At 41.3% G+C, this 72,089-nt stretch overlaps 1 protein-coding gene across 1 annotated transcript; it reads right to left on the bottom strand.

The window, feature by feature from the left end:
* Positions 1 to 24,906: 24,906 nt before the first annotated feature.
* On the bottom strand, positions 24,907 to 67,262 carry LOC149990154 (A-kinase anchor protein 4-like). Its single transcript, XM_090265658.1, has 6 exons — positions 67,167 to 67,262; positions 33,160 to 33,255; positions 31,809 to 31,859; positions 31,181 to 31,282; positions 25,865 to 28,000; positions 24,907 to 25,229 (listed from the first exon to the last, which is right to left on the bottom strand). Exons 1-6 carry the CDS (start codon positions 67,260 to 67,262, stop codon positions 25,074 to 25,076), a joined length of 2,637 nt encoding a protein of 878 aa, XP_090121784.1. The 3' UTR covers positions 24,907 to 25,073.
* Positions 67,263 to 72,089: the final 4,827 nt, after the last annotated feature.

Below are 72,089 nucleotides of genomic sequence, written 5' to 3'. Positions count from 1 at the left end.
AAAACATAGGCAGGGAAATCTCAGATACTCAATGTAGCAACATTTTCACCAACATATTTCCTAGAGCAAAGAGTAAAAAAATGGGAGCACATCAAACTAAAGAGTTTCTGCTCGGCAAAAGAAAACATCAGCAAGATGAAAAGTGAACCAACCATATGGGAAAACATACTTGCCAATGTTACCTCAGACAAGGGTTTGATCTCCAAAATATATAAAGAACTTATAAGGGTTGGTGAAATATGGGGTGGTCTTCGGGCTTCACTTTAAAACTGGATTCTCTTTTCTATCCTAATGGCTTGGACATAAAGCGCCCAGAGGTGTGTGTGTGGGGGGGGGGACTAAAATACTCCCCTCAGCCCAAAATTAGTACAGTGGACAAAAGGGCTTCGGACAGGTGTGATGTGTCTTGCACACCCTCTGTGAAAAAAGCCTTTTTCTTTTTCCTAAAGTGGCACATGGAAAAATTGTCTTCGGTAAAGATTTATTTCATTTACTTACAGCACATGGGCATGAGGACTAAGGGAGTAGGAGGTGAGCAGATTGGAAAGGTGCCTGGCAAGCACACAGTAGGTCTGCAATAAATATTAGCCAAGCAGGATTTCTTGGGCTGTATCCTGAGCCCCATTCTCTCTCCTCCCTACACCCTTCCTCTCACTTCTATTCTCTCCCAGAACTTTGACTTCTTCTGTAATGATTCCCAAATGTATTTGCAGCATGGAACTCTTTCCTGAGTTTCACATTCCTGTAGCCATATGTCCCTTGTTAATAATAAATATAAAGTTTATGAATAAACCATGTTGATTGCTAATAAGCCGTCTTCCCTTAGAAGCAGCACTTACAAGAATGTTCTTGACTTTTTATTTGAGCCAGTCCAAGTTTATTTATTTGAACAGTCCACTTCAACACAGGTGTCCAGCTCTAGTTGTAAACTGGGAGAGGAACATGAAAGGTTGGGGAAGGAAATTAACAGTGTGTGTAGGACTGCCTCTGAATTTCTGCTTGTTATCCAAAGCAGGTGTATATTCAAAGATAGCTCTACCCTTCAACCCTTATCACCTTCCTACCACAAAGTCATGAACACTGGGATTGTTGAGAGTGTGGTCAAACATGTGATCTCAAGGACCCTGACAACAGGCTATAAATGCTCCAGAACAGGAGACATATTCTGGTGATAAATAGCTACCTGGCACTTTGTTAAGGCTCCACATGCCTTAACCCACTTAAACATCATTATCAACTCCAAGGTGAGTGCTGACAATAGTCACATTTTCAGGTGGGTTCACGCTGGAATAGTAAAAGTTGCTCAAGATTACACAACTAGAAAGTAGAGGAACAAGAATATGAACACGTACTGTCATACTCCAGAGCCTCACTCTGTTCATCAAGGTTCCTTAACCCCAGCACGAGTGACATTTGGAGCCAGATACCTGTGCTGTGGAGGACCTCCTGTACACTGTAGGATGTTTAGCAACACCACTGGCCTCTACCCACTAAATGTCAAAAGCAAACCCCAAGTGGTGACAATCAAAAATGTCTCCAACATTGCCCAATGCCTCCTAGGGAGTAAAATTACCTCCCATTGAGAATCCCTGCTATAGATGGGAGTGGGCTAGTTTAGAGATTAAATAAGTTGCCGATCAATGATAACTAGTAAAGAGTCCAACCTGTATTCAAACCTAGCATGACTTGATGCCATATATTATGGCATATTAATCAATATGGCAGAAAAAACAAGAGCCTCCTCCACCACCACCCCCCAAAAAAAGAAAGAAAGGAGGAATGAAAGAAAATAAATAAGATGATTCTTTTCAAATGATTTGCTTTTGTTTAAAGCAAAAGAAAGAGAACAGAAGTAGTCCCTAAAGACTGTTAAAGAAACAGACTGTCAAAGATTGTTTTAAGAAAAAGAGTCTCTAATGTACTTAAACTTAACTAAGAGTACGCAGGAACATTCTATGAAGCAGTGTTTCCCAGACTCAGCTGTGTATTATAACGTCCCAGGGAGCTTTAAAAATACTGATATGAGTCCCAGCCCCAGGAGATTCTCATTTAATTGGTCTAGGATGTGGCCAGTGTTTAGGGATTTTTAAAGCTCTCCATGTGTTGCCCACATGAATCCAAAGCTAAGAACCACTGCTATAAACAATTAAACTAACCTTATCAATTATGCATATTAAATTGATTATATCTCTTTAGCTTAATAGAAAACCAAATGGTTACTTAATAAACTGACTATGTACACTATTCTCAACATCCATTGAGCTACTGATCATCAAATTTGTAGACATCCATAGCATTCTATAGCCAGAAGGGAAGTATTCTCTAGTTCCTAACCTTTGGGCCATCTAGCCTCCCATCATTATTTGCAATAGAAAATGACCAAAAAATCTTGGAAAGGATATTTGTTATTTCATAATTTTTACAACATCGTAAAAACAAATTTTAGTTATTGGATAAAATCTGGTTTAGAATGGTTTTGAGGCTCTAAACATTCTTTTTATTATTCCAATATGTTTGACTGAGTGGTTTTTTCTAAAAGTTAACCTTGTCTCTACTATCATGAATAATCTAGAACTCAGTAGATGCATCAGTTTCTAATATGTGATTTATTCAGATGACAATAGGGCCTTATAGGTTTTCGTTAAGATAGTCTTCAAACTATGGAAATGATAACCATTTTTCTCAGCGAGCTTTCTGTCACAAAGACCAGGGAATCTTGTCTAATATGAACATAACCCTGCTGTTCACTCCAAGTATACTTCTTTTCCTTCCCTGGGCAATCTACACCTGCACATAAGCAATAAAACAGTGTGTGCGTTCTGATCATTTCTCCAATACCGATGACCTTTTCTAATCACACTGGACAAAAACTTGTCTAGCAATTTGCATTGATTCTTAGAAGACGGTCATTTCTCAAACACGCATCTAAATGTAGGTCATTTCTCACATACTGATCCATGGAATCTGCAAGGTTCTTCAGAATTAAACAAAAGAAACCAAAAATTATGTCCCGTTACAAGTTATCTTTCAATCACTACTCTGAAGATTAAGGGGTGGGTTTGCTTATTCTGTTTTGTGGTTTTTGCCCATTTTGTTGGGGCTTTTTTGGAGTAAGAAGAAGGCTGGGAAGTATAAAAACCTTTCCCCAGCCCTGTAAGTTTATAAATACCTTTCAAGAGTTGGATGGAGCTCAATAAGCTATGGTAGAAATGCTCTTCAAAAGAGTCTATACTTCCGTAATGGCTACCATTACATTGGAGCCTTACTTTAGACACCAGAACTCAAAATAGCACTGACTCTGGGTAGCAGCAATATCTGAATTTATCTAACACCTAGATTCCCAAAGAGTTATGTGTAATTTAATTACATTTAATTCTGTTTTACTTATACAAACGGTCCACTATATCCTGCAGTTAACTCTTTCATTTAAAACAGATGAGGGCAGAGAGCACAAATGCTTACTTCTTTTGAGTCTCCATTGCATCTAGTAACCTGGTTTATGTTTAAAATATGCTTTTGTGTTCAAAATACGTGCTATTTCTTGGTTGTCAGAGGTAAATGATTCTTGCATCACAAATGATTATTCTCTAATTTCTGCTTTTCCTTGTTCCATTGCTCCTTCTAAACTAGAGAGAAATTTAGACCAGGATAAAGCCTATGAATGGAAAGGATGAAGTGACAAGGAAAAAGAATGGTGCAGATGTGAGCGTGGGTTTTTTGATGACTGTTGATTACTTGACTCTGGCTTTCAGTTTCCATCGATTGGTTGGGGTCGACTGGATTGACTACCATTATGCTTTGTTTCTGAGAGTGAGCATTTTATTTTCCGTGCAGCAGCATGCCCCTCGTGCATAGGTCATTTCCCTGAGACCTCAAGTATCCAGGAAACAGCCAAGAGCTAGGAAATAAGTCTGAACACTTCTGAGCATCCAAAATAGATATGGCCATTTCCCCACTGTCCAAAACCTTACATAAAGTGGTAAGCCCTTTAGAGCTCCCTGCACGTAATTCTCGTAAACTGAACTGTGTGAGTTTCTAACGAGGCATGTTAGAAGCAGCACATTTGTTAGGAGGTTTGCAAAAATAAGGCTGCCAAAGCCTGAGACACTGGCAACCACGAAATGGCACCTGAGAGACAGCAAGAGAGAAAAAGACCAAACAACAGCAACAAGATAGAAAGCCTGACAAAACAAGAACCAAGGAATCAAAACTCAGATATCTGATCATGCCTTGTAGAGGCAAATAACCCTATAGTTGGACTGCATGTAAGGACAACATTGTATTCTAATGGGGAGAGATTGAGTCATGGTGACAAAACTGAGAAAGCCAAGAGTAAGATACACCCAGGAAACTGTTGGAGGGGGCAGAAAAGTATGCAATATGCTTTAGATCTATAGCCAACATCGTTTTGCAGTTGTTTTTGTGTTTAAGTGAGCGAAGATCATGGGGGGAAATGATATCTTAATTCTTAACCAGTTAACAGTTTTTAACAAAAAACCCATTCTTATTTAAATGATTTAAATAAGTCATTTAAATATGCCACATCCTCCGTAACATGCTGGATACATTAGGCATTACTGTATTTCGAGCAAAGCATGAAAATCTCTTTAGAAGTGTCGTGTTCTACGAAGTGTCACCATTACAGCAATGGAAGGAGAGACAGAGAGAGAAAGAGATACAGAGAGACAGAGATTCCAAGTTCTGTCAGGGTTATTACAGTTCCATCTTCCTTGCGTTTCTTTTCCAGCCACATGTGCTTTCCATTTTGACATAGTTACTAACACAATATTTAATTCATTCTGCTTTTATTTTATTTACTATCCACCAGACTTATCTTTCCATGTACCTCCATAATAGTCACAATTTTCGTTTTGATGGCTGCCATGTTCCTAAATTGCTTCCAACTTCACTAATTATCCATAAGAACTAGTGTAATAAATAAACATCTATACATATATAGCTATTATGTGCTTTTGTAGTTCTGAATTACAAATGTACCTAAGGTAGAGTAAGAAACGTACCTGAAGAGTGACCAGCTTTACAAGACTGTGGTAAAAATAAGGTCAAAACACTAATCAAAGCCCTCCTCCTAAGATTAGCAGTAATCTAACCCCTGGAGATCTGTTCTCCCACTGCTCTGCATTGCCCAAGATCCTGGGGATTCATTCAAATTCTTCACTGAGAGAAAACTAGGTACTTACACCATCTGGCGGACACTTCGTGACACTGCTTCAGTTAGTCCTGTACCGTGGCCCCGACGACCCCATGCACCTCATGGGCAACATGCACGGCTCTTATACTGGGAACACTCCTTGCCCACCTGTGAAGGGGGCCCGGTGGGCATTAGCATTCCTCTACTAACAGAAGAACACAGAGAAGCTCTGAGAAGTGGTTCCCTGACCAAGGCGTCACAACCAGTAAGGGACAAAGGCAAATGTTTCATCCCCTAAAACAAACCGTTGTCCATTTCATCACATGATCTCATCATGCCAAGCAAAATCTGAAAATATTGGTGGGGGGGCACTATTCACCTGATTTTTTAACTGTGAGGGACACACTGTACCATATATATAGGTCTGCTTCTGTATCATAACTTTTAAAATATCTTGTGAAAACAGAAAACATACCATATGTGAAATGATGCTCCAAAACACCCTTACACATTATTGGGCTCAAATAATTTTAGTCAGTTGAAATTAACAGTGTTATTCTTTTCCTTTTCATTGAATATATTGGGGTGACACTGGTTAACAAAATTATACAGGTCTCAGGCGCACGGTTCTACAGCACATCATCTGTACACTGTATTGTGTGTTCACCACCCCAAGTCAAGTCTCCTTCCATCACCAGGTACCCTCTTTGCCCTCCTCCACCTCCCTAGACCTTCTCCCCCTTGGAAATCACACTGTTGTTGGTGTCCATGAGGTTTTTTCCTCTCTCCTATTTGCTCAGTCCCTCTACCCAGCCACCCAACCACCCCCAGACAGCTGTCATCCTGCTCTCCATCTATGAGTCTGTCTCTATTTTGCTTGTTAGTTCAGTTTGTTCATTACATTCCACATAAGAGTGAAATCGTATGGTAATACTTAGAGATTAACATAAAAAACAACGTGAAAGAATCGAGTTGGAAATGCAGTCTCCAAACAACACATTATGGAACTTCAGATGTGTAGTTACACTCATTTCCATGTGATGATATGTCACTGCAGCCTATGGCTGTGAGATGAATTCACTTCCTATTTGCTTTTGAAAGTGTTTCTCCAGCAATAACTCTGTATAGCTGTGCCCTCTGCTGGATGGAAATGGGTACCACTTTGTGGAGCTGTGCAGAGATGTGGTGTGTTATAATTCCATCTATTTAGGCAGAAATTTTCATTACTTGAAGTCTGAGTAATATTTCATAAATTAGTTGGCTCCATCCCACGCCATTCCTCACTCATCTTTATAAGTTACCGGTAAAGAATCTCATCTACTGAAGATTCAAAATACTGTTAACGATTAGGTCAGTACTGTTTATCTGCTGATACTGACTTGTTACTTCCAAAAAAAGTACTCATGAATTAATATAATAACATAAATACAGATTAATCTTTTTGGAGTCTCCCGTGGTTCAAGAAAATGCATCATGAAGCCTCTCATTAGAGTATTTAAGTTTGCAAATATCCAAAGAACCACAAGTATCATCCCATTTAATTTCATTGGGCCATTAAGCAAGTGTTCATTCCCAGGTGGTATGCTATGTTTCAAAGACACAGAACCAAATAAGGCATAGCCCCAGTTCTCAGGAGTTTTACCATGGAACAGAAGATGCTGAGAAGGAAATGGACAATTGTGGAGTAACACACGTCATGAACACTGGGCATAGCTCAGATGCCCCTTCATTGAAGGACTTGCTTCAGCCTCAGAAAGCCACCTCACCCAACACCATGCCCCCTTCCCGGGGCTCCTGTCCAGTGACTGCTGCCTATGAGAGAACAAAGGCCCTGACATCTCAGTCTAACTTGGACAACTGAGAAAGGCCATTTTAGCTCCTGAGATGCCTGCGGGTTCCACAGAGGCTGTTGTTAGGCCACATCCAAGTTCAACTCTTCTCTCTAGCCCAGTGCTTCTCAACTGGGGGTGATTTTGCAGCCCCCCTCCCCCAGCCGCATACTTGGCAATGTGGAAACAGTTCTGGTTGTCACAACTTGGGGAAGGAGAGTGGTGTGTGGGTGCTACTGACATCCAGAGGGTAGAGGACAGGGATGCTGCTAAACGTCCACAATTAGCAGCCCCACCGTAAAGCATTACCCATCTAGGTCAATATGCCAGCAGTTGAGAAATCCTGTCTACCCAGTCCTGCTTCTTTCATTTCCCTTTCATAGGTGTTGGCCCCGAGGTCATTCCTTAATAAACATCCTGCACACTAAATTCCGTTGTTGAGTCAGCGTTTGGAGGAACGGTTACAAAAGGATCTATAACAAGAACCCATTTTGGTTTTATATGTGTGTATATAAGCAAGAGAGTGGCATGTATGTGTTGAAATGTATTAGTATAACACAAACCTGGAAGGACATACTCTAAAGATGAAGAGCTGGTATTTTACAGTAATGGGACTGTGTCTTGTTTCCTTTTGTGCTTAAGTGCCTGGTTTCTGAGATTTGTGTATTTCTTCTTGTGATCTGTTCTGTGCAGAGAGCACATGTTACTTTTGCAACTTGGGGAGGGAAAGTGGGGTAATTGCAAAGAAAGAGGGCATGGCCAATAGTATCAAACATTGCAGAGAGGCCAAATAATGCCAGATAATAGCTAGGAAGAAGCCAGCAGAGAGCCTCGGGGAGGTGGCTGTAGAAGGCGAGGGAATCAAAGTAGGTCGTTTTCTACAGCAGTAGGACCACAAAGAGAAGTTGAAGAATAGAAGAGTAAGGTGCAGGAGATGAAAAGTCGACCAAACCGATTGCCAAGATCAGAGCCTGGACGAGATTGATGCAGACACAAGAGGAGCTGGGGAGAAGACATGTGCTGATGTAAGACAGAGGTGTGTAATTGGGCAAGGTGCGTGTGAGGGCGTGGGTTTGGATGCCAAGAACACAAGAATGGATTGGCCCAGGCAGAAGCCAAGAGCCCTCTTCTTCTAAAACAAGACGCACGGTCATTACGGAGTTCAGATGGCAACACATTTTGAAGTGATAAATTCTGCAACTGGTCATCTTCAATTTTTCAGTAGGAGGTGAGGTCGTCCACTGAAAGAGCGTCTGGGTGGCGGGACAGGAGTTTGCCAGGAAGGTGAAACGGAAGGGAAACGAGCGACACAAAGCCCTGCCTGAGAGGGCATGCTCCTAGGAAACTTACCTTTCCTTTACCCAGTTTCAAAGTAAAATCTCAGGAGTGTTAGCACTACCGACATCACCGAGGCCAGGGAACAGGCTCCCAACCAGCGCTTCTCTACAACACTCAGGTGGCAGAGGGCTCCCGGAGGGCTCTAAAAGGCCCACCTGGCAGGATCAGCCACACCTGTACATCTCCACGGGGCTTTTGGGCACTCAGTATCACAGTCTGGGATTATTCTGTGCTACTTTCTGCTTTAGGGAACGGTGTCTGAAGATTTCCTTGCCTTGCCGTGGGGTTTCAAGAAGCTGTACAACCTCTCGCCGGGTCTTCTGGCATATCTCAATCTGATCTCCAGCTGCTGGGACTTCTCCAGAGTATAAAAAAGAGGGCATGTCATGCTGCAGCTGGAGCCTCGTTTTCTCCTAGCTCTCCCGGACACACCTGTCCACCCCCAGGACACGCTGATATGAGATCATTGTTAGCATATGGTCTTAATAGAGCGTGGAATTTTTAGGTGCTTTGTTAAAAGAAATGGTTCTCAACTGGGAGTAATTTTGCCTCCATGCCAAGGGGAGATTCGGCCATTTTGCTGAACATCCTACAATGCACAGGGCAGCTTCCACAACGAAGAATGATCTGTCCGCAAATGTCAATAGTGCTGAGGGTGAGAAACCCTGCTTTAAAGAGTTCCTTATCTGCAAGGACCTTTTCTTTTTTAAAATCCTCACTCCAGGATATGTTTTTAGTGATGAGAGAGGGAGACGGAGAAGGAGAGGGAGAGGGAGAGAAGGAGAGAGATTGATTGGTTGCCTCCTGTATGCACCCCGACCAGGAATCAAATCTGCAACCTATTGGTGCAGGGGAGACACTCCATCAACTGGGCCACCCAGCCAGGGCTGCAAGGACCTTTTTAAAGTCTTCCTAAAACCCATATAAGGGTTATTTTTAATTTGAAATTAGTGTCTAAAATAAATCAAAGAAAATGCCAGATGAGAGTGACGAATGGTAGGATTTATAAATGTCCACAAGATGGCACTGAAACACAGACGAAAATTCAATCTTCTCCAGCCTCCATTTCAGAATGCAGTTTCTCACTCACCCTGGTCAGCTTTCTAGGGTAACAAAAGCCCATCCTTTTTCTAAAGGGCTTGTCACTTTTTTGTGCCTAGTGTTCCCTACCACCAGTATTTTCATGCAAGTGAATTAAAATGATTAATGACTAAAACTTAGCCTGGAACATAAAAAGAACAGGGCCACCTACTCGATCAGCTACAGAATTTGCGGGAGAATCTGCTAGCTTCTTGCCTTCTTTTTAGCTTAACATTTAGCTGGACACCTGGCTAGCAGACATTTTCAAGACTCCAGTACCCTTAGGATGGTCAAGTGACAAAGCTCTGGCCACAAGTGGGATTTAAGCAGAAGTGTTGTTGGAGACTTCTGGGTAATACCCTTAAAGAAGTGGTTCTCAACGGGGGGGGGTGACTTTGCCCCTAGGGGACATTTGGCCATGCCTGGGACATCTTTAATGGTCACAACTGGAGGATGCTAGTAACCTGTAGTGGGTAGAGCCCAGGGATGCTGCTAAATATCCTACAATGCACAGGACAGCCCCCCAAACACAGAATTACCCAGCTTCCAATGTAAATTGTGCCCCGGTGGGAAAATGCTACCTCAGAGGAACAGGGCATGCCACGGCTTCCCATACCTCTCTTCCCACTGGCTGTGACGGTACAGTGGTGCACCATCTTGGTCCATGTGGGCCAAGGCAACAAATCAGGGAGCATGAGGCTACAAGATAGGCGGCATCTGAGTCCCTGAGCCAGTGAATCTACCTTACCACTCTGAACACCTTCCACCCAGAGACAGAATATATACACACATACTCATGGCACTATAGTCCACATACTCGTAGTACTCCAGTAACTGCTCTACCTCAAACATATCTACTCTAGACCTGTCTGTTCTGCCTTACCCAGGAGGCCCTTGGCATTTTCTCCCTCCTACTTACCCCTATTTTTCTCATGGTCCTTCTCCCCTGATGTGGCCTCTTCCCTAAGGCAGATATTTCAACAGCCCCCAACTGATTTATCAGCCTCACTCCATACCTGACCTTTCCCAGAAGATACTACACTCCTAACCACTCCCCATACACCCCCACCTCCACCCCCATTCTATCCATAGATATTTCATTTTACCCCACATTCATTTCTTAAACAGAGCAAAACTACTAAAAAATGTCAGTATCATGAAAGAGCAATAAAAAAATCTGGGGAACTGTTCTAGATTGCAGGAGACTAAAAGATGGCAAAACGAAATATATGGATTGTGGATAGGGTAGAAACGAGTGGCAGTAGAGGCCATTATGGGATAGTTAAGGAAAATTGAATATGAATTGCATGTGGAAGAATGTCCTTGTTCCTAGGAGATGCATACTGAAGTATTTAAGATTGAATATCATGGTGTCTGCAACCAACTTCCGAATGGTTCAGCAAAATAAGGATTATTTTATATAATAACTACATATTCATAAGTTTAGTCAGTTGGGTGCTAGATAGATTTTAGATAAAGCAAGATGGCAAAACATTAATAATGGGTAAAACTGGATAAAGGGTCTATGAGTACTCATTGTACTGATTTTCCTTTGGGTTTTATTTTTTCCCAAAATATAAAGGGCTAATAGAACATCACTTGAAGAATGTTTTTCATAATACACGTGCTTCTGCTGTAGTCCAAAACCAAGGAATCAAGACTTTTCCTGGGTGGGACTTGGGAATCTGCATTTTAAAAGTCCTAGCGCCCCAAGTAAGAAACACGCCTGTGAAACTGCATCTCAGACCCGCCTCTGCCTCCTCTGGTCCTGGATTTCCTTCAGAACTTAAACCTTGACACTAGTTATTTTTGACAATGTTGAAAGCAGGTGCAGCTAGGGATTGGGGGTGGTGAGAAGAGCAGTGAACTGAGGATATGTTCGGGAGCACTCCAGTATTTTAAGATGGGCAGACAAGGAGAATTCCATGAGACATCAACAAGGAAGGGCCAGGGAAGTAAGATGGTAGAAATGCCAGGAGTGCACGTATATACTTCAAAAGAGGATAGAGATAGATGACAAGGCATTCTAGGTGCGCCTGCTCTAGAAGTTGCATCAGGATGAGGAAAACTAAGTTGTTACATCAGTTCAGAAATGGGTCATTTGATGCCAGAGTAGATTTTCTTGGCCAGCCCTCTCTTCCTTCCAGTTGCCAGTATGTGCCGTGGGACTGGCTGACAGAGCCACCTGATATCTCAGACGGGAGAAATTTCTTTTCCAAAAAAAGCAAGGTCTCTGGGAGAGAGATGCTATCAAGCCCCAGAGAGAAAGTTTAGCAGTTAAGGGGGGTTTCCTTTGCTTCTTCCTCCTGCTGAATTCTGGGACGGGATTTATAGTTCTTGGGAGGCAGTGTACAAAACCACCTCAGAGTCACAGAAAATACTCCTGTTTGACATTTGAGAGTGAAGCGGTTGGGGATCATGGAGCCTGGAATCTACGGCTCCTAGAATTGGGTGGTAGTGAGAGTGTTAAATACAAGCTGTGAGACTTGACGAAGGGAAGTAAAAACCTACCACTCCTTCACCAATTGACTCCATCACAGCTGGGGTTTTACAGCCCCAGTCATAAGGGGCACCCTTTCTCGCTCTTACTTGCCCCGCTAAGACGTGTGTGGACCCAGGTATGGATAAATCCTCTTCACTTTCAGTGGAGCTCAGTGAGGCATTTTTAAAAATGTAAAATGAAAGAAGGATACAAACAGAAGTTAACAAAGGAAGTAAAGAACAGTTGGTCAGGACAACGGTCCATTTGATCCATTCTTCCCATAGCAGACGGAGCAACTGCTCCAGAACACAAATCTCACCCTGAAAATGCCAGGCTCAGACCTTTTAAGTGGTTTTCCATTGACCTCAGAAAAGAGTCCAAAATTATAAATGACACACAAGGCCTTTCTGATACTAGCTGACGTTTGGCTTTGTCACCCATCACTTCTCTTCACACACTCTACACTCCAGTTACCACTTTTGTATCTGTATGGCCACTGAAATCAAGCACAGTAGTTAAGAGTACAGACTCCAGAATCAGGCTACCAGGCCTTAATCTCAGACGTGAGCAAGACTCTGATCCTCTCTGCCTTCATTTCTTCAGTGACAAAACGAGGCTACCAACAGAGGTGCTTTAAGGATCAGATAAGAGGCCTGCCACAAAGTCAGCACACAATACATGTTAGCTGTTCCTCAACAAACAATGATTGGCTGACTGCCTGTCACGTCCATTTATCCCATGCTACTTCTCACCTAGAGGAAAGGCAGACATGTAAACAGGACATTATCATACGTTGTGATCAAAGTGAGGATAGAGCTGTGTGAGCCAGAGGGAACAACTCGTGGGTTTCCTCCCTCGCACCCTTCCCTCAGCTACATTCATCAAAGGTGTTACTTCAAATTCAACTTTTAGCCAGGCCCTGAGGCTTGAGAAAAGTAAATAATTTCCAATTTAATGCTGGCATTAGAACTTTAGGCACTGGCATAGTCCTACTGCCTGTTAAAATATCAAAATACTTTCATATTGCTTAGCAAATGCCCTGAGCACCTGAAGTGTTCTGGCTCTCGGGAGCACTGACTGGACACCATCAGCGTCCACCCTCGTTCCCCCTATGGCACATGTGTGGCAGCTTGTCCGACACTGTTCTTTTGCTCTCATACCCCACCCCGATGGTAGCAACTCTAGGCACTGTGAGCAAATGGGAATTACCAGTTTGTTCAAGCCAGCATTCATTTGGATATCACCTTGGCTTGCACTTGGGGATACCGCCTGCTCTATGAGTCCTAGGAGCTGTCTCTGTTTGCTTGTTGAGACGCCTGTTGTCTTAGGATAGCTTTTGGCCTTCTTTTGGGCCATGGCCTATGCCTGCAATACTCTTTGGAAACCTGTGCCTATCCACCAGCCTGGCTTCCTTCTAGCCATCTATCTACCCCACGTGAGAGGTTTCTGTTGCCTCCTAAAGGCACCCAATCCATTCTGTCGGTATTACCAGCTCTACGTACGCTAGGACTTATCATGACATGTGGCATTAGGAACATGTCCTGGTATCTATGAAAGAATACAAAGTGAGAGATTTGGAACCAGAGCTATCTGTCCTTGAATCCCAGCTCTACCATTTCTTAACTCTCTGAACTTGAGCAGGGTATTCAGCTTCTCTGGGCCTCAGTTGCCTCACCTGCAAAATCAGATAATACTAATATGTACTTCATAGGGCTTTGGGGAAAATTAAAAGACATAGTAGTGAAAAGCACTTAGAAGAATGCCTGGTACATAGGAAAAGCTCAGTAAATGTTATTATTGCTATTGTTACTATTCTTATTATTTTATATCGAAGCTTTAATGGGCACATTGAGCATATTTTCAAATAGTTTTACCTTGCTTGCCTTTTCGAGTGGCTCAACACCTCCACAAATGTAGGTACGAAAGACATTGATTAGCATGCCAATTTCCAAGGGGAAGAAACTGATGCTCAGCTATATTAAGGGATTAAGTGACATTAAGTGGCAGTGGTGAATGACACATTTTTGACTCCCTATTTTCTGTCATTTTCCCCACCTGGGAACACTGAAATAGGTGGATCATTATTTATTCAATAAAAATTTATTAAATGGCTACTATGTACCAGATATTGCGCTAAGCACCGAGGATACAGTAGTGAGCAAGACTGACATTCTAGTGGGAATAAACAGTCAATAACCAAACAAATAAGAATATAAATGACATATCAATTGGTATGATGAAAATAAAACAGGGTGATGTTTAAAGAATAACTGTGAGAGTTCGGTGAAGGAAGGAAGGCTTTTCTGAGGAGGAGACTTTCATGACAAGAAGACAAGCTGGAACCCTTTTCTTTTCTTTTCTTTTCCTTTTTTTTTTTTTTTTTTTTTTTTTTTTTTTTTTCTGTGTGGTTGCCTCTCACTCGCGCCCGCAACTGGGGACCTGATGTGCAACCTGGTAATGTTCCCTGACTGGGAATCGAACCAGCGACACTTGATTCTCAGGCCGATGCTCAATCCACTGAGCCACAGCAGCCAGGGCTTGGAACCCTTTTCACATTTGATATGTGACTGGGATCTGGGAGGGAAGTTCTCACAGAAAGGAACTTCCTGCTCTGGGCCTCCACAGACAAGTGGAAGAAGCAGGAGGGAGGGCTGCAAGTTAAGGGTGGCTCAGGGCCTAAAGTCAGAATTAGAGACTTTCTGGAGAAGCACAAAAGCAAAGAAACTTGTGAATAGTGCAAGGCATTTTCCTTACAAGTATTTATTAAGTCTATATTTTTCAATTAACTTTACTGAGATATAATTTAGATAGAATAATGTTCAGATAGAATAATGTTTACTAATTTCAAGTGTATAGTTTGCTGAGCCTTGAGAAATGTACACATAAACCTGCACTAACCACCCCCCTCTGTTATTATCAAGGTGCATAGATGACATTTCCATAACCCTAAAACATTCCCTTGTGAATCTTTGCAGTCAATTATTGTGAGGTATTTTGTATAATGTCCCTCGATTTGAGTTTACCGAATCATTTTGATGATTACGCCGGAGTCATGCTTTTTTTTTTTTTTTTTTTTTTTTTGCAAAACTGCCATAGAGGTAATGTGCCCTTCTCTTGACATCATGTCTGGAGGTAGGTGGTGTCAATGTCTTTACTGGCAATGTTAACCTTGATCACCTAATTAAAATGTGACTGATGGGGTTTATCTATTGTAGTTACTCCTTTTCCCTTTGTAATTAATAAATATTTTGTGGGAGGAGTGATATCCCATAAAGATTTACACTGGCATTGTATGAGACCTATGTGTTGAATTAGAGAATATTGTTTTGTTTTATTTAGTTATAGTAGAAGCATAGTCTGTTTCTGTATTTATCAGCTTTCCTCTATTTTCCTCGTTCATGTTTTATGGCTTTGTTTTTTAATAAACACGGGTTCTGAATGAATAGGAAAACAGTGTGAGAAGAATGGAAAGAAACATAGAGAAGCAAACTTGGATTTGAATACCAACTCTCCCACTTACTGATCACATGACCTTGCAAAAGTCTTTTAAACCTAAGCCTCTAGTTTCTCATCGGTAAAAATGGCTAATAACAAACCACGTCACAAGGTTTTAGGAAGAATTAAAGCACTTAGTAGTGTCTGGCACTCAGTAAGTGCTCTGTAAATGCCATTTCTTGCCTTCCTTAATATGCCAGTGTTTAATATTGTCATTGTCTTTCTCTGACTGGGTGGCTCTAGGATATAGAAACACAATCAATTTTTAGATGTTTTTCATGTTCTGACAGCACAAAGACTTTAGTGCAGGGGTAGTGCTCAACCTTTTACATGTTTCTGAGTCGCTGGGCAGAAAGAATCTGGAACTGTTTTAGTTGATGGCAAATTCTTACACCTCACTAGTATTTTCTATCTTATACTTCTGCAAAGTTCACTTATTACTTCTGGTATTAGGGGACGTGATTTTCATGGATGTACAAATATATATCATTTGCAAAAGTAGCATTTTTATTTGTCTTTTTTCCGTATTAGAACTATTTTAAAGCAGAATTTTGAAAGGTCGATTTTGTGTTGTCCCTGTTTTCAAGCACAATTAATGCAATATGAGCTTTGTTGGGAAGATGTACTCCTATGTTCAGCAAGAGAGGAAACACTACAGACATCCTTCTCCTTCTCCCTGATATTTGTAAGGTTTCAGTGAAACTTTGATTTCTCTGCTTTTTCCTTGCTCCAAGTTTTATTTCCCCTTTCCTAAACTTGTTTGATTTGTTCCCTACGTTCTTTAAGCAGGAGCCAATGCATTGGCTTCTTTTGTACTGATACACGTTTTTAGGACAAGACGTTCTCTAAGTACTGCCTTGGCAATATAATGCTTACCCATTTTTGCTTTTGCCTCAAGTTCCATTATGGTTTGGCATGGCACTGTTACTGTATCTTCTGTATCACAATCAAGGAATTTTTTGCATTAATTTTTTATTGAATTTGTTGGGGTGACATTGGTTAATAAAATTACAATCTATAGGTTTCAGGCGTACAGTTCTATAATAAGCCTTCTGTATATTGTATTGTGTGTTCACCACCCCTAGTCATATCTCCTTCTGTTAGGGATAAAGAAGCAAGCCAGTGACTCTCAAACCAGCAGGAGAAAATTAACAGATGAATCATGGAAAAGGGGCGAGGGAACGACATTCTGCAGCTCCTCACACATATCTCTGGGCTCAAAAGGAGAAAGACTGTTGTCACCAAACACAGAGAAATGGGAAGATGTAGCTAGATAACTTGGCAAGTACAGTAAGTTGGACATAGACCTATAACTAGATTACCCTTAGTTAATCACACCCTGAGTTAAGTAGTTAATCACATTAGAATAGATTGTGAACCCGGATTAACCAGTAGTGGAGAAACCGGGGAGAAGGAGAGGGGAGGAGAGCTCATCGCCTTAGTATAAAACCAGTTTACTTTGTCTACTTTGCGCGCACATGCTCCTGGCTGGTGGTGCGCCCAGCTCCGCAGACTCACGAATAAATGCCTCGCTTTGCTGCTCAAGTCCTGTGTACCAGTGATTTATTGTGAGCGTTTCTCACCCTTCCATCACCATTTTTCTCCCCTTTATCCTCTGCCTCCCCCAATTCCTTTTCCCTTTGGTAATCACCATACTGTTGTCTATGTCTATGAGGTGGGTTTTTTTTTCCTTTTTCTTTTTTGGCTTAATTTCTTCACCTTTTCCACACAGCCTCTCAACCTCCCTCCCTTGTGACAGTTGTCAGTCTGTTCTCTACCTGTTTTGTTTGTTTATTTTGTTCATTAGATTCCACATATGAGTGAAATCATATGGTACTTGTCTTTCTCTGACTGCTATTAATTTTGACTTAAAAAAACATTACACAGTATGGAATTTCCTCAAAAAACTAAAAATGGAACTGCCTTTTTACACATTGATTCCACCGCTGGGATTATACCCTAAGAACCCTGAAACACCAATTCAAAAGAACCTATGTACCTCAATGTTCATAGCAGTGTTATTTACATTAGCTAAGGGCTGGAAACAGCCTAAGTGCCCATCAATAAGTGAGTGGATCAAAAACTGTGATGCATTTACACAGTGCAATACTACACAGCAGAACGAAAGAAGGAACTCTCGCCCTTCACAAGAGCATGAGTGGACCTGGAGAATATTATGCTTAATGAAATCAGCTAGCGGTGAAAGGCAAATACTATACGATCTCACCTAATACAGGAACCTAATGAATAAAACAGACAAATGAGCAAAATAGAGCCAGTGATATATAAACAAAGAGCAGACTGACAGCGACCAAAGGGGAAGGGGAAGGGGAAGGGGAGTAATGGGGGAAAGAAAGGGAAGGGTCGAGTCAAGGAGCAAGTATAAAGGACCCATGGTCATGAGCAAAAGGTAAGAACTGACTATGAATGTGGGAGTGGGGGTGGGCGGGGCAGGGGAGAGCAATGGGAAAAGGATTAGGACAACTGTAGTTGAACAACAATAAAATTAAAAATTAAAAAACTAAAAGCATATTAAAATAAAAATAGTACATTGAAATATTATTTATCTTGATTACTGAGTTTTCTGGTACCCCCTTAAAATGTGACCCTGAAGCAAGTGCTTCTAACACTTCACCTCAACACAGCCCTAGACCTGCAGTAACCTTCTAGATGAGTTATGCTCACAACTTCCTTTTACAATGGATGCCTGATGCTCAGATAGACTAAAACTGTCAGAGATAGCAAACCAATTAATTACACCACCTATCAGGAGATAATCGTGATTTTCCCCTCCTTCTTCTCCTGTCTTCCCTTTTTACACGTTGGGTTCGCGGCTCAGCAGAAATCTTTGCCCATTTCCAACTGTTGGCACTGAGGAAGGCCGCATTGCTAATATGGTGCCGGGGAGCACTTCTCAATTTATAGAGGTGAAAGGCCAGGGTCCCACCCTCCAGGGATAAACCTCAAGACTGCAGAGCTGTTCCAGACACTTGCCAGGGCCCTTTGAGGCCCAAAGCATTCTTTTCTCTCTTGGAGTTTGTCAATTAGTTCTGGCAAAAATCAAGTTTCCTCACCCTGATCTTACCTCATCTACACAGGTTTCCCTGAGAAAATATGGAAAAGAAACTCTTATAATCCTGAAATATCAGAAGTAAAAAAGCCCTCAATGAGAATCTTACCCCAATGCCTTCCACTTAACAGCACTTATAACTTCCTGTGCTGTATCTCCACAGTCCCAGGAATCCCTAAGGCTGCCTCATAATAAAAATCAGGAGCAAGTCAAGAGCCAAGTTAATCAAGGAAGTAAACTACTATGGGCCCCAGTTATGCTCAGGGAGATCTGAGTCATCAGAAATGCAGCCCTGGCCCTGTAACTTGTTTATTAAGGATTTTCCTAAGGACAGAGACAAGGATCTGTAGTGGCTCAACTCCAAAGCTCTTCATGGGGTGGGATGGGACTGCAAAAGATTTGACTAGCTTTCATTTGAGTTGTGGAGCTTTAAAGGTTCTGCTTTAAAGGGGCCTGCCTTTCCTTCTGACAGGTCCAGGCACTGTGAAGGTAAAGTTTGCCTCCATGCCTCTTATCCCCCACCCCTCACCCCGTAAAGTGTCTCTCTAGGTTACATTGTCAGAGAATTTTGTTTTTATTTTAAAATATATCAAGAACACTTGCAAATGTGTTAGGATGGGCTTTGAGACATACAGCTTCCTTCACATAGCCACATTTATAAGATTCACCTTGTGCAAAGCATCACATCCATTCCTCCAGCTTAAACAGTGAGGGTAATTTCTGGCTACATTTTACACGTGAAGAAACAGGCTTACAGTCTAGGTGACTCTGTAAGGCCACGTAGCTAGTAAGAGGCAAAAGCTTTGACTTTTGAATTCAGAAGGATGCCACATCTTGTGCTTGTTCTACAAAGCCACTCGCACCTCAAAGGTGCTAAGGTATGCCACAGCAAACTAGCTAGTAGAGGACCACAGGGTCGAAACCACTATCTTGATCTCATCTGATCTGCAATGAATTCTAGCATTATAATTGACTTCTGAGAAGCATACAACAAATCTAGGAACTTAGTGCTAGTCTCAATGGAATTCGCATAGCATGGCTATGAGGAATTTACCATTCTGTAGTTTATTCTCAGAAAAATTTCCTTTCAGACTGGTAGAAGACAAGGAAATCTCATCAATTGAAGGAAATGACTTATAAGGAAACTTTATTCACACAGGGGGGAGGATCAGAACACATTGTAGTTCAGTCAGTAAATACTAAATAGCCATGGCTAAATAGTAAGTACTAAATAGCCACATGCAGTTGATATGGAGTGTGTGTGTGTGTGTGTGTGTGTGTGTGTGTGGGCGTGCGCGAGCGCGCGCGTGCATGTGGCAAGTGGTCACAATGTCCTTGAGTAATATACCTATCAATTTTTTTTTTGTCTAAGCTAGCTGTCCTGTCATGATGACTGTAGTCAAGAACCCTGCCTCAACACCCATGTATTTCTCCAGCTTATCCTTACATAAAAGAGTGCCTTAGTATGCAGGTGCCACACTATCTCACAGTTCTTGTTGGCCCTGTGCTACTTCTGTTTAATTTCTTATATATATGAGTCCCTGTTGTCCAGGCAGTATGGATAATTTGTTACTGTCTTGCCTGCCGCCACGAGAATAAAGTTGGTGTGAATTCCTTCTGCAACGCCCCACTGTCATTTTGCAGTCTCACTGAATCCAAAGTTAACCTGCCTGGAGCTGAGCTCCTGCGGCACTTGGTACAGTCAGCAGGACTTGCCACAAACGAAAGCTATGGAGCAGGGGTCAGCCACGGGGCACGGCCACTCAGGGTGGGCTATCGGGTTGGCCTGCATGGATATGTGGTTCATGGTGGTGACCGTGTTGGAGGCTTCGGTGCCCCTACAAGATTGGGAGAGGGTAGAAGTGACTCCTGAGGTGAGAGAAGAGGCTCTGCTGAAGATAGGGGGCTCTCTAGGGAAGAAAAGTGCCTGGGTAGGGGCTGGTGCTGTAGGCTGGCTATTTCTCTGTTCTGCATAAAGCATTCAGGGAGTTGCTTGAATTGGAAGCCCAGGTCCGAGAGTTGAAAGAGGACCTGTCTCAGGAGCAGGAATTGAGGGCTGCCTGGGAGAAAACATGGGAGCTATTAGAGGTGGAAGTGGCCACCCTGAGGGCCTGGATCAGGACTGGTTTTGTGACAGGATCAGAGGTACAGGTCATAGACTCCTCGGAGGATGAGGATGAGGAGGAGGATGTTGGGGAGGGCTAGACCTCACCCATTTCAGCCATGCCTGGGGTGGCGGTGGTGGTAATGCAGAAGATTAAGACTAAGTGTCCTTGAATGACTGAGGGTCAAGCCAGCCCCCTCTGCCAGTCACAGAGCACTCCACAGTGCATCCGTACTTGCAAGCAGAGCTGGTGGATTTGGGGAGCTGCTTCTGGCAAAAGGCGTCAGAATCTTTGGCGGCTTGGTTGCTAAGATTATGGGATGTAGGGGCGGGTGGCATTTTACTTCCTGGCCAGGGAATGGGTAAGCTTGTATCCAACCCCACGCACCCAGTGCTGAGGCAGCAGCTGCAGAATGCACACGAGACTCCAGGCAATCATTCCCTGTTAGATTGGATCAAGGCAGCTGATCGCATTACGTGGCCGAACCCAGGAGATCTTCCATCTACGTCCAGCAGGTGGCAGTTGTATACTGGGTTACAGCAGCTATTAGGAGAACTGGGACTGAAGGATGCTATTTATACTGTAATTTGAAAACTCATGGCCTGGATGAAGAAGTGTTCACAGCGAGAATAAGGGATTTGGTCCTACAAACTGCACTGTAGTAGTTATTCAGACCCAACAGAAACTACCCTGGGGAGGGGAGTAAAGGTGTGGTATACAAAACCAGGGAGGGACCTGATACCTGCTATTGTGTTATCTCAAGATATCTCTTTAGCATGCAGCCTACCGGACGAGCAAGACCTACCCTTGTTAGTACCACTAAAACCTGTTTTTAAAATCACCCTTAGGGTCAGTCTGTAGCAATGTGTACATGGACTGGGCATACACCCTTTGCTGAGGTGGCAAATGCCTTGGCATGCAGTGTCAGCACAGAGACGCCAAGCAGAATTGCCACCGGCTTACCATGGAGAGCGTGGATCCTTTGTTCCTGTCTCACCTGCTGCCACAAGAATAAACTTGGGACTTCTGGCCAAAATGGAGACATAGGTAGACACGCTGCATCTCCTTCCACAACTGAAAAGGAATACAACTACCTCAAAACTGGAGACACCCAGAAGTTCCAGAAAGTCGAGCTGCATGGAAGTTCAACAAACACAGATTTAAAGAAGAAAAACTCATCCAGAGAGGCAGGAGGGATGGAGCCGGGGCAGAGAGGAAGCAGTGAGGTGGCAGTGGCAGCTGTGGCATCGGCAGTGGCAGACCAGTGGAAAACGCAGTCACACCTTTAAAAAAAGTAGGGAGGAACACCTGGGGAGAGCTCTCAGCACCAGACCAGACAGTGCAGCTCACAGTTCCAGCACCAGGGAAAATAAAACCCATTGCTCGTGACTGAAAGCCAGTGGGGGTTGGGGCATGGGTAGAAGCTGCTGGTCTCTCAGCAGAGTTCCTTTGTTTAGAGGCCCTCAGAGTCCTAGAATGCCACAAACCCACCCATTCTGGGAACCACAGCCAGAGAAATAGCTAGAGACAGCCAGTTCCACACAGGAAGTGGGAGAAGTGCCTGGAAAAGGGGCGAGGGTTGAGCAAGCAGCTTTGTTCCCTCTCAGACTCCTCTCCCTCATATGGCACCACAACGTGGCCAAATGGGTCGCCCCATACTAACGAAGACCTAAGGCTCTGCCCCTCACAATGTAGCAGTTGTGACAGCTCTACTAACACAGAGGCAAACACAGAAGCCTCTCAAGTTAATGAGACAGAGAAGTATGGCCCAAAAGAGAGAACGGATCAAGGTTCCAGTGGAAGAACTAAGCGATGAGGAGATAGGCAACCTAACAGACTGAGAGTTCAAACCACTGGTGATAAAGATGCTCACAGATGTGACAGATATGCTGGAGTGTGGCAAATGCAGAAGGGAACAAGTGAAGGCTAAGTTAAGTGAAACCAAGGACAATCCACACAAAACCAATAGTAAAGGGAAGGAAGTCTGGGTTCAAATCAATGACTTGGGACATAAGGAAGAAATAAACAGTCAACCATTGTAGAAGGAGGAAACAAGAATTGAAAAAAAAGAATGAGGACAGGCTTAGGAACCTCTGGGACAACTTGAAACGTGCCGTCATCTGAATCATAGGAGTGCCAGAAAGAGAAGAGGAAGAGCAAGAAATTGAACCTTATGTAAAAATAAATAAATAAATAAATAAATAAATAATGCCAACTTTGGCAAAGGGAAGAGACATACACGTCCAGGAAGCACAGAGTCCCAAACAAACTAGACCCAAAGAGGACCACACCAAGACACATCACGATTAAAATGCCCAAGGTCAAAGATAGAGAATCTTCAAAGCAGCAAGAGAAAAGCAGAGTTACCTACAAAGGGGTGCCTGTAAGACTATCAGCTGATTTCTCAAAAGAAACATTGCAGGCAAGAAGGGACTGGTAAGAAGTATTCAAAGTGATGAAAAACAAGGATTTACAACCAAGATTACTCTATCCAGGAAAGCTATCATTTAGAATGGAAGGGCAGATAAAGTGCTCCCCAGACAATGTGAAGTTAAAGGAGTTCATCATCACCAAGCCCTTATTATATGAAACGTTAAAGGCACTTATTTAAGAGAAAGAGGGTCAAAACTATGAACATTAAAATGACAACAAAGTCACAACTATCAACAACAGAACCTAAAAAATAAAAACAAACCAATAAAAGTAAACAGGCAACCAGAATAGGAACAGAATCATAGGCATAGGGATCATTTGGAGGGTTATCGGCTGGGAAGGGGAAGGAGGAGAAGTAGTGCAGGGATTAAGGAGCATAATTAGTAGGTACAAAATAGGCAGGGGGACATTAAGAATAATATAGGAAAGGGTGAAGCTGAAGAACTGGTATGCACAACCAATGGACATGAACTAAGGGGGGTGGGACTGCTGGAAGGAAGAAGGATACTGGGTGGAGGGGAGCAAAGAGAAAAGAAATTGGGACAACTGTAACAGCATAATCAATAAAATATACTTAATTAAAAAAATCAACTTGGCACCTTCCTCCAAAGAAACCCTTTTGTTCCTCTAATGTGGGACATTGAAAAATTAATACCTGCCTTTTGTCATCTAGTGGTTATGGATTGAATGATGTCTTTTAACCCTGTTGCCAAAACTGTTGTCCCGAGAATACAACAAGGATGCCAGCCCGTTAAACCAAGCACGCCATTGTCCGGGGACAACCAACGGACCTGGAGTCTGCAAGACCCTTCCCCATGTGAAAAGACCACCCTCCACTCCACACCCCCATTCTTATTAGCGATGTCTGGACCCAAGGGTAGGTAGGCCGACGGCCATGTCCAGAAGCAGCTAGAGGAGCTCCAGACCGTCACCCATTGTCCTTTATAAGATTATAAAGGGTCTTAAGTCTGAGAGGGGGGATTGTTATTTTTTATTGTTAGAATAATTAATTAATTGATTAATTAATTAATTTAAAAAAAGAACAATATAGGAAAGGATGAAGCCAGAACTTGTATGTACGACCCATTGGTATGGACTGGGTTGGGGGGGTTGCTGGGGGATGGGTGCTGCTGGGTAGAGGGGAGCAAAGGGGGAAAATTGGAGCTATTGTAACAATATAATTAATAAAATATACTTAAAAATAAATAAATAAACTTGGAATGAATTCCCTCTCAAACACTCCACTGTCACTTTTTGGTCTCACTTAATCCAAAGTTAACCTGCCTGGAGCTGAGCTCCTGCAGCACAGTAGCCCATCTGCAAATTCCTGACAAAGACCGAGAAAACCGTACCCTCGGGATTAGAGGGGAGATTATCAAGTTATATGTGTAATGTGGCAGAAACAGGGGGTCCACAGGTGGCAAACCTCTGGATCATAATGGACAAACCATATTACTTAGAGATTTGGACATGAGTTATATCTTTATGTCTTGGGTGCTCAGAAAATTACCTAAGGTCAGATATAGACCCAAGCCCAACACTGTATCACTAATCCTTGGATTTAGACCCACTCCCCTCTTTTGCCTCAGATATATCTGATTAAGAAACACGACTTTTTTTTTCTAGCCCTGGCTGCTGTGGCTCAGTGGATTGAGCATCGGCCTGCGAGCCAAGTGTCGTTGGTTCAATTCCCAGTCAGGGCACATGCCTGGGTTGCAGGTCAAGGTCCCAGTTGGGGGCTCGTGAGAGGCAACCACACATTGATGTTTCCCTCTCTTTCTCCCTCCGCTCCCCTCACTCTGGAAATAAATAAATAAATAAAATCTAAATAATAATAAAAAAGTTAACAATAGAACGTATATTTTAAAAAAAAGAACACAACGACTTTTTTTTTAAATTTTTTAATTCATGTTGTTGCCTAGCTTATTTAACACCTTGTACTTGCATAGTCCAACTGCTCAGACGTATTGGGAAAGACAGTCGTGTAGTGTGTTGTTCAACTTGCCTAATGAAGGGGCGCCCAGATGGCATGGAATGCTGCTGTGGGGATGGGGTGACTAGCTACAGAGTTGTTGAAGGGACTGTTAGTTTACAAGTTAGTGAGCAGCCAGTCCAGCAGTTGTTTTCTAGCCATGTTGTCCATGGCTTCATCCAGTTGTCGTTCCTTGGCAAACCTCATTACTTCTCGAAGGAGATCTCCAACACTGTACCCCTTCTCTGCTGCCTTAGCTGAAACTTCTGGAAGCTGTGGAGGGAGCAGAGATAGCTTGAGTCATGTGATACTTTTGAAGAAAGGTCTCAGGTGGATAAAGTGAACTACCCCCCTCACCCACCTTTCCGCCCATGACTAAGATTAGAGTAAAAGCTTTCGCTGATCCAGGACTGCCTTCCCTCTCCTTTTTCCTTGACCCTCCTCTAATGTCATAGATCAAAATGAAAAACATAACTTCATTTTGAGCATCAAAAAACAAAACCTGGAATCAGTTGTCTTTACTAAATACTTCTCTCCAAGGCCTGGGTCTTTTGGTTAGTCTGTGCTGATTGCTAGGTCAAGGTTAGGGGTGGCCATCTCCCCCACCTTCCTAAAACATATTTTACCAAGTAGTTTGTTTAAAGGGTCACTGAATTTAAAAAAAAAAAAAAAAAGCTAATCTTTCTCGCCTCCTCTTGGCTGAAATGTGCAGACCCCGAGGTGCTACAGCCTCAATTAATGGTTCATTGCTTTTGTGTCTTTTTATGAGGATAAAGTAATTCATAAAGCACATAGTAAAGAGCATACTTGAGAAAAATTTGGACTGCTCGTGAGCCCTAAGTACAGTTTTGCCTCCCTTCCCCTGCCCAGTCTAACCATCTTTCTTCTTGTGCTTTGCCATTGCTTACCTTCTCCAGTTGTCCATCATCATCTCTCACGAAACAGAGCACAGGCACCTTAAATTGGGAGGCTGCAATCCACTGCAGGACAGCCTGGAGCTGTTTCTGCAAGCTACTTGTTGAGCACCAATTATTGATGATGACTTCCGGCCCAGAAAACTCTCGATAGTTCTGTGACATTGCACTACTGTGACTGCATCTGGGGCCACCAACTTGGAAACTTGGGTTGTGTACCAAGGCTGCTTGTTCTTCCAATTCGGCCAGGGCTTCCCTGTTGTTGTGATACCTAGCCATGATAAGGCACAGCTTCCTCACAGGTTCTACCAGTTGATTGATGAATTGCCAGTTCATTTGCATCATCCCGCTGGCAAAATCAAGGTCTAAATTCTCCTGGAATTGTTTTTCCCCTCTCTTGGACATTGAAGTTGCTTTGTTTGGCCTGGGCTCAGAAGGCTTGCTCTCCCCTTCAGATTGCTCTTCACTGTTGAAGGAGGTCTCACTGAGCAGTTTCTGAATCAGTGATAGAATGATGTTTGACATATCGGACTTTTGGCACTCCGCCTGTTGTTGAGTCTCCTTTACAGAGGTAGATGGCCCAGGAGCTCCACAAGATTCTAGATGTTTCACTGAAAGTGCCTTGGCACTTTGGTCACTTGCGTTCTTTTCAAATTGGGCACTCTGAGTCCTATGGCCTATGGTGGAACCAGGATAGTCATCTTCAAGTGCATCTTTGGCCTCGGCCTGCTGGGTCAGGTGGTACTGAATCAGCATAGGGGCAGAGACAATCAAGTCCTTCGCCAGTGACTCTGTGGAAGGGCTGATCTTCTCTCTTTTTTCCTCCTTACTCACGCATGCTTTGCCAGCCATCTCGCCTTGGTTTCGTTGTTTTTGGTTCCACATGGACAGGCTCTCCTTGAGGATGTGTTCAGCAACTCTTTCAGCGCTAATCAATGACTTGCACTCCTCTGGTTTTATTTTGCATTTGTCCTTCCCCTTCAATTCAGTTTTCATGGTGGAGAATTCAAGACTTTGGTTTTGACTTTGGTTCTCGTATTTGAGACTGTGGGAGCCGGCCTTCAAGGATGCGTACAACAGAGGCTGTGATTTAGACTCCTTCTCTCCAAGCAGAACAGTAGCCAGGCGCTTCAGCATGGCCTCCATTATATGTGTAGCATTTTGTTTTCCGTGGTTGAACAGACTCTTCTTGACAGCTGAGATAAAGTCGCAGTCAGTCATCAGGGCCGCAGTGATATTATGCAGGTTCTTCAAGCAGGAATCAATCAAATCAGAGACAACTTCCTGGGTGTGTTTTAACAAAACCCTCTTCAGGACCACACAAGCGGGAATTGGCTTCCCAGGAGCATGCACTTTCAAGGTCTTCAAAATGGAGACCATCAGGTCAGATGCCACCTGATTTGCATAAACCGTGAGTCCTTTACTGATAGAGTGTGAAAAATCTTTGCTCTCTTGTTGGCACATCTCTTTGTCTACCCCCTTGTTCTTGTTGGATAATTGACTATACATAAACTTTTTCCTGCCACCTTCCCTGCCCTCTTCTCCAGTGTCCCGCCTTTCCACATAGGATATTTCCTCAGCATCATGGGCCATGTCAGAAACGATCTTGCTCACAGCGCTGCGGGGAGTGTTTTTCCCTTTGTTCCCAGAGGGTGGATAGATTGAATGACGAAAGCATTTGCTTCCATTTTCCAACTTCTTGATTTCATTACAAGGCATCTCCATTACCAGATTAGATAGCCGGATGATGGTGAAGGAAAGGTCATCCATGGGACATTCTCCCTCAGGAGAGATTACTGCCCTGTTAGTGCTAGAAGATTTTGCTGGAGAGGTGGAAGGACTCTGATTTTTGTTGGTATTCTTGGCTGCAGTCATGTCTACATGTGGGCTTTGAGGTCTATTGGCCATGTAATCGATATTCAGTTTATCATCATAGATGCTGTAGCAGTTTGCAGAGGGTAATTTGTGATGTTCATCTTCATCTCCTATTTTATGTTTGCAGCTAGAGGTTGAGGGACTTAGTGCATGTTCGAAACCCAAGGCATACTTCTGGATATCATTTAGAAGCCAATTTACAACAGTTATAGGATCAGAGGGAGCTTGTGTGAAAAGGCATATAGATCCGTCCATCTAAAAAAAAAAAAAAAAAAAACAGAACACCTAAGAGTTTGGGGAGGCTACTTTCCCCCCTTATTTTATTTAGAAGACATATCTTTCTAAACTGCATACATTAGGGGTTTACCCTTTAGGATTTGCATGGAAACATAATACATAATTATATCCCTTTGAGCACAAGTGGTAGCGTGTCAATTTCACATGAGCACGTGTGCTTATCTCAACATGTGTCAAAAATGTATCAATGTGTCTGTCATGTGTGTGTGTGTGTGAATAACAGTATAGCAATTCATAAGTGGGGACATCTCAGTAGATGTGAGAATGTTCAGTCTGTGTTGTTAGCGTGTGTGTCCGTGTGCACATGTCAGTGCACATGTATGCCTGCCTGTGTGTAAGCCTGTGTAACAATGTGTTGACATCAATACCGATTTTATATGTTTCCTGTACGGGCCAACGTGTGCATGATAGCGTGTACATTTTGTACACTGTGTGAATGTAAAAATGAATGTGTATGTCAGTGTGTCTGAATATGTAAATGACAAGTGTCGATTTGAGTGATCTGCATGTTTGTTTATAATACAAATCTAATAGAATGTATGATGGAGCTATACCTATATGTGTATTAATCCTGTCTGCAGCGCGGCCTCCTGAGACTCAACGGTTTGGCTGAACTAAGTGGCTGGGTTGGTGAAGAATGGGGTGGTTTGTGGGCTTCACTTTAAAACTGGTTTCTCTGTTCTATCCTAATGGCTTGGACCGAAAGGGCCCAGAGGTCTAAGAGTGGGGAAAGCTAAACTATTTCCCTCAGCCCAAACTAAGTAGAATGGGCAAAAGGGTTTTGGACAGGTGAGATGCGCCTGGCACACCTTCCTCCAAAGAAGCCCGTTTCTTTTCCCTAATGTGGAACATTGAAAAATTAATCCCTGCCTTTTGTCATCTAGTGGTTATGGATTGAAGATGTCTTTAAACCCTTTTGCCAAATCTGTTGCCCCCAGAATACAACAAGGATGCCAGCCTGTTAAACCAAGCACGCCGTTGTCTGGGGACAGCCAACTGACCTGGAGTCTGCACGATCCTTCCCCATGTGGGAAGGCAACCCTCCCCTCCACACCCCCACTCTTATTAGGGATGTCTGGACCAAGGGTAGGTAGGACGAACGACAACCATGTCCAGCTTGAAGCAGCTAGAGGAGCTTGAGACCTTCGCCCATTGTCCTTTATAAGATTATAAAGGGTCTTAATGTCTGAGAGGGAGGGATTGTTATTTCCTATTGTTAAAATAACTAATTAATCTTTTATTTATTTAAAAAAAAAGAATAAAAAAAGAATAAATTCACATGTTAACATATATAGTAATTAATAGATAATAGATAATACATCAATAAATGTTTATGTTCAATGTGGATCGGTGCTAATATAATGACTGTGTATGTCAATAAATTGGGTATCAGTTTATGTTATATTTATATGCTACGTGAATGATTGAGAATGTGTGTCAGTGTTGCACACACCCTGGGTATTTGAGTACTTGTGTGAATACGTGAGTGGGGATGTCATTGTATTTGTGTCAAGGTATGTATCAGTGCATTCAAATGTTGTTAGTGTCACTTTGCTTAAGTTTGTATGTGTGCGTATCAACATGAGGTATATTTACAGAGTGGGGCGAAAAGTAGGTTTGCAGTTGTATGTATGGAAAATAATAAGTAATAATTCAAGAATAAACCGTTTCACATACTCATAACTGTAAACCTACTTTTGCCCCACCCTGTGTAAGAGTGCATGCCTATCACCTGAACTTGTACAGTCACTGTGTTTTGATCGAGGCTCATGTGTGTATGTTTATGTGTAGTGTGCATGTTTATGCATAGTGTGCATGGATGCATATATAGATGTTGATGTGTCACATGTGGGTATGTCAATGCAGCTGACTCTATACCTTTGTGTAGGTGAGTCATTGTTTATGAATATACACACACATGTGTTGTTTCAATGCTTGTGTGTGTTCACCAGTGTCATATGTAGACACGTAGCCAGGGATGTGTGTGTCACGGCTCGTATAAATTATTTTGTATATATTGCTGTGTGTCAGTGTAAATTATGTGCATATACTCATGTCTAGATATGTGTATATGTATTATACATGTCTTCCACTCCTTGCTAAGTACCATCGTCCTCTTTACCCCTTCCATTGCTTCATCTCCTTACTTTCTACTGAATCCCTAGAAGTTTGAGGTCAGGATAAGTTCAACATTTTGAAAATGGGTTTAGGTTACAATCAAGGACACCTGCATTATGTGTAGGAAATATGTGCTGCACTTTTAAGAATAAACATTAGGTATAATTTATCCCTTTCTTAAGACTTCAAAATGGAGTCCTCCTTCCAACTAAACCCAAAACTCTTTGAAGAATATTTTTAAACTTTTTTTCTTCCTTAGGAGCCACTCTCATCACTCCAAATGTGTCTGAGGCCAGAAATGTTGTTCCTGGTTATAAGATAAGCATAGAGATGCAGAACAAAAAAAAAAAAAATTGACTCCTTTGAGATAAAACCAAATATCCTATTTCAATATCAACTACTCCAGGTTTGTAGGACTGTGAAGGTGACTTGTCATGGGCCAGGAGCCCAACAGATATAATTTAGGTAGTTACAGAAAAACAAAAGGACTTGCATGTGACAGTGGTATCCAAATCGAATTGCTTCTAACTTTACGCTACCTAACAGTCTGTAATCTCTTAGGCAACAGGTTTGGGGAACAAGCCACTACAGTTCTTGGTCATTGTGGATTCTCTCTGTTCCATATATGCTTGTTCTTTTTTTATTTTTATTATTTTTTTTTTTTTGGACACTGGGCAATGTGGAGCACACAAGCCCAGTAGAAGACAACAGAAAGCACTGAAAAAGATCATGCTTTCATTCCACATCTTTGTTAGGATAATGGTAGCAAGATTCTGTTTGGAGTAGGGACCTGCAATCAGGGAAGGGCATTCTGAACCTCTGTGATTAGTGCCATTGTTAGATACCTGGACATTAAACTTACCTGACTTTGAACTTAGGCCTGTGAACTCTGGAATATCATAGTAGTCAAATGTAGGGGCTTGTTTGGAAATATTTCTCTTACCTTTTGTGAACCAGAGTCTTCGGAGTCAGCACTGGACTCTGGGAATTAGAAAGGGTGGACTCGGAAGCTAAGCATACCTTAGACTGGTTTTGCTTCTCGGTAGCTTTGATTATAATAACTTCTTTCTCTTTCAGATGGTGTTGCGTTAGGTCACCTCCGGAACAGGAACCACCAGCATCCTATGGGATGAAGTGGTGAGATTCTTATGAATAACTGCTTTTTGAGACTTCTCCAAGCTGCCCTCTCCAAAACATGAATGTCATATCTCTTATCTTTTCCTTTCAATGGAGAAGGATAAGTAGGCTTGTGATGCTAGCTAATGTTTGAAGAATGAGATATTGTTCTCCTCACAAATTACTACCCCTCCAGAGGCATTCACAAATCCATAAATCTTAGGAATCATATTTCATGAATCGTCAAACTTTTGGACAGTTTTCTCACTGCTCTGACATGCTACCTTCCATGCTGTAATTCTTTCAGGCCTACCAGCAAATTAAGTTCCTTCTAGAATGAGATTTGGCATCAAGAGTGACAGTATATTCTCAACCGGGGGTTTGGGGTTTTCAAAAATGATGGCTGCCCACCTGAATCTCCTCCATCCTTCCACCCTCTGGCACAGACTTTCCCTTTTATTATGCTGCCACTGATAACTCTTTCAGCAGTTTCTCACTCATTCCAACTCTGGGGGGAGCAGAGAATACTCACCTTGGAACCTTTATCTTCCACTTTCAGGGTGGACACATCGACAAAGCATATCTGCACCAAATTAGGACAGCGTATTGAGGAAAATTCTAGAGAAAAGACTGCGGTTTCTCTTTGAGACGATAAAGCACCTACCGCATAGGGGTTCTTGTGAGGACTGATTGAGAGTGAATACAAAGCTTTCAGCAGAGTACCTGTACATAGTAAGTACTCAATAAATGCTATTAGGCAGAGAGAATCTTATCATTATTGTATTTCCTAGATAAGAATACCTACCTGTCAGAGATGCCCAAATTACAATACCTACATTTACTGAAAAAAGTAAGAAGAAAGGTGCCTTGCCCAACTGACGCAAACTCAAAGCTGAAACTTACATTAGAACTCAATTCAGGAAACTAAAGAGCAACACAAACAAACGAACTAAATAGGCAAAGACTAGAATAGTAGTCAGTAGGGGGGAGGGGGGAGGGGGAGAAGGGGGATAAGTAAGGGAAGGGTCTAGTCGAGGAACGTATATGAATGACTCATGGACATGGACAACAGGGAGGGATATAACTGTGGGAGAAGGGATGAACTGGGAGGGAGGAGCAATGGGGGGAAATGGGACAACTGTAATTGAATAACCAAAAAATAAAATTATAAATAAATAAATAAATAAATAAATAAACATTAAAAAAAAAAAGAAACCAATTCCCTGACTTTCAGTTAGAGCACTTTCAACTACCATAGTGTTCCCCAAAAGTGGTGTTTTTACTACTGATGTTATAGAAAACTTTAAGTGATACATGGATAAACATTTCTGTGTTTAATATATGTACTTTTTTGTTGTTTAGTAGGAAAAATACATACTAAAACATAAAACCTGTGACATTATGTATAATATTGCTTAGGTTGATGGTAATTTTTAAACGTCAGTCAATTAAAAAAGCATTAAATACATAACAGTACAAATGGCATTTGAACGTGATAAAAAATGTGAAGTATTACACATTTTGCCCTCCTGTGGGAGTCCCACTTGAGTGCAACTTACTTGTAGCTAGCTGATATTATTATGATTCCATTAGGCTGCTAAAACTAGGCAACCACCACTCCTCCCTCCCCTGAGGCTCCCCCCACCCCCCTCCCCAGCTACTCTTCATTCTCTCCCTCCCTTCACGTGTCCCTCTGTGATGTATAAGCATACTGCGCCCCGCCCCCACCCCAATCCCCACCCCCCAGCCCACAAACTTTACTGAACTTGATATCTTAGAGAAACGACACTATCACCCTCCATTAGTCTATTCTGGGTTCCAGGATATCTGTATCCATAAAGCAATCCTTTCCACCCCTTAGTGGGAGTAATTTAGTATCTTACCACTTTCCGTTCCTGTTCTTGCTGTCCTTTTGGGCTATGGAGCTTGACCTTGCACACACCCCTGGCGCTGTGTAACCACTCAATATTATCAGGCCTCTGGAAAGACAAAAGAAAAGGAATCCGAAAGGCTTATATATGGTTTTTAGAAACTGGCTCAGTTTGGATAAGAAGGCCCTGGAACTCAGCTATGTAGTTCATATTGGGTTAGGCTAGAAACTGGTGGGGTGAGTAGTGGGAAAGGGATTCTCTGAAATTATCAGGATCATTTTAGCATACTTCGTTGGGAAGCAAATTTAAAAGGAAGTATAGAGAACGTGGAGATTAACTTTAGAGACTTATTTCTACTAAACTCCACTAAATCTCACCTGCCTCTACTTCCTTTGCCATTCTTAAGCACCTTCAAGGAATCAAGCATACCTCATCCCCCTTAATTGAATTTTAGTTAACCCCAGTTCAACCAGAGCCTTTCTCATGATATAAGGAGTGAAATGGGATAAACAGCTGTAACACTTACCACATAGAGCCATTGGAAAAGACTAAGGCCAACACTAGTAGAGTGAAAAAATAACCTTTTTAATTAAAACAACATATGAGATCCCACAATAGAACAAGATTCTGAACACTGAGAAAACTCGGTCTAATAGCTATAAAAACCAGGCCCCGATCCCATAGAACCATATTTAATTTTATTTTTGAAAGAATAATCATCTCTGCCAACTTCTCTTACCACTCCCCACCACCTCCCACCCCAGCCTGGAATTAAAAGTAAAAAGAAAGTGGAAAAAGCCCTAAATAATGTTTGTTATGTAAGACCTTAGACCCATGTACAGGAAGACACAGTTATGGGTTCAGTAGAATTGTTTTGGTACCTCGTACTTGGATTTGACTTTGTTTTTTAACTAACAAGAGAAACTTTTTGCCAAATGGTAGAGGGCTATTGAATTCCTCTCCTCCAACTTCCTTCAAAATTTAGACCCCTTTAACCTCTAGCTCCCTTCTCCTCTTCCCCTCTTTTTCCCCCTCCCTTCCTCCCTTTACCTTCTTCCATTTTTCTCTCCCTCTCTCCCTCCTATACTCAGCTATCCTTTCACCGGATAGTATTACATGCCTACCCTTTATGACCCCCCCAACCCTCCAAGATCTTTGAGGGTCTCCCAAACATTTAGGAAAAGGCTTCCCATACCCTCAAAAGAGGGGGTTTCTTTTTTCCCAGAACTAGAGATCACTAGCCTAGAAACAAAGAGAGGGAGGCAAAGAGGTCTCTCGTGTCCAGATTCTAAAGAACTGTAAAAAACAACAACAACAACAACAACAACAACAACAAAATATATAAACTCATTACCTTGATAATGAAGTTCTTTTGGCTGAAAATGTGCCACCAAGAAAGGAGATATGTCCCTTTAGATGGATCTGGGCAGTGTCAAGTTCTCGGGTACCCGCAGCTGGCTGCTGCCCTTGTCAGCAGTTGGACAAGACTGAAGGGCCAAAGCCTTTCCTGCTGCTTATGACCCTGGGACATGACACCAGAGTTTGTTGGGTCACAATGCCTGAAACCATAGCAACTGCAGCAAAAGTGTAGCAGGCTGGCAAACTCAACATCTCTTCATATGAAAACCACCTCAAGCTGCCTTCTGTATGACAACCTTCTGTTCTCTCTAGAAGGGTACACATAATCCTTTCATGTTTTGTCCAGTTCACAACACCTTGAAACCTCCTTTCTCTTTCTTCTTCTTGCTGGACTTCCAGAACAATCTAATCATACTCGTTACCAGTAGAGTCTATTTTTCACAGAGCAGTGTTGATTTTCACATCTTAGCTTAATTTTCTTTGGTTTCCCCCCTGAAGGTTCAGAGTTAGAGACAGAGTTAATCAAAGTCCTTTCTGGGTATCCTGAATGAAGGTATGAAAATAGAAAGTTGGAGACTTCCTTAGCAGCTTCTGTGGTTTTATCTCGCCATTAAGACACTTTTAGTCAAAAAGAAGTTCAGAAGACTTGTGCAATATTGGAGTAGGTTATTTCATAAGAACTTGAAATAATTCTTTTCTCGTGCATTTGGATGCTATGATAATCCTTCCAGTCTGACATAAGATGTTCGTTCTTTCCTCAACTCCCCATACTCTCCTAAAGCCTTGACCACCAGCTAGTACTAGGACTTCTACTTCATGACATTGCTGTTTCTTTCTATAGCTGACAATAACAGCACAAAGTTGGGTGTCCTTAGGATCCTGGGTGCCTAACTGGTCCAACAAGCTCTAACCTTCATCATGAAACATTATTAGCCCAGAATAAAAGCCAATAGTCTTGGGACAGGGTCAGCCTTTCAGAGGCTCCTCAAGCCCCTCTTTATTATTCTCCACTATCGCCAGTGCTGGGTTTCTGGCTACGGTATTCTTTAGAAGGTCATCCATTACACTTTGGGGTGCCTTTAGCTTATCCCCAGTGTGGAACCACTAGCCCACAACCAAATGACTTGCAGGGCGCTCAAGTATTATTTTGTTCTCTCCTTTTCTTTTTTTCACATGTCTCCACTTTAACCTCCTACATGAGAAGAACTGCATCTGAATTTTTAAAAGATCGGTTGAGATGACTCTCCTAAACGCTAGGGTTTCATAGTCTTGGTCTGACTTCATTTGTTACTTTCCCTGTTACCTCTAGGATTTCATGTCTTAAACTTGTTGTCCAGTTCTGATCTTTTTAGTTCATGGCATCGAAGAGAAACAGAGCTGGACATCTGTTAAAGGTGGCAAGGTAGATTTTATTCAGGCTACTGCAGTAGAGGAGAGACTTTAGATAACTAGAGCTCAACTCCAGTGCAACAAAAGGCAGGAGCCCTTTAAATGCTGGGGTGTGCTAAAGGAAAAGTATTGAGGGACATTTTGGGGGCCAACGGAGTTTGATCACCATGATCAGGGCCTCTGCGTTTGCTAACTGGCACTTATCAAAGTTGAACTCCTATCCTTCCATAGAGATTGGGAAACAGAGGCTCTGTCTTTCTTGATGATTACATTTCGAAGGGATGGCTCCCAGGTCCTGGAAACAGATATTTCTGGGTTGTAGAAGATATGTCTCAAAGGGACAGAGAAAGGATTTACAATTACAAGTTCTGTAAATGCTCTATGAAAAGGGAGGGGAGGCAGGGGCCCATGGTCAGGTTTTGGCTGAAACAGACAGGGAATTCTTTTGGCAATGTTGAGCTTTCTCAGGCCGGTATATTAAGGAGGCTGGGATCATCATTCTAAGGACATGCCTTGAGCTCATAAAAACCGAAAGTTGGAGTTTTTATAAGCCAAAGGTGAGGCCTAATTGAGAAGAAGGTTCAGATAAGCCTGACTATATCAAACCATTATGTTATATACCTTAAATACACACAGCTTTTATTAAAAATTAATTTTGGTCAAGAAGGGAGCTTTCGTCAATAGCGATGGGCTAAAATCCACAGTATAAAACTTGTTTTTCCTTTACCACCCTTTTGTCACGGGGAACTTCTGATATTTAAGTTGGAGCTCCTGTGTCTGGCTCATGTCTATGGAATAAGAAGCAAAGAAAGGAAATGTTTATTTATTCTCCAAGCACAAGAATGTATATCCCTAAGGTTAAAAAAACAAAACAAACAAACGGACAAACAAACAAACAAAAAACCCTCTGTGTCTCCAAGCCCAGAAGGGAAAATCTGTGATCTGGGCCTGGAAAAATGTCTTATCAAATCCTCCAAACGACAAAGAGAGAACTCTTATTGATGATTAGAGCCCTGTCCCATGGTACCCCAACCTTGTCATCCTGGAGGCTAACAAGAGCAGTTTTTGGATGATAAACCAGTAATGAAAATGCAAGGAGGCTCAGTCATATGGTACTGCCTCTTCTTTCTCTTAAGCTGCGGAGGCTCTCAGAGTGTCCCGTATTAACAGATGGGGAAGAAAGGATGTTCAGTGTCAAAAAAAAGGAACATGCTACATTAGTGTGTGGATATGTGTAAAGTAGTATGCACTTAGGTTATCCTCTAAGAGACAAACATAAATATGTTAAACCCAGAAGCTTTGGTCACCTTTTTTTCCCCCTAAGACCATCATTCATTTTCTAGCCTTGTTTATTCTATCCAAATATCTTCTCCTCCATACAAACTTGTGAATAGCCATACAAATCACACTTTAACTATGCTTTCAGTTTGTATTTGATTTGAAAGAGCTATTAATAAAAATGGAACCTGTGTTTGTAATGTAATTATTATGAATAATGGCAACATGAAGTTGAACTGAACCGAACTATCAGCCTTCATGAAACTGGTCTGCCTGTCAGTGCCACCAAGTATCTTTCAGCCTCAGATTTAGCCTCCCTAATTTAGTTTATGCAATGATACTGTGACCATTAGGTTTAATCAACTTTTCCTATTCTTGGATCACCTACACTGAAACCTTGAAGACAGGTTCTCTCTTTCTCTTCGTATCCGTGGTGATACGGGCTACAGAGTTGGGCTCAAGAAACAAATAACGGTTTTGAAAGTTCAGGCAGGAAACATAATTCAGAAAGCATGGAGTCATGGAATCTGAAATAATAACAAAGATTTTGGTTAGCTATTTGAGTGGGCAGCGTTCTTCATAAAGCAAAAACTCACACTTCAGGCATGCCTCAGAATCACCCGGAGAGCGTATTGAAACAGATAGTTGGGCCCCCTCCCAGCGTTTCTAACTCTGCAGGTCTGAACATTTGCCCGGTGCTGTGTTTTGCATGCATTATCTCATTTATTTCTCACGCAGCTGTATGATATGGGTACTATTTTAATCCAGGTTTTATTAACGGCAAAATGGAGCCCAGAGAGGCCATTTGATTGGTGGTTCAGCCACTTCCGGTATGAGCCACTTCCAGTACGAGCCGCTTCCATTATCTTGGGGACGGGGGTTTACGTGTGTGTGCTCAGAGATTAGCACGCGTTTACTCTCTTCTAGGGTCCGAAGATGCAGAAGAGGAATCCCCATAGCAAAAAAAGCAAGGGTAAAAGGTACCTAGTCTGAATTTTTGGCACTCTCTGGTGGTTTCAAGCCTGATTGAAAAGTGTTGATCGGTTATCTCGCCCTGCCGGTGAGCATGCTAGGGTCCGCGCACCACCTGTTGGCCGTTAGTGTGAGGCGGTTGGTCTGAAACCGTCGGTCGTGAGGCCGCTGGTCTGACGTGGTAATTCCGAGGCGGTTAGTCCCTTATCCCTCTGCCCCTCATCTGTTTGTTTTGTTATGTTCTGTTTTGTTTCGTCTTTTTTCCGTTACTGACTGGTGGGGAGCGGCTCTCCCGTGTGTAGCTTTAGCTTTCAATCCATGTATGGCTTGTTAATGGTGCTTTAAAAAAATGTTTATGTCAGAGCTGGAGAAGTGGCTGAGGAAACTAGGCTGTTAGTCGGGATTCTTTTTCGTTTTTTATCAGACCAACAAACTTTTCTGACAGAAAAGTATTTAAATGTAATATTAGTTGCTGACAGTTTTTCTCCTTCCCTCCAGAGAGTGTCTTTATTTGTCAATAAATGTTTCAAACAAAGGCCTCGGAGGAAAGAAAGGGGATCTGGAAGCATAAACCTCTTCAGGTTCCCTCATAGTGCTTATAGGCATCGATCCGCCCACACACCCTTCAGGATCGCCCCTGGTTTTAGGGACATTTAAATAGGATGAAGACTGCCCTAGTCTTCAGCTTTGTCAGGTAGTTGCCCCGCAGGGATGTCAGACTTAACCTTTCTGTGCCTGTTGCTCTCAAAGCTAGATGGTAATGAGTTCGTGTGGCCACTAGGAGTTCGCAGCTGCTTGGGAAACGTGTTTCCACACGGTACAAGATCACTCCATACAAAAACCCATTTTGCCAAGGCATTCCTCAAATTAAAAGGGAACTCGGCGAATCCCCCCTCTAGAATAACTTGCATCCGAAAACCTGCCGTTTTATGTATGTTACATTTATAACCTAATATTTCATAATTATTTATAATAGAGATGACACACTTATAACATTAATGTACTATTTCCTTAGTAGTCCCATCAAAAAGATGTGTTAGGTTCAAGGAAGAACTTCGCCTAACTCTCTGTATAGACTCTTAAGAGTTGCTCATGTACTTAGACACTCAGTAATCATTCTTGGTGATGTTGGGCTGAATATGACAACAGTGACTGTACTGGCAATAATGGTGTGCCGAACAACATGTCCTCTGAAATCCTTAGCAGTTGTATTTTAGCCTTGCTTTGGCACGTATCATGTTCTTTCGTGTGTTGGTAGTTATTTCATTATGAGCGTTACCTTTCCAAATACAGAATGAGTGTGTTTTACTCATTGTCATTTCTCCTGCCAGGGGTACTATTAGGTTCATATATATTAGTAAGTGCTTAAGGCTATTTATATAATTCAAAATCAGTGTGTGCATCGAAAACTGATATGTTTGTTATATGTCTGTTATATCGCAATTTTTTTTTTTAAAAGAAAGAAAATTACTGATAACGGTTGTTCAAGAATTGCTGTGCCCAGAACCATATAGAACTGCTTGGCCGTGACCAAGAACATTGGACTATTTTGGTACAAATTGCCTGGCTTATTGAACCAACTTCCTCACTGGTTCCATGGAGTCTTTCCTGTCACTCTTCAACAGACTTTTTAAAGAACCAATATATTTTATTACCCACTGTAATTGTATAACAGCTTCATTGACACCTAATTCAAATACCATCCATATAAAGTGTACAATTCAGTGACTTTCAGTGTACTCACAGAGTTGTGCAGTCATCACCAAAATAGATTCTAGAACATCTTCATCACCAAAAAAAGAGACCTCATGCCCTTTAGCTATCGTAACTCCCCCAACTCTATACCTCTCCAGCTGTTGGCGGCCAGTAATCTGCTTTGTGGATGTATAGATTGACTTATTCTGGACATTTAATATAAATGGAACCATATAATAGGTAGTCTGTTGTGACTGCTTTCACTTAGTATAGCTTTTTGCAATGAAGAGTTGTGACAACTTGTGTGGAAATGCTGTTTATGAGGACAGCTCATTAGAGACAGTGCCAAGGGCTTTCATTAGGGGCTGGTCCTCCAGGCACCCTCTGCCTAGCACATACCAAAATCCCAGAGTCCCAGAGGGAAAGCTGTTGTTCACCATAAATCATATTGTTTGCACAAACAGTTAAGGTACAATAAGCTACTCTCATCAGTTGGGATAGTGGGAGCCCTTCCCTCCGACCAAATCCAAGTTCCTAGATCCCAGCCAAGGGCCAACCTTGCAAGCAGGATTTTCAAAAACGATAGCATTGTCAGGCCCACTATGTTAACTCTTCTCTGCACAGATTTTGATACAGATTGTATTGATTCTGTAGATCAATTTGAGGGCTGCCATCTTAACAATATTAAGTATCCTACTTGATGAACATGGGATGTCTTTACATTTGTTTAGGTCTTTAATTTCTCTCGATATTTTGTGGGTCTCGGTGTACAAGTCTTGTAGTTCTTTGATTACATTTATTTTCTAAGTCTTTTATTATTTTTGATGTCATCGTAAGTAGAATTGTCTTAATTTTATTTTCACATTGTTTCTTGCAAATGAATACAATTGAAATAGAAATACAATTCAATAGAAATACAACTGAGTTTTGTATGATCTTATGTCCTGTACCCTTGAGCTGGTTTATTAGCTCTCATAGCTTTCTTTTTGTGCTCATGGATTCCTTGGCCTATTAACGTGGATTGATTTTTTTGAACCAGCCTCGCATCCCTAGAATAAACCTCACTAGGTCATGACATATAATATACTTCTTATATTTGGCTACGTTCTGTTTGCAACAGCTTGCTAAAGATTTTGAGTCTATTTTCATGAGGGATATCGGTCTGTAGTTTTCTTTTCTCATACTGTCTTTGTATGGTTTGGTATCATGGTAAAAGTGTTCTCATATAAGTAGTTGTAAGGTATTTCCTCCTCTTCTGTGTCTTAGAGAGATGGTATAGAATTGATGTTAGTTATTCTTTAAACATTTAGTTTAATTTTCCAGTGAAATATTTTGGGCCAAAAGACTTTTTTTAATTACAAATGTAATCCCTTTAAAACAATGGAACTATTCAAATTATGTATTAAATACTGAGTATATCCTGGTCGTTTGTGATTTCCAAGGGATTTTTCCATTTCAATTAAGTTGTCAAGTTTATATCTATCATAGGGTCTGTAATGATATCCTTTGTTTCATTTCTGCTATTGCTAATTTGTATTTAATTGTCAGTCTTGCTAGAGGTTTGTCAATTTTATTGATCTTTGCAAAGAACCAGCGTTCTGTTTTATTAATTTTCTCTATTGATTTTTCTATTTTCTATTTCATCAATTTTTGCTTTTATCTTGAATATTCCCTACTTTATCTTTGCTTTGGATTTATTTTGCTCTTCTTTTTCTAGTCTTGATTTGGAGCTTAGATTGACTTTTAGACGTTTCCTCTTTTCTAATATAGACAGTGGGCTATAAATTTCTCTTGCAGCAGTGCTCTGTGTCCTACAAACTTTGATGTATTGTATTTTCATACTCATTCAGTTCAATGTGTTTTTATTTGCCTTAATATTTCCCCTTTGATCAATGTGGTGCATTGTTTAGTTTCAAAGTATTTGGGGATATTCCTGTTACTTTTGTTATTGATTCCTTTGTGGTCAGAGGTAACACTCAATGATAATTTCGCTTGTTTTATGTTTGCTGGTTTGTTTTATTTATTTATTTTTCCTTTTATTTATTTATTTTTGGTTTTTCAATTACAGTTGTCCCATTTTCCCCCATTGCTCCCCCCACCCAGCCCATCCCTTCTCCCACAATCATATCCCTCCCCATTGTCCATGTCCATGAGTCGTTTATACACATTCCTTGACTAGTCCCTTCCCATACTTATCCCCCTTCTCTCCCTCCCCCCTCCCCACTACTGACTGCTATTCTAGTCTTTGTCCTATTCAGTTCGTTTGTGTTGCTCTTTAGTTTCCTGTATTAGGTGATATCATACGGTATTTTGCTATCTTTGCCTGGCTTATTTCACTAAGCATAATTCTCTCTAGTTCCATCCATGTTGTCGCAAATGGCAGGCGTTCCTTCTTTCTTTCTGCTACATAGTATTCCATTGTGTAAATGTACCACAGTGTTTTGATCCACTCATCTACAGATGGGCACTTAGGCTGTTTCCAGCACTTAGCTATTGTAAACAGGGCTGCTATGAACATAGGGGTGCATAGGTTTTTTTGAATTAGGGTTTTAGGATTTTTCGGGTATAATCCTAGCAGTGGAATCGCTGTTTCAAAAGGCAGTTCCATTTTTAGTTTTCTGAGGTAATTCCATACTGTTTTGCATAGTGGCTGCACCAGTCTGCATTCCCGCCAACAGTGCAGTAGGTTTCCGTTTCTCCACATCCTGGCCAGTATTTGTTGTTTGTTGATTTGTTGATGATGACCATTCTGACAGGTGTAAAGTGGTGTCTCATTGTGGTTTTTATTTGCATCTCCCTGATGACCAATGATGTTGAGCATTTTTTCATGTGCCTATGGACCTTCTGTATGTCCTCTTCGGAGAAGTGTTTGTTCAGGTCCTTCGCCCGTTATTTAATTGGGTTGTTTATTTTCTTGATGTTGAGTCATATAAGCTCCTTATATATTTTGGAGATCAGTCCCCTGTCTGCGATATCATTGGCAGATATGTTTTCCCATATGGTTGGTTTCCTTTTCATCGTGCTGATGTTTTCTTTTGCTGAGCAGAAACTCTTTAGTTTGATGTAGTCGCATTTGTTTATTTTTTCCTTTATTTCTCTTGCCTTAGGAGATGTATCCGTGAAGATATTGTTACGTGGGATATCTGAAATTTTCCTGCCTACGTTTTCCTCTAGGACTTTTGTGGTGTCACGTCTTACATTTAAGTCTTTAATCCATCTTGAGTTTATTCTCGTGTGTGGTGTAAGTTGGTGGTCTAGTTTCATTTTTTTGCACGTCCCTGTCCAGTTTTCCCAGCACCATTAGTTAGAGAGGCTCTTCTCACTCCATTTTATGTCCCTTCCTCCTTTATCAAAGATTAGTTGACCATAGAGGCCTGGGTTGTTTTCTGGACTCTCTATTGTGTTCCACTGATCTATGTGTCTGTTCTTATGCCAGTACCAGACTGTTTTGATCACAGTGGCTTTGTAGTATTGTTTGATGTCTGGTATCGTGATTCCTCCTGCTGTGTTCTTCTGTCTCAAGATTGCTGTTGGTATTCGGGGTCTTTTTGGTTCCATATGAATTTTTGGAGTATTTGTTCTAGGTCAGTGAAATATGTCAATGGCATTTTAATAGGGATTGCATTGAATCTGTAAATTGCTTTGGGTAGTAGGGCCATTTTGATGATGTTGATTCTTCCCATCCAAGAAGATGGTATTTGCTTCTATTTTTTTTGTATCTTCCTTCAATGTGGCGTGATTTTCAGTGTACGGGTCTTTTTATCTCTTTGGTTAAGTTTATTCCTAGGTATTTTGTTTTTCTTGCTGCTATAGTAAATGGTATTTTCTCTTTTGCCTCTGTCTCCGATAGTTTATTGTTGGTGTACAGAAATGCCTTAGATTTCTGTATACTTATTTTGTACCCTGCTATTTTGCCAAATTCACTTATTATATCGAGTAGTCTTTTAGTGGAGTTTATAGGGTTTTCTAGGTATGCTATCATGTCATCTGCAAATAGTGATAATTTTACGTCTTCTTTCCCAATTTGGATGCCTTCTATTTCTTTGTCTTGTCTGATTGCTGTGGCTAGGACTTCCAACACTATGTTGAATAGGAGTGGAGAGAGTGGACAGCCTTGTCGAGTTCCTGATTTCAGGGGGAACGCTTTCAGTTTTTGTCCATTGAGTATGATGTTGGCTTCGGGCTACTCCTATATAGCCTTAATTATGTTAACGTATGCTCCCTCTATTCCCATTTTGCTGAGTGTTTTCATCATCAATGGGTGTTGTACTTTATCAAATGCTTTCTCTGCATCTATAGATAGGATCATGTGATTTTTGTCTTTCATTTTGTTTAGGTGATGTGTTATATTTATTGCTTTGAGAATATTAAACCATCCTTGCATCCCCGGGATGAATCCCACTTGATCATGGTGTATGATCTTTTTGATGTATTGCTGGATCCTGTTTGCCAAAATCGTATTGAGGATTTTAGCATCTATGTTCATCAGTGATATTGGCCTGTAGTTCTTTTTCTTCGTTGTGTCTTGACCTGGTTTAGAATTAGGGTAGAAAGAGTTTGGGATTTTTTCCCTCTTCTTGGATTTTTTGGAATAGTTTGGTTAGGGTAGGAGTTAGTTCTTCCCTCAATGTTTTGTAAAATTTGCCTGTGAAGCCATCCGGCCAGGGCTTTTGTGTGCAGGGAGCTTTTGGATCACTGTTTCAATTTCCTCCTTTGTTATTGGTCTGTCGAGACTTTCTACTTCTTCTTGGTTCAGTTTTGGAAGGTTATACGTTTCTAGAAATTTGTTCATTTCTTCTAGGTTGTCGAATTTCTTGCCATACAGTTGTCTGTAGTAATTTCTTACAATTGTTTGTATTTCTGAGGTATCAGTCGTGATTTCTCCTCTTTCCTTTCTGATTTTGTTTATTTGTGTCTTCTCTCTTTTTTTCTTGATGAACCTGGCTAGAGGCTTGTCGATTTTGTTTATTTTTTCAAAGAACCAGCTCTTGGTTTTGTTGATTTTTTGGAGTGTTTGTTTAGTCTCTATGTCACTTAATTCTGCTCTGATCTTGAGGATTTCCTTTCTTCTTCTTGCCCTAGGCTTTGTTTGTTGCTGTTGTTCTAGTTCTTGTAGCTTTAGGATTAGTTTTTTATTTTTATTTTTATTTGAGCTTCTTCTGTTCTTTTCAGATATGCCTGTATTGCTATGAACTTCCCTCTTAGGACTGCTTTTGCCGTGTCCCATAGGTTTTGGGCTGTTGTGTGTTCATTGTCATTAGTTTCTAGAAATTTCTTGATTTCCTCTTTGATGTCATTGTTAACCCATTCGTTATTTAATAGCGTGTTACTCATTCTCCATGAGTTTGGGTGTCTTTGAATCTTTTCTCTGAGGTTGATGTTTCGTTTCAAGGCATTGTGGTCTGAAATGATGCTTGATATCATTTCAATTTTCTTGAATTTGTTGAGGCTTGTTTTGTGTCCTATCATATGGTCTATCTTTGAAAACGTCCCATGTCCCTTTGAAAAGAATGTACATTTTGCTTCTTTGGGGTGAAAAGTTCTGTATATATATATATATCAGTTAATTCCGTGTGGTTTAGTGTGTTGTTCAATGCCTGTATATCCTTGGTGTTTCTTTGCTTGGATGATCTGTCTGTTGTTGATAATGGAGTGTTGAAGTCCCCTACTATGAGTGTGTTGTTGTTAATATCCTTCTTGTGGTCTTCTAGTATTTGTTTTATGTATTCGGGTGCTCCTATGTTGGGTGCATATATGTTTATCAGTGTTATATCTTCTTGATGGACTGTTTTTTTAAGTATTATGAAATGTCCTTCTTTGTCTCTTTGTATTGCCCTTGCTTTGAAATCCGTTTTGTCTGATATGAGTACTGCTACCCCAGCTCTTTTTTCAGGTCTGTTTGCTTGGAATACTTTTTTATATCCCTTTACTTTCAGTCTATGTAAATCTTTTGTTTTGAGGTGTGTTTCTTGTAGAAAGCAAATATGTGGGTCCTGTTTTCTTATCCATTCTGTTACCCTATGTCTTTTAATTGGAGCATTTAATCCATTTACATTTAAGGTTATTCTCAACATGTATTTATTCATTTCCCTTTGTACCTCTGTTCCTCTACTCTTTATGTATATATATATATATATAATTTTTTTTTCTCTTTCTTTTTCTTAGACTATTCCCTTTAGCAACTCTTGCAATGCTGGTTTGGTGGAGATGTATTCTTTTAGTCTTCCTTTGTCTGAGAAACTCCTTATTTCCCCTTCTATTTTGAGTGAGAGCCTTGCCGGGTCGAATATTCTTGGTTGTAGGCCTTTGTTTTTCATTGCTTGAAATATTTTTGACCATTCCCTTGTGGCTTGTAGTGTTTCTGTTGAGAAATCGGTCGACAGCCTTATTGGAGCTCCCTTGTAAGTTATTTGCTGTTTTTCTCTTGCTGATTTTAGGATTCTCTGTCTTGGAATGTTGCCATTTTAACTATGATGTGCCTTGGAGTGGGTTTTGGGGGGTTCCTCTTTATTGGAACTCTCTGTGCTTTCTGGACTTGCATAACTCTTTCTCTCATGAGGTTGGGAAATTTTTCTGTCACTATTTTTCCTATCAGTTTATCTATTCCTTGTTCTTCTGATTCCTCTTTGATTCCGATTACTCTTATATTGCTCCTCCTTATGCTATCCTGCAACTCCCTTATCTCTTCTTCATACTTTTTAAATCTTTTTTCATTTTGCTGTATCGTCTGAGAATTTTTTCCTACATTGTCCTCTTACTCACTAATACGATCCTCTGCCTCGTTTAGTCTGCTTTTGACTGATTCTACTGTGTTGTTCAGTTCAGAGATTGCATTCTTCATTTCTTCCTGGTTCTTGTTGATAGTTTCTATGTCTTTCTTTATGCTGGTGTAGTTCTCTGCAAGTTCCCTGTAATTTTCTTGCAGCTGTTGGTAACTTCCTTGGAGGTTGTCGTAGTTGTTTTTGAGGTTGTCGAGTATATTTAACTTCTTCACCATCATTGTTTTGAATTCCATGTCTGACATTTGGGCTATGTCTATTCCACCTGCCTTTCTTTCTGGGGATTCCTCTTTCCTTTTTACATTGCGAGGTTGTTTCTGCGTCTTACCATGTTGGATTCTTCTGGGTTTTTTTTTATTTTTTGGGTGATGGTCTGCTTTGACTTCCCTCCTTTGTGGTGTGAGATTCTTTATTGGAGATCTGTGGGTTTCAGTGGTTCAGTCTCTTTGATCTCCTGAGCCTGATGTTCTTGTAGTACCCTTTATGTCATTTGTTTATGCTCTCTGGTTATATTTCAGATGGTTTTTGTTAGGATCTTCCTTCTGGCTAGTTGATTGAGAGTCACTCTAGCCACTTTATCTTGAATCCTTTTGTGGAGGTGTCAGTTCAGCCTTTGTGTGTTGTCTTGTTTTTCTGTATCCACAGCTGGTCTACTGAGATGGGTCAGAGGTTCCTGTTCCTTGCAGCAGAGGGCCCCCGCATGGCGCGTTCCTTAAGGGCCTGTTGGAGCTAGCCAAGGTGTCCTTCCCGGCATGCCTGTGAGCTGGTAAGGCAGCCCGAGAGCTTGCCTCAGGCCTACGGCACTGTGCTCCGGGAGTTGGTCTCTTGCCTGCCAGTGCTGGGCCCCAGACACTCGTGCACAGTGGAAGTGAGCGATTGGTCCTCATTGATGTCAGCGGGATGTTTTTGCGCATGCACGTCCGTGCTAGCCCAAGGCGACCCGGGAGCTAGCCTCAGGTCTGCTGTGCAGTACTCAGAGAGTTGGTCTCTTGCCTCTTAGGGTGGGGCTCAGAACACTTGTGCTCAGTAGAAGTGAGTGTCTGTGAGTTCCTGCTGCCTGCTGTTGTGGCGCTGCAGCCGCCCACTGTTCCCGCACCCACCTGGACGGGCACGAGCAGAGCCTGAGCAAATGCTTTGCGCTCCTGCCTGGCACTTGGGCCTGGCGCCCACTGGAGCTGGCCAGGCGCGACTGCACACAGTCTTCTGCGTATCCAGTGGGCCCTCTCTGCGCCCGTTGGGGCACTGATCTTATATCTGTTGGGGTGTGTCCGAGGGGCACCTGGGCTCGCGGCCCTGCACACCTGGGCCAGTGAATGAGGACACTTCCCTATGCGCGCCCGCGACCCAAGGGGAGGGTGGGGAGTGAGCCAGTGCACTTCTCCACCTGCGCTCCTCAAGAATGTCCTATCACCCCCAAACTTCCCCCCACTCTCCACAGTTCACAAGAGAAAAATATCAAGGAAAAATGACGATTTCACTTGCTCAGCAGCACTGTCTCCCGTCTTCCAGCGCCAATGCCGCCTGGTCGATTCCCGACTCTGCCAGCAGGCAGAGATCCGCTTTCCTCCTGACTCCTCTCTGGGTAAGCCTGTGGTCGCCAAAAAGCCTTTGTGTCCTTTCAGCCGCAGCTCAGGCAGCCACCCCAATCAGGAATCCCGTTTTGTCCCTTTTTCTTCCACTATCCTCACGCAACAGGTTGTTCCCAGATGGCTTTTCTCTAATCCAGCAGTGCCAAGGCTCGACTCCTGCCAGTGTCCAGCTGCTCACCAAGATGTTCTGTCTGCAATTAGTCCAAACTACAGACGGGTCTCGGGAGCCTGAGGGCGCAGCCTCCCCTCACTTCTCCGCCATCTTCCCTCTCTTCCTTATTAATTTCTTGTATTGTTTCTATACACTCTCTTTTCAAATCTTTTTCTAGCCTTTGGCCTTTAAGTCTTTCTGCTTACTTTGGATTCAGTTTGCTGTTTTTAGTTTCTTAACGTAGAAGGTAGAGTTAACTACTTAAGGTTTTTCTTCTCTTTTATTCTAGGTGTTTACAGTGTAATTTCCCTTGTGCTGCTTTAGCAGCATCCATAAGTTTTGGCATGTTGTGTTCTCATTTTCCTTCTCCTTAAAGTATTTTTTTTAATTTTTCCTTGTGATTTCTTTGCAATAGTGAGTTGTTTAGTGTTGTTTAATTTCCAAATATCTGTGAACATCTCACATTCTCTTCTCTTATTGACTTCTAACAATTCCATTATGGCTGAGAATGTATTTTTTATGATTTAATTTTCTCTAACTTGAAGTTTGTTTTATGGCCTAACATATGGTTTATCCTGGGCAATGTTCCATGTGCACTTGAGAAGAATATATACTCTGCTATTGTTGGGTCATGTGTACCGGTTTTTCTTGAGTCTAGTTAGTTTATAGTGTATTTTGAGTCATATATATATATATATATATATATATATATATATATATATATATATATATATATAATTTGTTGATAATCTTGATCTTGAAGATGGTGTAGTTTAAGGGGTTTTTTTGTTTGTTTGTTTGTTTTTTCAGTCAGTCTAGCTGGTGTAAACATTGTTCTGGCCCTGTATGTGGATTGGGTACTACTTCCTCCAATCTTTTCAAGTGTTTTCCCCATCTCTGGTTTTGGGTAGTGTCTTCACATGAATATAGTGGTCAGTACTTTGCTGACTGCTCAAGGGGGTTCTTCTGCGGGTCTTCAGGGTTTTCTCTTTTTGCAGTTCTCTCCTTGCCAGTTCTTGGTCTTATGAATTCTAGCTGCCTTGTACCCTTCAACTCAAGGGGCCCTCTGGTTCCCACCTGGGTTTCCTCTCCCTGTATTACAACCTTAAAAATCTCGACAGTAAGGTGGCTCACCTGTTTTCTGTCTTCCTTTGTTTTCTTTAGCTTTTTGAAATCGTTGTTCTATTACAGTTGTCCCATTTCCCCCCATCGCACTCCCCTGTCCTTCCCACGCCCCTACAGTCATTCCCTGCCCTGCTGTTCATGTCCATGGGTCATTTATACTAGTTCCTTGACTAGCTGCTTCTAATTGTTGTTTTCTATTTCTCAAGGATCATTGTCCTTCATTTTCTGTCTAGAATCTGTGTGTTTTGTTACTTCAGGCTAGAAGATAAATTCTGATGTATTTTTTGTATCCTCACCTGAAGATATTTTTTTCATTGCTTTTAGAGAGAGAGGAAGTGAGAGAGAGAAACGTCCACGAGAGAGAAGCATCTACTTGTTACCTCCTGCACATGTGCCCCTACCAGGGATCACATGTGCCTGATGGGGCTGGATCAACAGGTATGTAACTGCAACCCAGGAGCATGCCCTGACTGGAAATCAAACTCGCAACCTTTTGGTTAAGGGAGGACACTCTAACCAATGGAACCACACTGGCCAGGGCTCAGGTCTTTTTATGCATAAAAAATATTAAGTTTAAAAATCACTAGGAGCTTCTAGGTTAGTGGTTTCCAACCTTTCCATTAGCTGATTCTCATCTTATTTCATTCATGTTTTACCCAAGGAAACCATTTTTGATATATGTTGTACTCTAAGCAAAGTACAATAATTAAATCATAGTTAAGGTTTGCCTTGCTTATTTCCATTAAATGCATAATACATAATAAGGTATATAACTCCTAATGGGAAGGTGGTAATAGTTATTATTGTTTACCCCTTTTTTTTCTTGTTAAATACTTAATAACGTATATGACTCCCCATGGGAAGGTGGTGAGTACACAGAAGGTAGACCACACAGAAGATAAACGACGTTTCAGTGAATCTGGGCTGCTTTGTCACGGTTGATGGAGGATTGGCTACCTAGGTAGGGTTTGAGAATAGAGTGGGGGCACTAATGAGATGCACGTGTCCTCACTTAACTTGTCAATGTGTTTTGTGACTTTAAGTGAAATGACATGTAATGAAAGCGATTTTACCCCAAGATAATTGATATAAATAAGAGTGACTTTCTGCAGCATCTCATCAACATTATAATGAAACGCTGTTGAACAAAATAGCATTGAAGGACCTGCTGTATATTTCTTTAGGCTGTGGGAACAAGAAAATAAAGTTGACCAATAATAATCCGTGAATAGAGAGAAAGGAAGAGCTTCAAGATCACAGAATATAGAGAAGATTGTGGTCCCCTTTACAGTCTCTGGGGCCCTGCTTGTTCCTCTTTTGATGTTTCTGTTCCCCTCGGTGATTTCATGTACGCTCTTTCCATGTTTCCATGAATGCCTGGGAGCTCTTACTTCACCTTTGGGTGGTCTCCTAGGTTTTCTACCTCGCCTCTCCTTCTCCGCAAACTAGAATGGATCTGCTCTCTCGTCCATTTTAGCAAGATAACACTTCCTGCTTTCCTATGACTTACATAGGAATGCATTTAGAAGTCTTATTCATAATAGAATATGAAAGCCTTAATCTGCCTTGGGGGTTATGCCCTTCTCAGTGTAGCAGACACCTGTGTAGAGAAAATTGTTCAATTTCTGGCACTTTGATGACAAAAGATCATACAAGGAGTTAGCATAGAAAGGGAATATTTAGAACAGAACACTTTCCCAACTCCTTAAACCACAGCACACAGGATGCTGCTTTTGTTACCTACAGACAGGTAACCTCAGTCACTGCTGCCCTGTCTCCTGAAGTCCCTACTTAGTAGTAAAGTACTGAGGGCTCCGTGTAGGAAATAAAACTTTTTATGTTTCAGAGAATGAGGGGTTTATATATTTCTCCAACCATGCCCCTTAAGATTAAAGTGTTTTGCAATCATATATGGCTCTAGTGGTCTGGCCACCAATGCCCAGAGAGAAAGGAGAAACCGCACAGGTTTTGAGAAACAAAAACCTCCTCTTGTCTCCTAGTAATTCCCAAAAGCCAGATGTGCTGCCATGATGTCACATTGAATGCTAATGCAGAAGCCAGAGAATCTCATGGAGGAATGAGCTGCTTCTATCTAAAAATGCACTGTATATAAGTATGCTGTGCTTCTGTTTAACAATCACTTCCTTCCCCCACTAGCTGATCTTCTTTCCTGCTAATGTTCTGTGCTTCCTCAGATATAACCAAGTTGGCTACATCTGCTCTTCAGAAGTTTGTGGCTGAGCAATGCATTGACATTAAATATCTGAGGATGTCTTCCTCAAATAGCAAGATCTCTCTGCCCTCCTGACCTTTTTCTATTTTGCTAAACAAACAACAAAAAAGTGAGTTTTGATCATTGCTGAGATTGACTTTTTAATATGTTAAAACCTAGGTTAAGAACTTGATGATGAAATGAACGTACTAGTCTCCCTTTTCTGTTTATTGTAGTGTGAAGTTATTTTCTAAGAAGTGGTCAGTTTTCTCTGAGGTAAGCTTTGCTTTTTTTGGGTAATTGGCCACCTTTGAGAAAAGGATAACATGCAGGCATGTTATCAGAGGTGTCACTCCATTTTGTCTGACATAAGCTCCTCTATTATTTTCTGTCTAATTTCATTTTCCATGAATTGTTTTCCTGCATGGATGAACAATGATTCTAACAGCCTCTCTGAGATTAAATGTGTGGCTTTAAAGGTATGGAGCACAGAGAGAGTGTAAGGTCATAGATCCAATGTAACCAAGTTCAGGTTAGCACCTCTGTCCACAGGCAACCTCTTCTTCTCAACCCCTCACTAAAGAAAAGGGCAGACTGTCTTAGAAGTCAGAGCAGGGCTAGGGCACATCAGGGCAGCTGAGGTCATGTGTACACAGATGGAAATGCCAAGACTCTGTTTAACACTAAGTAAGGAAGGTGCTCTGGTTCCTCCTTTGTTGAGTCTCGTCTCAGGATTCCTCAGTACCGGTCACTGAGTAGGGGACCTGGTAAAATATTGTACTTATGCGCTCCCACCCAGGTGGGACTGAAACTAACAGAATCCACTCATCTGTCAGTGTGGGTACATAACTCCATCTGGCTCGCCACGAAGGATGTTTACATGTATATGGCAGTGTTGGGCCAGGTGGGGATTCAAGGAAGGTGGGCCCAAGGCCTAGTAGCAACAAGTGCTCTAACACAGAGAGAGGTTTAGATTTAGAATCCCATGCAGTTGTCATCACGAGGCCCTGTGGAGTAAAGCCCCAGCCATCAGTCTGGAATTCAGAGCCCTTCTGCTTAGAAGAGGGCTGGGGAGAACAAGGCAGGGTTTGTAGTACTGGGCAGTGGGGGATGGGGCTTGGGAGCAAAATGAGAGCCACCTTCTCAGATTCTAGGTTCTGGTTTACTTTTGAAGCAAAAGCAAAATGCCCTTATTCCCAAGCCCCTGGGTGAAGAACTGGTAAAAATACTCTTTATTCTGCTTCCAGCCATGACTAGTTTGGGAGACTGAGAAAGAGCTTAATCCTCCTACTGGTGGAAATGTAATGGCCCCACTTTGGACACAGAAGGCTGAGAACTTGACTATGCCTGGTAGGTTGGAACATCATTCATCACCAGGGTGATTAGTTTTGGTCCAAGTGGGACACATATCTAGGGTTATGGCTAGGAGAGACCCTTGGAGACACTAACCGCGAAATTTCAATCAAGACAATATGGAACTTTGAACTTGCAATGCCCTGTCACAGGAAGTACCTCATATGCTTTCATAAGAACCCCAATATTTAGGCATTATTCTCCCCATTTCACAGCTCAGACAATTGAGGCTTAGAGATACTGACTAAATGCTGAAGGCCATGCCGTTGGTGGACACATGGGGCCATGCAGTCCAGTTGGAGAGGTCACGATGGGGAAAGCTCCATAACGCAGGGCATGGAGCATGGTTTGGCAGAAACAAGCTGGCAGCGAGGTGGGACCCAGAGTGCTGACTTCAGCGACTGCAGAGACAAAGCTGGTGAGCTCTGATGTCAGGGAAGAATTTGTTTGTCTCCTGCTCAGTGTGAACAAGTCTGGGTCCTTTGGTATCAAGGGGAGAGAGTCGCAAGCACTGCCCTGTAGACAGGAAGAGGAATGACAGAACTCTTTCACATCACATTTAGCCGAAGAGAAAGCATTAGGCCAAGCCCTCGTTGACTATACGTAGGCTTAGAAATCTTCCACCAAAACCTTATAAAGTGAAAGGGGGCTCTACTAATAATTTCCCTAAGACAATGGCACAAATTGGGACCTATTGCAGACACATCAGAATGAATAATTACTTAAGCTATGAGCACAATGGATCCACAGCAAGCTGGGTATACCCTCAGATATTCCAGGATGCTGCAGTCTCAGACAGGCCAACTCCCTCCCTCTCCTCCAGGGGAAGACAAAGTCCAGTTCCACTGTGGACCCATGGATGATGTCAGACCCTTGTTGCAAAAACCATACCCACCGCTTCTGCAAGTTCAGAAAACCTGGGAAATATCCCAGACGTTTTGGAGTTTCCAACAGTGTGTGTGGGTGAAAGATCGGGGATTTGTAAAAGAATTACACGATTAGGAAGCCAAAAGACCTGGGTTCTATAGATTTGCTGTCTTTTTTCTTTGGGGGAAGCTAATGTTGGTAAAGTGTAATCCCGTGCTCTTGTCTTCACTTCTTTTTTATCTGTAAAATAAAAATATTAACCTTTGTTTTCTTAAAATCAAAAGGAGCAATAATAAAATAAAAATATTGCTCCCATAGAAGAGCAGAGTGTTGAAGTATTGCTAATTTGTAGGGCCAGAGTCATATGACAGCAGTGGGAATGATTTTTCTTTTCTTCTGTGGGACTGGGAGCTCAGGGCTAGTAGCAGGAAAGAACCTGCTCTGTAAGGTTGAGCGCTTTGGTGAGTAAGAGGGGAAGCAGAGCCCTGATGCAGGTGTCCTCACTGTGACAGTGTCTCCTGAAGAGAGGATAAGGAAGAGGGATACTGCAGGAGCCACATTTGGGTATGTGGATGGTTTTAGAATTTTATATCCTGATCTAAGAGATACAATCTGAGCTTCTCCTCACCAATGGATGGGAATGCTCTTCAGTTCTTTTTAAAGCCTTGCCTAGATAGGTTTCAAGTTTCTTTTCAGGCACTCCCCAAAGAGCTCTGCTATGTGCCTGCATCAGTTGATGTGAGCTCATGGTGGGAATCTGGAACGCAAAGACACCTTCTCTGCACCTACCTATGTGAAGAACCCAGCCCTACATAAGCCAGGCCCTGGCAGCAGTTTGAGAGCCACAGTCGACATTACTGTGTGCTCCCTTGATGAACAAAGCTCCCTCCCTAGCTCCTCTCCCTCTTCTTTGAATCTGTTTTGCTTCCTCTCTTGATTTCTACCTTGAGGGGGTGGGGCAAGAAGCCCTTCGCCAGTGACACAGGCAGCCAATAAACACATATTCCAGAAACACCCTGTCTTAATCTGTGCAGTCTTCTGTAACAAAATACCACAGAACTGGTGGCATGTAAACAACAGAAATTAAATTCTCACAGTGTTCTGGAGGCTAGAAGTCCAAGACCAGGGAGCCAGCATGGTTAGCTGAGGGTCATCTTCCTGGTTTCTAGCCTTCTCTCTGTGTCCTCACATGGTGCAAGAGCTAGGGAGCTTGCTGGGGTCCCTTTTATAAGAGCATTAATCCTATTTGTGAGGGCACCATTCTCATGACCTAACTGTCTCTCTAAAGCCCACCTTCTAATGCTGTAACACTGGGCGTTAGGATTTCAACATATGTAACTTAGGAACACACAAACATTCGGGTCATAGTACTCAGGCTCCTTGCATTGCAGGTGGAACTCTCTCCCTATTCCAAGTTTTATAGCAATACTTCAGAGATCATGATGGGAAACTCTCTTGTCTACGGCAGAACCAGGGAACTTCACAGGTGGGCAATACATGAGAAAGTCAGACTGCTTTGAAGGCCCAGAAGACAAAGGGCCAGCTATGACACATAAATGGAAGGCAGTCGAGGAAATAAATAGTTTCTGCATGCGCTTTGGTTCTAAAAATAAAATAATTCAAGTTTCTAGTAATACATATTGAAACCGATTTAAATCTATGCTAGGAAAAATCATGTTAGGGTTTGTTGAAGAGAAGGTTGTACCTCGGAATAATCTCAGATATATCACAGGAATTATTTTGGCTGAGACAATTGGTATAAGTTGTGGCCATAGCTAGGTGCATTGTACTTATACACCTTGAAGGAGCATTTCACGGACATCACTTTTCTTATTATCTGAGTGTGAATTGAACAGTTAATTTCTTGGATAAGAAGCAGATCGACTCAGAGTTTTGTTTCTTTGCATTGTCTCTTAGGTATGTGGATGGTTTTAGGGTTTTATATCCTGATCTAAGAGACACAGACTGAGCTTCTCTCCTTCTCTTTCTATTCGTGGGACTTAGAGAAACTGGCTAAGAAGTGGACCTCATAGTAGACATTAGGCTTAAGAGAAAGCAGTCAAAGTGGAGGATTTCCTATAAAACCTGAGAAATAAATTGGAGTCATTTTTGCTTCATTAGTCAAGGATGAGGTGATTCCCCAAGGAGAAGTCTTATTTCTATGTCATTTCCTTCACAAACCCTCCATTGAAGCTGAGATGATAGAAGATATTGACATTTCTACCACTAAGGCACCGCCGAGTTCCACATGGTCTTAGCTACATCATCTCAACTACCTGAGAATGTGGGTGGCTGTAACACCCTCCTCGGTGAAATGGGCCATCAACGTGCTTCTGAGGGTCTACGTACAATTAGGCAGTAATACCGTCTCTTTGGTGAGTGTAAAGTTGGGGTTTTTGAACCCAAATGCACATTCTTCTCTGGAAAAATAAGAAGGAAATGCTGTCCCTTTGAATCTTGGCACCATGTTCCCCCTACCTACCGCTAGGGTTATCTTCTTCAGGGAATCAGAGCAGTAGTACTATCAGCTCCTTCTGCGTTCCTGGGTGAACATGAAGACAAGACAATCAAAGGAGCTAACAAGAATTGTTATCACAAGGAATCTTTGACTTGTATCTTCACTACTTCTTGCTGCTTTAGTTCTTGTCTTTCCACTACCTCAAGCATCACCTGCTGATGAAGATAATGCCAAAGCCACCGGCAGAAGGGCAAGAAGCCTGGGGCTTCATTCAAGGTCCCTTTGATGTCTCTTACAATGAACATGCTCTGGTCTGAACCTCTAGTCAATGTCTTCAATGGCTCTTCTACCACATAGGTCGTTTCAGTTTTAACTGTACCTCTAAGAGCCAAGTTAGGAGTGGATTCTTTGCTGCTCTCTGAAAATCAAGTATTCAAGAGAAAGAAATTGTACTTATTTTCCCTGACCAGAATTTCCATAAATACGTTGTGACCCACGCTATAGTTGTTCTCCTTTCCACTTCACAGTAAAAATCATATCCTGACTTCTGCCTCTTAGAGGACGAACCAAGCATACTTTTCCATATTCTTTCTGCTAACTATAACTAAAAACTCTGGAAATAATATATATTTATCAAACAACAGAAGATTCTGAAATGTGGAGAGAAGGCAGACTACCGAAAGGCCTCAGAATGCAAAAATAAATGACAAAATGATGAATTTCCTCGTCTTTCTTTTTGCTTCACATATCACAAACTTAGCTGAAGAGGCCAGCAAACTGAAAACACCAACAGATATGAACAACAGTCACAAAAGCCCCAAGAGAGGTGTGGACAGAAAACTAGCCTGGCAGGACAGAAACTTTTATACAATAACCACTTTACCACAGCCAACCACCACAGGGAAAATCTATGGCCTCATCCCCACCCATGCAAGAAAAGGCTGAGTGAGAGAAGACTAGGTTTCCACCTACACAAATATTTAATAGGGGTTCCACACCCAACCTCCCAAAACTGGAGTGGTGTCAGAGAAAGCTGAGTAGAATCAGAGCTTGATCTCTGTTAGCTGATAATGAGGCCTCCCTTAAACACACGTGTGAGTGGAGACCACGTGAAGAGCCACGAGTTCAAGGCCCATCTGGCAGTAACAAGATGGCTTTTTCCTTCTCTTCTGTGGTAGTCAAAGGAGGCCTGATGGAGAGTCAGTGGCTTTCATCAGCACCCAGTGCTAACAAAGCCAACCATTTATCTGTGTTGTCAGTAACGTCATTAAAACGATCTGACAAAGGCTTGAAAGAAGACATCACAAAAATACGCCAATAAGCAATTGTTGTACATGAAACCAATAGAAACTCTCAGCAAAGAAATAAAAGTTTTAAGCAAAGAAGCATAAGATATGAAATACAAACAAAAGGATAATTTAGAACTGAAAAGTACAATGCTGAAACTTTAAAAAGCACAATGGATAGTGTCCACAGCAGCAAAAAAGAGTGATAGAGGAAATAATCGGTGACCTTGAAAATAAAGCAATAGAAATTTCCTCATCTGAAAAACAGAGAGAAAATAGACTTAAAGAAAATTAAGAGAGCCTTGGGGATTTGGAGGAATATAACTCACGGTCAAACATTGATATCATTGGAATCCCAGAAAGGAGAGGAGAAAGAGGACATGCTGGAAAAGTAGCCATACAATGAAAGCCTCCAAAGTGCCGTAAAATGTATAAACCTATAGATTTCAGAAGCTGAGTTGAATTCTAAAAGGGATAAATCCAAAGAAATCAATACCAAGATACAACATACGCAGACCTCTGAACACTAAAGACAAAAATAAAAATAAAAAAGGAAATCTTGAAAACCATCAGAAGTCATGGAGGCCAGAAAGAAGTGGCATAACGTTATTCAAGAGTTGGGAAAAAACTGTAAACCAGATTTGTATATGCAGTAAAATATCCTTCAAGAGTGAATTGGACATCAATACATTTTGAAATAAAGGAAAAGAAAGAAAAATTGTTGTCAGTAGACTCATCCTGCAAGAATGGCGAAAGAAAATTCTGAAGAAAGAGAGAAATATTGACAAAGGGAACCTTGGGTCACAACGGAAAAAAATGCAACAGACCAAAATATAGAGGTAAACACAATAGGCTTTCCTTTTCCTCTTGAGTTTTATAAATTATGTTTGATGGTATACCACAATTTTATCATTGTCTGAAGAGGTCCTAAATGTAAGTATAAAAGATACTTCAGATAATTATGTTATAAATGGGTAAAAGTAAAGGATTACAAGTAGAAATAAGGTCTCTAAGCTTTACTTGAACAGGTGAAGTGATGCCGTCAGTATACTGCCAAATATATAAATGTATTTGGTACTTATAGTATCTACAACTACCAGAGATGTCTCAGAAACTATCACAATAGTAAGCTCCAGGAGTCAGTCACTCCACTGAAACAACCATTAAGCTGGCAAAAGCAATCAGAGTTAACTATTTCAGAACTCTGGAACCCGATCAGACCCAATAACTAGGGAGTGCTTGATGAAGGGCAGCTGAACTAACTTTGGTAATAGCGCTGTGAGTGTGAACCAGCTACCATTCTCTACCTCAACCCTGCTGCTTTCTACCTTCCTAGAACAGTTGGCTGGTGCCAGGGAAATGGTGAGGCCTTAGAAAATGTTAGGGCTATGTATTTTGGCTGGTCTGGTGGTTCCCTGAGTGACCAGTGAAGACTGTTCCCTTTGTTCCACCCCCCTCTGGCTTCAGCGGCTTCCATGGCAACATCTATCAGATGATATAAAAATAAATACATCTCACACACATTTTAAAAAAAAATCCATTCGTGTCAGGACATCTCTGTCAGCTCACAAGCTGATGACAGAGATAATAGAACAGAAACGTTAGTAACCACAGACAACAAGGAATACAGATTTTGCAAAATTAATTTGGAAAAGTCACTTCAAACAATGGATGACTACAACTCCCAAAATACAAAAAAAAAAAAAAAAAAAAAAAAAAAAAAAGCTATCTCTAAGGAGGGCAAGAATCTGACTTTCAGAGTTAGCTCATTATAATACTCAAAATGTCCAGTTATCAACAAAAAAGTATAAAGCATACAAAGAGGCAGGAAGATATGGCTTTTAACAGAGGTAAAAATGTTAGAACATATTTCTGAAAAAGTCTGAATATTGGAATTATTAAAAATGATAGATCAACCACAATGAAATATCACTTCACACCTATCAGAATGGCTATCATTTGAGAAAGGGGGACTCATTTGCACTGTTAGTGGGAATGCAGATTGGCACAGCCACTGTGGAATACAGTATGGAGATACCTCAAAATATTAAAAATAGATCTGCCTTTGTAATCCCACTCCTGGGAACATATCCAAAGGGACTCAAAGCACTAATTCGAAAGGACATAAGCACCCCTACATTTATTGCAGCATTATTTACAATCACCAAGATGCGGAAGCAGCCCAGGTGCCCATCAGTAGATGAGTAGATAAAAGAACTATGGGACATTTACACAATGGAATACGGTTAAGCCGTAAAAAAGGAAGAGAAAGCAAGTTTTATCCTTTGTGACAGTATAGATAGACCTGGAGAACATTATGCTAAGTGAAAGAAGCCAGTCAGAGAAAGATGAATACCATATGATTTCACTCATACATGGAATCTAATGAAGAAACGGAACTAACAAGCAAAATAGAGACAGACTCATAGATAGAGAGCAGGATGACAGCTAAGTGGTGAGGAGAGGGTAGTGGGGAGGAATTGAACAAAGAGGGAAAGGGACTCATGGACATGGACAACAGTGTGGTGATTACGGAGGAGGGGGCTACAAGGGGACTCAATGGTAATGGAAAGAAATACAATAAGAATAAATTAATTAATTTTTAAAAACGGCCAGACTTTTCCGAGGTGGTTTTATCATTATATTTCCACCAGCAATAATCCAGTTTCTCGGGGTTCGTGTTGTCACAGTGTTTTAGTTTGGCCATTCTGATAGGATATAGTGATAGCACATTGTGGTTTTACTTTACATTTTCTTAACGGCTAATAATGCCAAACATCTTTTGATGTGCTTTTTTGCCATCTTATTTGGGGAAATATCTCTTCATGCCTTTTGGCCATGCTCCAGTTGGATTGTTTGCCTTTTTACTGTTGAATTTTCAGAGTACTTTGTGTACTCTAGCTCCTAGTCATTTCTCAGATACGGAGTTCGAAAATATTTTTTCTACGGTGAAACTTTTCTTTTCATCTGCTTAGCAGTCTTTCACAGAGCAAAATGTTTTCAGTTTGCTAAGTTCCAGATTATTGATTTTCTCTTTAATGAATTGTGTTTTAGGTGTGAAACCAAGAACGTTTTGCCTAGCCTCAGTTCCTAAACATGTTCCACTGTGCTATTTTTTTCTGAAACGTTTACAGTTTTATATTTTACATCGAAGTCCATGATCCATTTTGAGTTAGTTTTTGAATAAAGTGTTAGACTTAGGTTGAAGTTTATTTTTTTTCCCATGGCTGTGCGATAGCTGTAGCATCATTTGTTGAAAGACTATTTTACTGAATTCCTTTTTCTCCCTTGTCCAAACCAGTTCAGAGGAGTTATATGGGTCAGTTTTTGCATTTTCTGTCTGGTCCCTTAATCCATGTCTCTGCCCGTCTTCCATCATAACCTTCTTCGATTAGATAGATCTTGATTCCTCCCACTTTTTCCATTTTTTTCCCCTCCCAACATTGGCTTAGGTATTACAATTCCTTTTTTTTTTTTTTTTTTTTTTTTTTTAATGTGAAGAGATTTTTTGAGATGCAGGGGAGGTTTGCTGGCTTATTTATTTATTTATTTATTTAGCTTTTATTTTTTTATCCCTCTAAAGTTTTTTGTTTGTTTGTTTATGTGTTATAGCTGTCCCACTTAATTCACAATTGCTTCCCCCCACCCTGCCCACCCCTTTTACCATAGTCAATCCCCACCCCATTATCCATGTCAATGGTCATTTATACATGCTCTTTGACTAGACCATTCCCCTTCTTACCCCACTTCTCTCCCTCCCTGCTCCCCTCTTGTCACTGTGAACCTGCTCCTTGCTTACATGCCTCCGGTTCAGGTGCTCGTTTGTTTGTGTTGTTCATTAGTTTCCTGTATTAGGTGATAGCATATAATATATATAGTATTTGCTATCATCCATTAAATCATCCTTGCAGCCCTGGAAGGAATCCCACTTGATCGTGGTGTATGATCCTTCTAATGTGTTGCTGCATCCAGTTTGCCAATATTTTGTTGAGGATTTTAGGATCTCTGTTCATCAACGATATTGACCTGTAGTTTTCTTTCTTTGTGGTGTCTTGACCTGGTTTTGGAATTAGGGAAATACTGGCCTCATAGAAAGAGTTTGGAAGTCTCCCCTCTTCTTGAATTTTTTGGAGTAGTTTGAGAAGGATAGGCTATAGTTCTTCCCTAAATGTTTTATAAAATTCGCCTGTGAAGCCATCCGGTCCACGGCTCTTGAGTGCTGGGAGTTTTCTGATTACTGTTTCTATTTTCAATACTTGTTATCGGTCCATTCAGGCTTTCTGCTTCTTCTTGATTCAGTTTTGGAAGGTTATATGTTTCCAGAAATCTGTCCATTTCATCTAGGTTGCCAAATTTCTTGTGATACAGTTGTTCGTAGTAATTTCTTACAATCCTTTGTATTTCTGTGGTATCGGTTGTGATTTCTCCTCTTTCACTTTTGATTTTATTTATTTGGGTCCTCTCTCCTTTTTTCTTGATGATCCTGGTTAAAGGCTTGTCGGTGTTCTTTATCTTTTCAAAGAACCAGCTGCAGCTCCTACTCTTGTTGCTCTTTTGAATTGTTTGGTTAGTCTCTATGTCATTTAATTCTGCTCTCATCTTGATGATTTCCTTCCTTCTACTCGCTCTGGGCTTTGTTTGTTGTTGTTCCTCTAGTTCTTGTAGCTGTAGGGTTAGATGTTTTATTTGAGATTCTTCTATCCTTTTTAGGTAGGCCTGTGTTGCTAAGAACTTTCCTCTCAGGCCTGCTTTCGCTGTATCCCATAGGTTTTTGGTTGTTGTGTGTTCCTTTCCATTTTTTTCCAGAAACTTCTCGATTTATTCTTTGATGTCATTGTTAACTCATTCATTATTTAATAGCATATTATCCATTCTCCATGAGTTTGAAAGGTCTTTGCGTTTTTTCCTTAAGTCCTTTTTATTCGTCTTTCTCTGACTGGCTTATTTCACTTAGCATAATGTTCTCCAGGTCTGTCTATACTGTTACAAAGGGTAAAAACCTGCTTGCTCTTCTTTTTTACGACTTAGCAGCATTTAAAACGAAATGCCCCATACTTCTTTTATCTACTCATCTACTGATGGACACTTGGGATGCTTCCGTATCTTGGTGATTGTACATAATGCTGCAATGAACACAGGGGTGCTTATGTCCGTTCAAATTAGTGTTTTGTGTCCCTTCGGATATATCCCCAGAAGTGGGAACATTGGGTCAAAAGGCAGACCTATTTTTAATTTTTTTGAGGTATCTCCATACTGCATCCCAATCAGCATTCCTACCAACAGTACAGGAGGGTTCCCTTTTCTCCACATCCTCACCAGCACTTATTGCTTTTTGACTTATCGATGATAACCCCTCTGACAGGTGTGAGGTTATATCGTATTGTGGTCCTCATTTGCATTTCTCTGATGATCAGTGACATTGAGCACCTTTTCATATGTCTATTGGCTATCTGTATGCCCTCTTTGGAGAACTGTCTATTCAGCTCCTTTGCCCACTTTTTAAGTGGGTTACTTGGGTTTTTGGTGTTGAGTTTTGTAAATTCTTAATGAATTTTGGATATTAACCTCTTATCAGATGTATTGGTGGGTACGTTCTTCCATTCTGTGGGTTGTCTTTTTATTTTGTGGATGTTTTCCTTTGCTGTGCAATAGCTTTTTTAGTTTGATGTAGTCCCATTTGTTTATGTTTTCTTTTGTTTCCCTGGCCTGGGGAGATATATCCAATAAAATATTGCTACAAGCCATGCCTGATATTTTATTGCCTAGGTTTTCTTCTATGACTTTTATGGTTTTAGGTCTAATATTTAAATCTTTAATCCATTTTGAATTTATTTTTGTGTGTGGTGTAAGAATGTGGCCTAGTTTCATTTTGCTGCATGTATCTGTCCAACTTTCCCAAGACCATTTGGTGAGTAAGCATTCTTTAGTCCATTGTGTGTGTGCTTGCTTCCTCTGTCACATATTAATTGAGTGTAAAGGTGTGGATTTATTTCTGGGCTCTCTGTTCTGTTGCACTGATACAGGCATGTGCTTTTTTTATGCCAGAGCCATGCTGTTTTGAATACTATGGCTTAATTGTATAGTTTCACATTAAGTAGCGTGATTTCGCCAACTTTCTTCTTTTCTCTCAGGATCCCTGTTGCCTTTTGCGGTTTCATCTCAACTTTTAAATATTTGTTCTAGCTCTGTGAAATATGCCATGGGTTCTTGATGGAACTTGTGTTGAATCTACAGATTTCTGGGTGGCTTGGACATTTTAATGATGCTAATTCTTCTTATGCTTGAACACAGTATGTGTTTCCACTTGTATCTTCTTCAATGTCTGGTAATTTCCTGAGAAGAGGTCTTTTACATCCTTGGTCAGGTTTATTGCTAGGGATTTTATATTTTTTGAAGCAATTGTGAATGGACTTGTTTTCTCAGTTTCCCTATCCGTTAGTTCGTTATTGGCTTGTAAAATGCAACTGATTTCTGGATATCAATTTTGTACCGCGCTACTTTGTGAAATTCATTTATCCATTCTAGTAACTTCTTGTGGAATCTTTGGGAGTCTCTATGTACAAAAACATTTCATCTGCAAAGAAAGACAGTTTTACTTCTTTCTTTCCAATTTGGATGGGTTTTATTTTTCTTCTTGTCTGATTGCTATGGCTAGGATTTCCAGTACTACGTTGAATAAGAGAGGTGAAAGTGGACATCCCTGCCTTGTTCCTCATCTTGAGGGGAACATTGTAGTTTTTGCCCATTGAGTATGGTGCTGGCAGTTCGTATGTCATATATGGCCTTTATTATGTTTAGGTATGTTTCCTCTATTCCCATTTTGCTGAGAGTTTGTATCAAAAATGGGTGCTGGATTGTATCAAAAGCTTTTTTTGCATCTATTGATATGATCATGTGGTTTTATCCTTCATTTTTTAAATAGGTGAATCACATTTTTTGATTTGTGAATGTTGTGCCAACCTTGCATTTCTGGAGTGAATCCCACTTGATAAAGATCTGTGACCTTTTGGATGCATCGCCATATTTGGTTTGCTAATATTTTGTTGAGGATTTTAGCATCAGTGTTCATCAGGGACTTTGGGCTATATTTTTCTTCCTTTGTAGAATCTTTTACGAGGTTTTGGAATTAGAATAATGCTGGTCTCATAATATGAGTCCGGGAGTCTTCCCTCCCCTTCAATTTTATTTTAAAATGTTTGAGGAGAGGTGTTAGTTCTTCTCAGAATGTTTGGTGAAATTCACCTGTGAAGCCATCTGGTCCAGGGCATTTGTTTGTTGGGAGGTTTTTAAAGATTATTATTACTGCTTCAATTTCACCAGGTGTAATATGTCTACTAAGATTTTCTGATTCATCTTGATTTGTTTTTGAAAGAGTGTGTGTTTCTAGGCATTACTCCATTTCGTTCAGGTTGTCCAGTTTGTTGGCATATTTTATTGTTGTTCGCAATATCTTTTTTATAAGTCTTTGTATTTCTTTGGCGTCAGTTGTTATTTTTCCGCTTACATTTCTGATTTTATTCATTTGCATCCTTTTATTTTCTTGATGAGTCTGGTGAAAGGCCTGCCAATCCTTCTTATCTTTTCAGAGAACCAATTCTTAGATATATTAATCTTTTGTATCTTTTTTAGATTCTATTTTATTTATTCCAGCTGTGATATTTATTATTTCCTTCCTTCTGCTCACTTTGGGTTTTGTTCGTTATTCTTTTTCAAGTTCCTTTCAGTGTAAAGTGAAATCGTTCATTTGAGCTTTTTCTTGTTTTTTTTGAGATAGGCCTGCAATGATATGAATTTATTTCTCAGGATTGCTTGCTTTCCCAGTGTTTTCACAGAGTGTGAATTGTTGTGTCCTTATTTTCATTTGTTTCAAGGTATCTTTTGATTTCTCCCTTGATGTCATTGTTGACCCATTCATTGTTTAATAACATACTTATGTCTTAATATGTGGTCTATCCTAGAAAATGTTCCATGTGCACTTAAAAAGTACATATAGTCTGCTGCTTTGGGATGAAATGCTCTGAAGATATCAATTAAATACATTTGGTCTAATGTGTCATTTAAGGCCGCTCTCTCCTTGTTGGTTTTCTGTATAGAAGATCTATCCATTGAAGTCAAAGGGGCGTGAACATTTCTGACTCTGTCTGTATTCCTGTAGGGTAGTTTGTTTTTAAAAATCAACACATAAAGTTATCATACAACACATAAAGTTATCATACAACCCAGTTATTGCACTCCTCACATTCATCCCTGAGAAATAAAGACTTGTATTCCTACACAACTGTAATAGCATAAACAATAAAACTTTCTAAAAAAATAACTCTGTAATGGTCTCTATCGTGTATTTACATGTAAGTTAGCACATCGTGAATCAGTAAGGTGACAATCAGCAGGCCATTGCAAGGTTAGAGAAATAGACCAAATCTCTCTGCCAAACATAGATCACAACTTGAAGTGAACTTTGTAGTTTTCTACAACAAATACTCTAATACCATTTTCTATGATAAACATCCATGGTCTCAAGGTGGAACAATTAACAACAACAACAACAAAACCAAACATTTCAATGTCCTCTAAATGTTTTTGTTTTAGCTAAGGAGACTGATCAGCACATCTTTAAAAAACAAAAAAGAAAACAAAACAAGTAAGTATAGATTCAACTTAAAATTTACTTTAAAGGTTATGTAAATATTAGTTGACCTTCTCTTGTCTTTCTAAGCAAAAGTTAATGGTTAGTTTATCACATAACAAACTCAAAAGCAGCTGCTTCCACTACAGTCCCTGCTATTGAATTTTAAGGCATCAAGTCTTGACATAATTTGCATCAAGCCTGGATTAAAGATGTCTAAAACGTATCATTTTCTTAGCCCACTTTATGACCTAGAAAAGCTTATTTGGACACAAACGTTCTGTGAGACAGCCTTTTCATTATTCAGGTAAATATCAGGTAACATTTTCTAATAATAATAATAATGAGGGTGAGATGAAACTTGGAAGTGATGGATGCATTATGACAGATTGTAATAATGGTCACGGATGTGTGCTTACGCTGAAACTCATCAAGTTGTATACGTTAATATGTACAGCTTTCTATATGTCAAGCATATAAAATGATTTTTAAAAAGAGCTGTTCAAAAGGGAGTAGGTTGCTTGGAAAGTAACAAGTTTTTTTGCTTCAGCGAAAGTATTAAATAACCTTCCTAGAAGTTTGAGGAGAGCATATCTAATATCTAATTCAATTAGAAGATTCAGAACGGGCCAGCCCAAGGGTACCATCGACACCGAGTGACACTGTCCTTACTTTCAAATGCTGGTGCCTCATGAGTCCTTCCACTGTTTCTCCTCACCCTGGAATTGGGGACCATTGAAACTGTATTCAGAGAAAATTATAAATGTATATCTTTTAGGCACAGAACTCATAGAAATGTGCATAAGCCAAACTGTAATGTTGATCAAGACTCTAACCTGAGGCTTTTATTTCTTGTCTCTCGTTCCAGTTCAGACGTTACCTGCTCCTTCCGGTGTCCACACTCCTGCCTCTGAATTCCTGTGTGGTACAGGCATAAAACTGGAGAACCTGTCAGTGCAGGAGGAAATTCCTCCATTCATCAGGCAGCAGGTTTCCTTCAAAAACTTTCTTCTTCCAGGAGAGGCTGCATGAAGTCCATCGCCTCTTCACTTTAGTCTGAAGAATCAATTAAAGAGGATCAGGAAGCTGGGGGACCGTCACTCCGAGGCCCGGGAGGGAGAAAAATGCTCTTTGTTTTGCCTTTGTTTCCCTCCAGCTGGAGGGCGGCCTGGATAAACAGCTGCTGGGAAACTCACTGGGTGGCTTGAGCCTCTTTATTTGTTAATTGCAAAGCAGTGGAGACAAAATTGCGTCCAAGAACTGCAGCTATGAGGAACAAGTCAAAGGTAAGGAAGAGAGATTAAGCAGAGTAAGCTACCTCATATACCCTCTGCTGCCTTTTCCTCCAAATGTGGTTCTCCAGAGGCAGCAGCTGTTAACATTGAATTTACTTCATCAAGCAAGGTGAATTAGGGAGAGCCCCATTTAGGGAAAGTACCTGCAAATCACCCACACACCTGCTGCCACCTATTCATCAATGTAAACCTGTTCTAGTTTTTTTTTTTTTTTTTTTTTTTTTTAAGGTTGGTCTTCCTGGAGTGACACTGGCCTCATTTCAGCCAACTATTATTATCCCCATTTACAGATGAGAAACATTGCTATGTTCTTGTCTAATACCGGAAAGCTAGGGATTTAGAACATGGTCGGTACCCTTTGAGAAGCTTAATGCTTCCTTAAAAACTTTGTGCCAGATTTCTCCCTCTTGCTTTTCCTGAGTTGCTTTTTACACTGCCTGGTGTCTTGGGAGGCTGGCTAGTGAACTATATGAGGCCTTGCCCTCCAGATTCCAGGTGGCATCAGCCAGGAGGATCCCTGAGGAGATCAGAAAGGGGAGGAGAGCAGGTTCCCTTCAGACCCATGTGGAGCGGTGCTGGGTGGACCCCACCATCAGTATCTCTCCCTCTAGGCGCCCCTTTCTCCTCACTTCCCCTTCCAGGTGCTGGGAGCTCAGTATACCTGGGTGTGGTGAGGGCTTACCTGTCACAAAGGCAGGAGTAAACTTCCCTTTTCGTTGTGATCTTCCTGTCTTCTGCCTACACTTCTTTGAACAGACCACTTTATTAAGCACTGCTTAAATATCCTAACTTTGAACTATCCTAACCGTCTGTTTCCCGGAACCCTGAAACAAGTGCCAATCTTACATAAAGCAGACAACTGTTTGAGAGAATATAACATACTAACTTGTTGTTAAGAACTGTAGCTTTCGAAGATGGAGGAATTGTGAAGAATCGATATGCAAGATCTCTATCAAGCCCAAGGGCCACTATGGCATGGACGTGCCATTTATGATCCAGGAGAAGCTTCTGTGTCCCTCAAGCCTACTACATAGGACTCAGAGCACAATATTAAAGAGGCTTTCTTTTGTCTTTGTTACAGCTTCCCCTTGACACGTGATTTTGAAAGAAACCATCCTATATAGGTGAAGAATGGCTGTCAAAGTTACTGCTGTAGTGGAAGGCAGTGAACCCTATATTTTCTTTTCTGGAAAGAAGGTACCTGAAAGTTACAGGGGTTTTCAACTACCTGTGATGAGGATGCCCAATGTGATGGCAGAGTGGGAGGCAGGGAAAGGTCAAGTGCAGATCTAGGAAGTAAAGATGGTATATGGAGTCTGCTCCGCCTACCCCCAATGCATTCTTCCAATGTTTAGAACTCGACCTTCATCTTTCACAAGAACAGCTCAAGAAACAAAATGGAGGCAACCTGTGTTCCCAATCCTTATGGTTCAGCAGCATAATGAAGTGTGCAGGATTGTAGTGAAAACTGTGCAGAAACATGGGAACGGTGTACGATATAAAATTGAATAAAGTAGAACATGAAGCAGTGCATATGCCATGGTTACATCTGAAAAGATATACATGTACACAGATTCTGGAAGGACACAACAGCAACAAAAATCTAGTGTGTTGGAGTGATAAAGCTCTAGGTTTCCTTTCTCTGATTTTTGGTCTTTTGTGTCTTTGTTGGAAGAGATAGAGGGCCTCTCTTTTGAGATTTTTTATTTATTTATTCTTAGAGAAGGGAAGGGAGGGAGAAAGAAGAGAGAAACATTGGCGTGAGAGAGAAACATCGATCGGTTGCCTCTCTTACAGGTGCCCCAATGGGGACCTGGCCTGCAATCCAGGCATGTGCCCTGAGCAGGAATTGAACCAGTGACTTCTCACTTTAATGGATGATGCCCAACCAGTTGAGCCACACTGGTTAGGGCACTACTTGGCCTCTTGACCTCTTGTATATCTTACTCTGAATGCCAGGACTAAAACATTTTTATTTTAATCAGAGTTTCCCTCAACTCCAAAATTATTATGTATATGTTTTCAGGGATTCCTTGAATCTCCATGTTTATTCCCAAGTAACTTATTGAACTCCCTTACTTGCTATTAAGTTGAAACCTGAGCCTGCCAGTAGTACCTGCATGTGGGTATCCCTTCCAGATTTTTCATGAAATTTACCCTGAGGGCCCTCATGGGTGGGCTCCCTTCCTCTTTTGAATGCTGATTCTTACATTGGTTTGGCCATATCTCTGCAGGGCTTTTCTTAAGGGACAAAGGAAGCGTTTAAGGCCTGTCTCTGAAGTATTGTTATTTCCAAACACAATTCTTTTATTTTTTACTCTTTTCAAAGCAGCAGAAATGCATACGTTTTTGCAAAGAGATGAGAGGTTGTTTAGCTATTGAACTATACTTTGGCTATTACAATAACTAATGATTAGACGAGGGGATTACCCTGGAAAGGGCTACCATTTGAAAACTTCGTCTTTTTCATAAAGTAATTAAAAATGATTGCAGACAAGTTTCCTCTTCTTCTCTTCCCCCAGCTCCCTACTATTCTTTTTGCTCACTCCTCTTTCCCTCCCTAACCTGAACTTGATTGACTAATTCATGAGGTATCTTGACCCCCTTCTTCCTTGCTGCCTCTTACCAAAGGATATGGGAAGCCAGAGTTTCTGGTGGCCAGGGCTGGCCACGTGACCCAATTATGGCCAAGGAAACATAAATGGAAATGTGTTAGGGGGCTTCCGGGACAGACCTGGCTTCTCCATGAAAAGGACAGAGAAGGGAGATCATCGGTAGAGCCTATTTCCCCATCTTCCTGTCTTGAAGGCAGACAGAATCTCTGGGTTTGCAACAGCAATCTTGTCCCCGCGACACAACCAGCATTCAGATGAAAAACGCAAAGATGGCAGAGTAGAAATAGTGCAAGAGCCTGGTCTTTGATGACCTTTTTTCCCAGCTGAGCCAGTGATGGCACACCACCCCCATCGAACTTAATGTCAGTGATAAAAGCAAAGCCCTGGTTCAATACTCTGTGAATTACTATGACCTGCAGAGGAAGCCATTCAAAACTGATACATACCCTTCACCCTTTTTTCCTTCTTTTCATCTGCCTCCCCTTTTGTGTTTTCTTCTTTCCCTGTATGGGCTGAATGCTCCCTCCATTCATATGTTGAAGTTCTAACCTCTAGTACCTCAGAATGTGACTGTATTTGGAGATACTTAAAGAGGTAATCAAATTAAAATAAAATCAAAGTGGGCGTGGATTTAAAAAGAGGAAATTTAGACACAGAGATGGACAGAGAACAGACATGTACAGACACAGGGAGATGGTCATCTATACGCTTAAGAAAGACACCTCTGAAGAAATCAACCGTGATGATACTTTTATCTTAAGCAAGCCTCCAGAAATGTGAGAAACTACATTTCTTTTGTTTAAAAAAGTAATAAGTAAAAAGCAGCTGAAATTCATTCTCTCATAGTTATAGAGGCCAGAGAAGTCTAAGATCAACGTGTTGGCAGGTTGGTTTCTTGTGAGAGCGTCCTGTTTTGCTGGAAATCTGTGGTACACCTGACCCCCAACTTTGTCTTTGCATGGTTTCTCCCTGTGTCCAGGGCAGCAATCATAATGAATCGAGGCCACCCTAATAACGTCATTTTAACTTGATCACTTCTGTAGAGACCCTGTCTCCAAATTAAGGTCATGTTCTGAAGTTCTGCACATTAGGACTTAGGCATGTGAATTTGAAAGGGACACAATTCAACCTACAACACTACCCAAGCTAGAAACCCTAGAGTGAGCTTTGAGTGTTCCCTCTCTCTGCTCCCTGACTCCAATCTTGAACCAAGCTCTGTTGCTTCTCTTCTTGTCTGCTCCCAAGTCTGCACTTTCATCTTCAGGTGACCTCTGTCCCCAACACATCTTCTCCAGTAAGCTTTTCCTGAAAACTGCTATAGTCCTAAGGTCGCACAGTACTAGGTTTGTTACATTGCTCTAGCTGTTCGAGGACACACAGTCACTCTCTAGCACTTCTGAAATCAAATTGGAAAGCCCCTTCCTTGTTCCAGAGCTCTCCATACCTCCCTCATAAATCACCACTCCCTGGGGAGGCTGCCTCGTCCTCAGGAGACACCACGTCCTATATGTTTCTTCTTCCAAGCCTTTATGCAATTTCCATTGCTTAGAATATGCTTCTCTGACTGTTCTAAACTTATAAAGACCAGCCTAAGTCATACTTATTAGTGGCAACCTTTCCCGATGGTTCCCTTCTTAGAATCTTACTAGGTTGTACTATACTCAATATTTACCACTCTGTTCTTCCTTCCTTTCTTCCTTTCTTCCTTCCTTCTTTCCTTCTTTTCTTTCTTTCTTTCTTTCTTTCTTTCTTTCTTTCTTTCTTTCTTCCTTCCTTTCTCTCTCTCACTCTCTCTTTCTTTTTCTTTCTTTCTTCCTCTCTCTCTCTCTCTCTCTCTCTCTCTCTCTCTCTCTCTCTCTCTCTCTCTCTCTCTCTCTTTTACCATTTTAATAT

The sequence above is a fragment of the Furipterus horrens genome, unplaced genomic scaffold (assembly GCF_987537825.1).
Source record: "Furipterus horrens unplaced genomic scaffold, mFurHor1.1.pri manual_scaffold_22, whole genome shotgun sequence".
Taxonomy (NCBI): Eukaryota; Metazoa; Chordata; class Mammalia; order Chiroptera; family Furipteridae; genus Furipterus; species Furipterus horrens.
This window is presented reverse-complemented; position numbering and strand designations above follow the sequence as displayed.

Bases quoted from the DNA above. Each gene is read 5' to 3' on its own strand.
- LOC149990154 (XM_090265658.1), bottom strand. From the start codon at position 67,262: ATGGAGGAATTTCCTCCTGCACTGACAGGTTCTCCAGTTTTATGCCTG. The intron at 31,860-33,159 runs GTAAGATACTAA...AATTTGGTGCAG, and splicing joins AAGAACAGGAACGGAAAGTG to ATATGCTTTGTCGATGTGTC. The intron at 31,283-31,808 runs GTGAGTATTCTC...TTCATCCCATAG, and splicing joins TGGAAGATAAAGGTTCCAAG to GATGCTGGTGGTTCCTGTTC.